Genomic DNA, 72,089 nt, shown 5'->3' with positions numbered 1-72,089 from the left:
GATTCAATCAGATTTTGAGATATGCTCATAAAAATGAGCATATTTAAAAATCTAAAAATTGTCCTCTTGTGTTAAGAATATTTCGTTTATGGTAATACATTTAGAAATCATTTTTAATCAACATGTGTGTGTTTATTTGGTAAAATGTGAAGAAACGGATGATTTTTTGTAATTTTTTTATTTGTGACACAATTTCATCCAAGACACTCCAAGAAATGACATCACAATAAGCAAAAATACCAATGTAGGCACTGGCAGACCCTTCTATTGTAGAGTTCAAAGAGACATTCCCTTTGTTAATAGCAGAAACTGCATGGGATATTTTTTGCTGATGTATTCAGTTACTATATACAAAATCAATACTGAATATAGTGTCAGTAATTCCAGTAATGCATGCTCTATTCAGGTATGCTACAATGTAACATACACATGCGTAATAAGAGCGGGATAAAAGGCGACTATAGATCTCAGCCAACCAGAGGTGCAGTAATGCCCTCAAGTCAACCCAGATCTCAGGTTAAAAGAAGTCAGCTGAACCATATTTCAGGTATTTTATGACTGCAATTTATTTCCATCACACCTTAGACTTTAGTATAAAAAAACATGTGTGCCCCCGCCATGTCATGAGTATGATAGTTCATCAAGCAGACAAGTGAAAACACAGAGAAGTGTGTGTTTCTTCACAATGCCTGAAGCTTTGAGTCTGACCTTCTCCCCTCTCCATCTCCCTCTCACCTTCTCCCTCGCTCTGCTCTGCCCTGGGGCACCGATGGGTGGGCCTTTCGGAGAAGCGAGCGAGGGGGCCCCTGGCATCACCCATGCCTATAGGCTCGAAAAAGAAACACAAAAAACAGTCAAAGAATGATGGCTAGCCTTGACGTTGTTGAGACAGTGCTCGGGCCAGGAGAAATGAGGTAAATATCAATGGCGGTGGTCTCACATAGCCCATTAGTCAATGTCTGCCGCTCGCTGTCTGAGCATCAGCATAGAGCAGCCCCGGGCTTTGCAACACCACCACTGTCCTCCTGGAGAATTGTACCCAGGCGAAAATAAAGCAACCCGAGCCGGGCATAAATCATTAGGAACATTTGTTACCTTGGGGTGATTGTGCTTCATTCATCTTCAGGGCTTTTTCCATTTGTCAACTCCCTAAGGCTGCTGGGTGTCAGCTGTACGCCGTAGGTTAGCCTCGCTGTGCCTAAGCAGAGCAACAGGAGGGGAGGCCTGTAGGAAACAGGCAGTGAGTGGTGGAAGAAGTACTCAGATCCTTTACTTAAGTAAAGATACTAATACCACACTGTAAAAAAAGGTCCTGCACTAAAAATGTTACTTAAAGTGATGGTTCGGAGTAATTCACCGTAGGGTCCTTTGCACCATGACCTCGAGCCAAACACCCCCCCAGAAGCTTTTTTCACCTGGGTCGAACATTGGGAGAGTTAGCTTAGAGTAGCGTTATCAGCTGAATAGCTTAGCGCAGGGGCTAATGGACCCACGTTTGTATCTCGTAAATTACCCCACTAATAATGCCCGAAATGATACCAAACGTCTACAAATAGTACAAATAGGTTATGCTCTCATAAAACGATGGATTGGAAAGTTTGTAAGTACTTCTAAAAGCTTCTGGGAGGGTGTTTGGCTCGAGGTCATGGTGCAAAGGACCCTAGGGTGAATTACTCTGAACCATCACTTTAAGTAATAGTATGTACGTATCATCAGGAAAATATACTTAAAGCAACACTAAAGATTATTTTGTACCTTAAAATAATGTTGCCAAAATCGTTCCAGTGGTTCATCAACTCGTAACAGGGTGAACGGCACTTCTGCATTCGTTTTGCGGCCCTCTATCGAGTTTGCCAGATCGGGTAGCGGATCTGTAGTTCGAATGAAACATAATGGACACAATTCATAGTTTTATTTTGTTTCCGTCGACTTTAAATGAAGCGTATTTTAAGATGCTTGAATTACTGTTTATTTACATGGAGTCTGGTGTCAACGCAATTTCGCGGATGTTACTCTTAAACAGAAAGGTCGACCTCCTTAGAAGTCCTTTCCATAATGTTGTCAGACACTTAGAATATTAATCTGAGTCTGTCAGCGGCAAAACTAAGAAGGTAAATACAAGCTGGACAATTGCCCTATTAACTTACGTTGTAGCTTGTTTCTCCGCTGCCGACTGCAGCGATCTCGCTTACCGTAATACTGGACTCATTTCAAAGACTGTTGATGGTCTGTACATGATTTTATGGCAATATTTCAGTCTGGATCAAAGTGGTGGACCGACTGACACTGCCATATCCGTAGATCAGAGATCTTCAACAGGGGGTCCGAGACCCCTACGGGGTCCTCAGAGCAAAATGAAAATCAGAGATGGATCTTGCCAATCTTCTTCTTTCTCTTTCAAAGACCCATGCTTCATCTCTGTCTCCCCCAACTCAATACAGAACACTCTGCAAGTGCCTGTTGCTCTGAAGCCTCATCTCACGCTGGCTAGAAAATAAGTGTAAACAATTTGTGGTTGACACATAGACACACACATCTTAAGACAGGCGGAGAAAAAGCTGAAGGAGCACAGGCCGGGAGTGTGTTTTAATGTGTATTGTGATATGCTGTTTAGGAAGGCATCTATTAACACCAATTGTAACCTCACTGCCTTGGAACCTGTCTCCAGCTGTTAGCACCCTGCCACCTCCATTCACCTTAGTGACACACACACGTCTTTAACACACCGTTGTCTGGAACACACACACACAGTCACACACACACACACACACAGTGATTTATGTACACACATTCAGCACTGGCAACACTCTACTTAACAAAAGGCAATCTTAGATCTGATGACATTTCTTAGGTCTTTTATTCTTCTTAATGCTCCACTGCATCTGTTTTTAAGAGGAAGTAGCCATATAAAGAAAAGGAAAAAGGGGGAAGAGAGAAACCGGGATGGACGTAGAATAAAACTTAAAAGAAGTTGTTTATACTTAAAAACATCTCCCCACCATGAATAATACAGTATCTCGGACATTCTGTGTGGCCTGAAAACTCAAACTAAATGGTTTCCTAGCAATCAGTTGAAAACAATTCCAAATGTGGGCAGTGATTCTGAGGTCTCAGGTTTTATGTTAAAAATGTGTAGTCCCTGGACCCAAGCGGAGATAACCCGTGTGACATCATCAGAGTTAGTTCCTAGGATTTGACAAAGCCCCTCGAAGACATCATACAATTGTTTTCACAGGCTGGGTAGATTCCTCCATGACAATCAATTAACCAAATTTGATTTGAAGTGTACAATTACCATTCAACATTGTCTCAGAGCACTTTACAATTAAAGGGACGCAGAAATAACAGGCAGCAACAACAAAAAATTGAACAGCAATTAAAACAGTAAATATAAACAATGCAAAAACCAGCAACATAAGAGAATAAGTGAAAAAGGATGGTGTGTTATGGTTGGCTGTATGAGTAGAGGTGGGTTTTCAATCTAGATTTAAAAATGTCAACTGAGTGAGCTTACGGTAGGAGAACTAGGGGAAAGACCAGGAGGCCAGCATCAAGGGAGCAGAGAGTGCGTGCCGGTGTATATTGTGTAATAAGCTCAGATAAATTATGTTGTACTAGTCCATGCAGGGCCTTTACATGTTAAAAGAAGAACCTTAAAATCTGCTCTAGCTTGCACTGGGAGCCAGTGAAGAGAATGGGTGTTATGTGATCATGTTTTCGAGTTTTTGTCAGGATTTTGGCTGCAGTGTTCTGAGCAAGAAGGGAAGGGAAGACACAAATGCACGGATTACAGTTCCAGCATCACGGAATGATAAGATGGGTCGAATTTTTGCAGAAAGAAGACTAAACTTTGCGTGTGTACATTTGATGGCGTGTCCTTCCACAGAATGTAAAAATAAGAACTCTATCTGAGACGATTCTTAGCCAGAATAACAAGACTGAGGATGCTTTTTTTTTTAAGAGAAGAAGTGATGTAACTACAAAGAGAGGGAGAGAAACATTCAGAGAGTGTATTCGGCTCTTCTGAGGATCAGGCCCACGAGTGGCTGGGTGGCTGCTGCTGACAGGTGAGGATGTCTTTTATCAACAGGTGTTGGGAAGCCAGTGAAGATATGAGGACAGATAACACCGGCAGGAAACACAAAACGACCCAGGAGGAGAGTGAAAAAAGATGGAGAAAAACCGCAGACAAGGTGTGTGCACAACCACAGCCACATTCTCAGGCTGCAAACACCCTTTCACCACTTCCAGTGTCACCTCCCACACGCCTCCCCCCTCACCCTCCACACACACTTATCTCCCCCAAATCTGAAGGAGGCGGATGCTATGAGGATCTAGACATTGCCAGCTCGGGCATAATTAGTAGAAGACATGCAGCCAGCCGTTGCCCAAGATCACTAACGCACGTTTGGTCCCAAAACAAACAAGCAGCGATCTAGGACAAACAGTGGTAATGCCCTCGTGTCAACCCTGGCTCTTATCTGGAGCTCCTCATACACTTCCAAACACACTCCCAAGCTCTATACATAGCATTTCACTATTAGGTTACATCAGAGAAATACAAAGCAACGCAAACACACACACACACAAACACACACACAGCGGACAGATGTTATATGTGCAAAAGGCAAGCATGCAAACCTTTCTGACATTAAATTTTAAAAGATGACATGGAGTTCATGCTATTATCGGATTGTTTGGGATTCAGCATTTGGAAATTCACTCATTCGGAAAAGAATGGACATTTGTAATGTAGGAGAGACATAAACAAAGCAACATCTGTGATGGAGATGATCCATGAAGGGTTTTTGTACAATAAGTACAATAACATGTGCTTTTGAAAATTGCACGTAAAAAATACATGAAATACAAACAACATGCAACGTACCATGAAGACAGATACTGTATTACAAAAGGACAGGATGGATAGGTCGGGATAGAGAACAAAGCTTCCTGTCTGCCCTGCCAGATGGGCACCTTCGATGTTGTGAGACATCCAAGCTGGTTTCAGTCCAGTCAACAGGCGCGACCACAATATCTGTCCCCAGGGAAACAGAGCTATCTTTTGGCGTACAGGTAGCGGAGGGGGAGATGCCGGGGGTCAGCTTCCTGCTTCTAAACATGGAAGAGGAAACTAATCTGGGGTCAAAGAGGGCCACGGTGTTGAGTGAAACTTCACATGGGGACGGGGTATTCAAAGTATATTCCCTTTGCTCTAACTCCACCATCTTCATTAAAACCCTGCACCTGGGCCTGGGACTGATCCATGGGGAACCCCCTCATGGCCACTGCCAGTCAGGCCTCTAAATCTGTCCCCAGCCCCTTATTCACTCCCCACTTATCCCTCCTTCCTCCCTTCTTCTACCCTTTCTGCCATTTTGGGTCAAGCTCAGAGCCACAGTATTGAGCCAATGCGGACAGGAAAGGGATGAGATAGGATTAGGGAGATAACAGAAGGGCCAAACTTGGGTTTGTCGCCGGCACAAAAAAAAAAAAAAGAAATCGCTCCAGTCTATGCTTGTTGCTCTCACAATTAATAATGGGTTGTAATCAGAGACATTTTCAACGCTTCTCCTGGGTTTCAGGATCCAGGTTGCCAGTTATCATCCAGTGTTGAGAGGGCGACACAGGCCCAGACCCAGCTAGCACCTGATGACAAGCCTCTGTTGGTGTTCACACACACACACACACACAAAGACACGATTAAGGGGCTCACATGTGGGACAGAACGGCAAATTCTTTAGCCCCTTTCAGACCTGGAATACACAAGTTAACCTTCATGCTTTCCTCGGGTCAAATTTGACCCATTTTCAAAAAGTTTCTATATCAGAAATTTGGATTTCGTTCAACAAAATTGTAACAGGGATGGTTCCATACAACGTTCTTCACAAGTAAAATACATAATCAGTTCACTTCTTTCATTGAATTTGGGTGTTTTATTAAATTTTATTGCATTTGAAAAAATATTTGATAAAAGAACGTTCAAATAAAGCGCAAAAAAATCGACAAAACATCAGAAAAGCTAAAAAAATGTAAGCTAAACTGACAAAAACATCAGGAAAAGCGACGAAAGTGTCAAAAACACATACAAAATGTTGGAAAAAAAGTTTTATTTTTAAATTTTGACCCAGAAAAAACAAAAAGTTGCACAGTCGACGGGAAGACAACACAAGGGTTAAATAACTATCTGTAAAGTGATTCCTTGTTGTGATGTAGACATACACTCACCTAAAAGATTATTAGGAACACCCTACTAAAACCGTGTTTGACCTCCTTTCGCCTTCAGAACTGCCTTAATTCTTCGTGGCATTGATTCAACAAGGTGCTGGAAGCATTCTTTAGAAATGTTGGCCCATATTGAGAGGAGAGCATCTTGCAGTCGATGGAGATGTGTGAAGTGTGCCAAGAAAACATTCCCCACACCATAACACCACCACCACCAGCCTGCACAATAGTAACAAGCCATGACTGATCCATATTCTCATTCTGTTTACGCCAAATTCTGACTCTACCATCTGAATGTCTCAACAGAAATCAGGACTCATCAGACCAGGCAACATTTTTACAGTCTTCAACTGTCTAATTTTGGTGAGCTTGTGCAAATTGTAGCCCCTTTTTCCTATTTTTAGTGGAGATGAGTGGTCCTCGGGGGGGTCTTCTGCTGGTGTAGCCCATCCGCCTCAAGGTTGTGCGTGTTGTGGCTTTATAAATGCTTTGCTGCATACCTCGGTTGTAACGAGTGGTTATTTGAGTCAAAGTTGATCTTCTATCAGCTGGAATCAGTCGACCCATTCTCCTCTGACCTCTAGCATCAACAAGGCATTTTCGCCCAGAGGACTGCTGCATACTGGATGTTTCTCCTTTTTCAGACCATTCTTTGTTAACCCTAGATATGGTTGTGCGTGAAAATCCCAGTAACTGAGCAGATTGTGAAATACTCAGACTAGCCCGTCTGGCACCAGCAACCATGCCACGCTCAAAGTTGCTTAGATCAACTTTCTTTCCCATTCTGACATTCAGTTTGGAGTTCAGGAGATTGTCTAGACCTGGACCACACCCCTAAATCCATTGAAGAAGCTGCCATGTGATTGGTTGATTAGATAATTGCATTAATGAGAAATCTTACAGGTGTTCCTAATAATCTTTAAAGTGCCCATATTATGAAAAAAACACTTTTTCTGGGATTTGGGGTGTTATTTTGTGTCTCTGGTGCTTCCACACACATACAAACTTTGAAAAAAATCCATCCATGCTGTTTTGAGTGAGATACGGTTTCTGAATGTGTCCTGCCTTCAGTCTCCGGGTGAGCTGTTCAAAATCGGCTCGGATTGTGACGTCACAGTCCGAAACGAGCTGGCTAACCACAACCGTTAGCTCGTAACGCTAATGCTAACGCTAGCATGCTACCTCGTTCTCAATAGCAAAGCACTACTACAACACACACAAGTTCACCATAATCTACAAAAGAACTACTTACATGTGCGCCCTCATTTAGAAGTCTCCCAGCTTCTTCTTCCTTGTAACTGACCAAAGTTCGAGAAACAGCCTTTCTTTTACTGTCTCTAGAGTTAGCTAGCTGACATGCTCTACATCTGAGCTACTGCGCATGTGCGAGTGCAATCGAAGATAGTACAGAAGAAGAAGATGAAAAGAGGTCTCACTCTGTAGCTAAAACAGAAACCAGGTGAAAAGAGGATCTACAGCAGTGAGAGAGAGCTGTGCAGTACAACAAAAATATGGTGTTTTTTGAAAATTAAACCATGTAAACTATTCTGGTACAACCTTAAAATACAGTTATGAACCTGAAAATGAGCATAATATGGGCGCTTTAAGGTGAGTGTAGATATCCAGGCTGTAAATGTTTGTAATGTAAAATATTGTGGCATTATGGATATTTGCTGCTGTTCTTCCACAGGCTGCATCAGTGTTGGATATTTACATTTATTTTGCTGTTGAAACTTTAAAGGTATTTATTTTTTTGTACATTCGGTCTTTCTCACCAAAATGTATTGTGTGCTTAAGTTCTAACAACTGTGTTGAGGAGAATTCCTTTCTACAGAAAACATTTTCAGAGCAGATTTTTTTTAGTATATATATATATATATATATATATATATATATATATATATTTGAAACCTGCATTATTTACGTTTACTAGCAAGCGGTCTTCTTCTTCCTCAATGACTTATTGGCATTTCTTTAAGCCAATCACAATGGTATTAGATTTGGTATAAGCGCGGGACGGCGCAACGGTGCCTCTGCAAAATAGCAAACTTGTTTTGGTGGAACATGTGTACATTCAAAGGTTGTTTTAGTCGTGCAACAGAAAACTCAGATTGGACAGATAGTCTAGCTAGCTGTCTGGATTTACCCTGCAGAGATCTGAGGAGCAGTTAAAGTTAGCAGTGCTATCTGATACTGCCATTGCACTCTTTGTGTGGATAAAAGCATCTCCCAGATCTGAAATTCAAATGTGTCTGAGGTGTGGATGTTTATTGTAAAGCATAATAACTCAAAGTTATTTGTGCTATCAGGTGAATGTTATTTGACTGCCATACCAGTAGGTTTGTCGACAGGCCCATGCCATATGTCCTGCCAAGAGTGTGTTTACACCGAGAACCATTCCCACTGAGTAACTCTCTACAACCAGCCAGGCCTGCAGTGGCGTCACGCAGCTGCTCCAGCCACGGCCTGGTCTGAAGCTGTGTTATTGTTACTGGTAGCATTACCACGCTTAAGTACGACAACATAATTTGTAACAATAAGAACAAATTAGCTCGATGCCATCTGTGTAAAACATGAACTTTTAGCTATGTGAGCGACACAAACCACACACACACACAGAGGAACAAGCCTGCACCCAAAGCACATGTGAGCACAATGTCTCACTACAGTTTGTCTCCCAAACACAAGCAGGCTCAGATTTCAGGCCTTGTGGTCTCCAAAATATATATCGAAGTACACATCAGGCTGTGTGTCACTACTGTTTACAGGAAAGTGATTTATGGGGCTTTTTGGGGAGAAGAGGGAAAGGGTGATATGGTTTGAATGACTTTTTAGAGAGAGAAGCTGAGAGGTCAAGCTACCGTGGCCATTAAATAATCACCAGAAAATACATTAATGAGGATAATTTATCCAAGGACAGAAATGAGAGAACTTATAGTACTCCATGTCCATTATGACATGTAATCACATCAAAGAACCATTAGTGAATTACTCATTAGACAGTGAAGTTGTTTGTCTTGTGGTTTGTTGGATGTGAAAACTCAAACTCATTTGCAAAATGCTTGTGCAAATGCCAGGCATAACTATATGGGAGTGAGATAAATATAGTTGCATTGTCACGTAAAGCAACCTGACCTGACTGAGGAAGATCTATGTTCCTCTGTTTCATATGACAGGCTCTTTGTGTTGGACTAGTCCAACTGGTACGGTTCCATTATTTTTAGACTAAATGTGTGTACATGTGTGTGTGTGTGTGTGTGCTTGTTTAACTATATTCGTGGGGTCCAAAAACCGGGAGTCCAGTATACTTGTGGGGTCCCGACAGCTTTGTGGGGCCAAAATGCTGGACCCCACAAGTTTAAAGGGCTGTTTGAGGGTTAAGACTTTTAGGATTAGGGATAGAATTAGGTTATGGTTAGGGTGAGGGTAAGGGTAAGGGTTAAGGTTAGACATTTAGTTGTGATGGTTAAGGTTAGGGTAAGGGGCTAGGGAATGCATTATGTCAATGACGGGTCCCCGCAAAGATAGTGCCACAAACCTGTGTGTGTGTGTGTGTGTGTGTGTGTGTGTGTGTGTGTGTGTGTGTGTGTGCGTGCGTGCGTGCGTATGTGCGTGTGTGTGTGTGCGTGCATGTGTATAGGTTTGTATCCTTGCAAATACAGTACATAGCAAGCCATAGTACACGTGCACACTTAACAAGTCCATAACTGTGTATTCTCAAAACACTGACGTCTTGGGCAAATATGCCATTATGGAGGTATAGTGGTGCATTGTCTGCAGAGATAAAGAGTGAGATAAAAGCTCTTGCACGGGAAAAAGAAAAGAACTCCACTCACAGCTTAAGAGATATAAGGGCATGTAGCTTTTCACAGGACAGATGTGGGCCTGTACTGAGCCTTTTGAAATACATACAATACTTTTGATACAAAAAAACTGAGAGATAGAAATGGTAATAATTAATGATCTGTAGAATGCAGATCTTTTTTGGTACAGGCTACAGCTAAGGAGGCTGCAAGACTGCTGACAATGTGTTTAGAATGGTTAAATAGAAAAACAAACCACACTACTGCAACACAAACTTTGGCTCTGTCTCTGGTGCAAGTTGAACTAAAATTTGTATTCCGCTTACTTTTTCTGTGCGTAAATATAAACTATTGTAATGCTGCAGCTATTGTGCCAGTTTTCAAAAAGGGGTAAAATGTTTTTTCAGACATATTTGTAGAAAATGTGTCTAACCCTATAGACTATAAAATAGGTCCAACCCTGGGTTCACCCAGGCATTTCCCATGGCAGTGGTTGACTAACTTTAGTGTGCTACTGACTGGAGGACGTCATACTGGTTTATCTGTGTTTGAAGCCCCCAACGTAGCTTACGAATGCTGAAAGAATACGCATTTTTTCCCTTTTTCACCAAGCTCACACAGTGTTGTACCGGAAATCTCTTTACAACTTTCAGCATTTGGCATCACTCATTGTGCTATTAAGTTTGTATTTTACTCAATAAGATGAAGCTAGTTGGCTTAGCTTGCTAGAACTGATCCCCACAAGACATTAGTTTTCAGTCAGTTATACAACAGATTGCTGCGTTAGTTGTCACTTGTTCATGACTCCAGTTGTGGTGACTGCAAATGACCAGACTGTCAAAACTCCCAAAAACTGGTGTAACATAAGCACTCATAGCATGTAGAGCTTAGAGTCTGTATCTAAGGATGGATGACACGTCACTTCAACCAACTATTCAAAAATGAAGCTAAAACATCCCAGAAGCTGCCATTTTACGCTGGTGACGTCATTTGGAGCTAGAGTCTGTGCAGTAGTCATTGGGGTTGGAGCCACGGTATCGTGGTCCCGACCAATAACCCTCCTCACGAGCAAAAATTACCACTTGAACCAACATCAACGTGATAAGAACTACTTAAAATAGCAGAAACTACAGTACAGGCCAAAAGTTTGGATACACCTTCTCACTCAATGCGTTTTTTTATTTATTTTCATGACTATTTACATTGTAGATTCTCACTAAAGGCATCAAAACTATGAATGAACACATATGGAATTATGTACTTAACAAAAAAGTGTGAAATAACTGAAAACATGTCTTATATTCTAGATTCTTCAAAGTAGCCACCCTTTGCTTTTTTATTAATAAGGGACAAAATCCCACTAATTAACCCTGACAAAGCACACCTGTGAAGTGAAAACCATTTCAGGTGACTACCTCATGAAGCTCATTGAGAGAACACCAAGGGTTTGCAGAGTTATCAAAAAAAGCAAAGGGTGGCTACTTTAAGGAATCTAAAATATAAGACATGTTTTCAGTTATTTCACACTTTTTTGTTAAGTACATAATTCCATATGTGTTCATTCATAGTTTAGATGCCTTCAGTGAGAATCTACAATGTAAATAGTCATGAAAATAAAGGAAATGCATTGAATGAGAAGGTGTGTCCAAACTTTTGGCCTGTACTGTATATAAGATGTATATTTTGATTATAATTTTTTTGGGGCCCATGTCCCATCCGCTAGTCTTGCTTTGCCAGACCTTCCTCGACAGCGCTGTGGATGAGGGTCTGGCGAGTCCACACAGCATTTGGAGATGGGAGAAAAAACGTGCTCTGGTTTAATTGGCATTTCTTTAAACCAATCACAATGGTATTAGATTTGGTATAAGCGCGGGACGGCGCAACGGTGCCTCTGCAAAATAGCAAACTTGTTTTGGTGGAAAATGTGTATGTTCAAAAGTTGTCTTAGTCGTGCAACAGAAAACTCAGATTGGACAGATAGTCTAGCTAGCTGTCTGGATTTACCCTGCAGAGATCTGAGGAGCAGTTAACCATAGTCCTCAGAAATTGACCAGAGTTTAGAATGCCAACACAAAGAAAGCGGAAGGTAACGGACATCCAGCCGAAAATTAGGGACATCCGGCGAACCTCCAACGTCGTCGATATAGACTACCCATCTCCTAATATGTAATAGTAAATACAGCTACCAATGTCAGTCCCTGTTAGAAATGAAGTGACATTAAGAACTTTTACAGAACAAACATCGTCCGTTGGGGATGTATGGAGTATTATCATATGAATGAATGAATGAAAGTTTTTATTCAGTTACTAAACATAAAACATAATATAAGTACAACAATTTCATTACAAACAAGGGTGGTAACCGAAAAGGTGTAGGCTGAAGCCATAGCTTATTACGCCTACCCTATTTACAAAACAACATCCACCCATCAGAAGTTAAACATAAACAATATACATGCATAAACATATGTATTCATACACACATACATATATACATACTATATATATTCTCATATGCATACACATATACATATATATACACATACATATACAAGCACATATACATACAACATACCTATACAGTTTTACTTAGACAACCTTATATTAAAAAAAAATTAAAGTTTTAAACTGTTTTTTGAAATAATGTATGGAATTACTCCTCTTAAGATCATCGGTGAGACCATTCCACAAGTCGACCCCTTTTACCGAAATGGTGTTCATTTTAAAGTTTGTTCGGACCATTTGTTTTTTAAACATGTTCTCTCCTCTTAGGTTATATTTCTGTTCCCTTTTTTCAAACAAACATAATATGTTTTCAGGCAATATTTTCCTGTAGACTTTAAACATAAAGACAGCTGTATTCAGACTGACAAGATCGGAGAATTTTAATGCTTTAAATTTGCAGAATATCGAGTTTGTCGGTTCGTTATACAGTGAATGATTAACTATCCTTATGGCTTTTTTTTGTAAAATAAAAATAGGTTTTGTGTTTGTGGTGTAAGCATCATAGTAGAATTTTTTTTTCCTAAAGCTTAAATTTCATGTTCTTCATGTTCAATTAAAAAAATTGACCAAATAAGTACACAAGTCAAAACGTATACAGATGTCTTTCTTGAACTTTGTCTCTCTTTCTGATGCTGGGCCTGGTACTGCAGCCGTACTGAAAAAGTGCTCTGCATATCTTTGTGTTAAAACTAGCACCATGTGTCAGTATGTTAGTAAGTAACATGTTGGTATGTCATCAGAGCCATCGGGACAAATTTCACTCTATTTATTGTACTTGGCAAATTAAAGCAATTTTGATTGTGATAATGGGTGTGATGGGGGTCAGACTGTGAGCAGAACAATAAAAGCCACATGTGCCTTGCAGCAGTTAGAAACCACATGAAACAAACGGAGGTGGGGGCACCAATTCAATCCAGATATGTCCAGATTCAAACAGTCAGCGGAAGGTGGCCTGGGCTCAAACACCAAACGACCACCCCCAAAGTCACCCTGTGGTCTCACAGAAGACAAATGGACCGCCGAGGCTCGTGGCATCACAGAAAAATAGATCTAGTTACGGTGATATATAGAATAGCTCAATCTTACTGTGCTTTAATTGTTAGGTTGCACACTGCCTACTTCTAAGTATGCACGGAATTTCAAACAAAAAAGAATGAGTTAAAATGAATCCATAGTGCCTTGTGTGCTTTGGCAGAGCAAGAATTTTTTTTTTTTGGAAGTGTGAGAAGGAGAAGGAGGTATAAGGGTGGGACTGTGGTGTTTATTGGTTTCTGCCAAGCCAGTCAGAGAAGCAAACACAAGCAGAGTGAAACCTGATCGACTGGCACTGTGCCTGGACCAGCGGCGGCGCAGTGCAGCATCAGGGGAAAAACACTGACAAACATACACAAGCACAGGACCCAGGTCTCCAAATAATCACAAGATGAGCAGGCCAGATAAAAAAAATATATGTACGCCAAACACATCAGAGAAGTTAGGGCAAACCCCCCAAAATGTCTCAGCATGTTTTATGGAACGGACAGAGAACAGGAGCGCAGTGGATGTTTGTGAAAGTCTGATCGAGGATGACTTTTAAGCGTCTCCTCCGATGTGGGGAAGTTTTTTCGATTGAAGTTGACTTAACTCCATCCCCTTGATCCCATCCCACTTCGCTCTTCCACCACCACCCCCTCTCACACACACGCGCACGCAAACACACACTCTGGCCCGGCAGGAAAATCCCTCTGTGGCCAGGCATTTCTTTTTAACTTGATATGCTTGTGAATCACCCCCAGTGCTGCAGTGCTGCTCCACTAATGAACACAGGGCCCACAGAAGGAGCTGTCCATGCCCTGCTACGCTCCCCGATCGCACTGGAAAACAGGATCCAGCTGCCCAGCACCCTGTCATTACAGGGGAGAAAGAAAAAAAAATCCACCCTCTGCTTGCCCCTAGACCCGTCTTATCCCCTGACCACATCTCATACTCACCCATCATGCCTCCTGCTGCTAACCTTGGTTTGGACTTAACCTCGGTAACCTGCCTTCATCTTCACCCCTGCCCCCCAGCTGTAGTAATAACCTGCATCCCACATTATTCATTTCTTGTCCTGATCACTTGTTTTTATTGCAACCCCACAGCCAAGCAGTCCCACTGCCTTCAGCATACGCACTCCTGACTCCTGACATTCTTTCCCAGTTGTTTGAGTAATCTTGGCCATCCAGGAATTCAAGCTTCTTGTACCGTTGCTCTGGATGAGATCATTGCCTGAAATGCATTTTGTTTACATAAAGCGATTTTGTATTCTGCTCAAAGGCTATCACAGCTTTCAGGCGATATTACTGATTGTTGTCTTCATTTTACTTCACGCACTACATACTACAGTGAGAGCGATAAATCTCCAGCGACAGTCTTGGATGTGTATCTGTGCCAGACACCAGTATAAATATAACACGTGATGTTGACGGTGTGTGGAGGAAAGGATTGAGGAGTAGGGTCTCAGGGGGTTGGCATGAAATCCCCATCTGATAAACTCATAAAAGTGCTAGTGGTGTGTGAGTCTTGGCAGTGGGATGGCATGGGAAACGACACATTGACACACACAAAGACACACACACACACACACACAAGGGCATTTGCGCATGCGCACGGCACGCACAGACGCAGACAAAGGCGCACACACACACACGCATAGCTGATACCAGCATCAGGGTAGAGTGAAGGCATATCTAATATGCTGAGTGAAAAGTAAACACAGCGCTGTGGCATCAGGGCTTCCCGCTTACTAACAAACCATCTGACTCAAAACAAGCCTGGGGCCAGAAGGCTTCCAGGAGTCCAGGGTGGGGCTGGGGAGGATGAGGCTGGCTTGCCATAAAACACACATGTACACAGCCATAAACACACACACACAAAACAGGAACAAGAGTCAACTAGATATAATTGCTCTGTTGTTCTGTCAATAGCAATTAGTGCAGCAGAAGATTTACAGGGGGGGGCACTGGAGATTTTTAAGTCCAAAATTCCTCCACTGGGAAAGGCGGTATGTTGGTGCTTGCTGTTATCACATGCATCCACCACTGAGGCAGGTGAACAATGGTTAATAACAGTAATGTGTTGTGGAGCTGCATGCAACCTAGTCTTGCAATGCCAGACCTATCACAACAGCGCTGTGTCAGTTAACATTTTGGGATAGGGGGAAAAAAAACATTCTGGCTTGTTGGCATTTCTTTAAACCAATCACAATTGTCTTGGGTGGCACGCCACAGCCGTGTCGTTCGGCGAAAGACTTTGGTCTCGAGTGAAACTATAGCTAACAGTAGTTACCATGGTTATCCTGGCCTCTAATGATAGTGGGAAAAAAATTTGTGAAAATAAATACTTTCCAACATTACAGAACAACATCATAGTACAGAGGAAGTCATGCCCATATTTGGTATTGAGGAAATCCAAAAGTTACAGAAAGCAGCTAATCCATTACGGTACTTTAATATTGCGATACTTGGATTAGGTTACTGACTAAATGTTTTTACAGGTAGTAAATGTATCGGAATATACTTTTAAAGTAACCCTCCCAACCCTGTTTACATTTAATACTGTGCCTGAACCATAGACTGTATTAAATATGGAAGTTAGTCTCCGTGACGTCACCCATAGCTTTCTGAAGAGCCAAAACAAAGTTGGCAGCTCCAGCTGTCGCCATCTTGGCAGTGCCTGACGTCGGCTAACCATAAAATGGACAAAGAGGTGGAGCGTGGATGGAGCTGAGGCGGGCTGAATGAAGCCAAAAGCCTATGCTGCTCATGTGCTGTTACGGAGAAGAAAAAAAAAGGCAATATTAGGTAGATAGATTGCAAACATATGTGAATATTACGGATATGGGAACACTAGACAGACCTGGTCCACACAAGCTCCTCTCTACCACAGTTCAACATTTTAATTGGATAGTTTTCAGAAGCCAGAAGAACTAAAGCTATTCTGTCTTTGGGAAGAGAGAAAGAAAATAAACAGAATTTGTGTAGTTTGACAAAACTCAATGGCAACTATTTCACTCATTAGCTTTGGAGCGTTCATCCATATCACAGGGTCTTCATCAGTTGTGATGGAGACACAGCTGTTGTCGTGTGAGCCCAGTAGCTGTTATAAGTTCATCAATAGCACCTTTTCTTACGACAACGTCTCAAAGTTAAGCATTGAGAACATTTTACCTGTTGAAATCTCCAGAAAAAGCTAGTAAGTGGAGCTCGAGTTGGGACTGTACTAGTCTGGATCAGTTTCATCAGTTCCTGGATAATTGCCTGACATCCGCCAGATGTCCCTAACCCTCCGTTCTCTGTGTGTTGCCTTTCCCTTTGGAAAACAACAACAGACTCCGAGCTAGCAAGCTAGCTTCCTTGTGAAAATGGCAAGTTTTGAAGAAAATTTTGGATGGTGCAACAAGGCAGGCCTGCTTGGTTCATTAAGATTTACAAAAAAAAATATACGGCATTTACTCTCTTACTGGGTTGTTTTAGGACTGATTAGTGGGATTGCTGGGGATTAAATACACACAGTGATCCACTGGTAAGAGCAAATTACGTTTAACCATGTATCCAGCTAATTTAAAGGTAGGACTGTGAAGATCCAGGATTTAGCCAAAAAATTTGAACATCGACAACTTCTCAGTCCCTCCCCCCTTTCCGCTAAAGCCCAAAACGTTCTCCTAAGCCCCTCCCCCCACAAGGGAGAATTAGCAGTGATTGACATGCAGTTAGACACCCCCCCCTGGCCCTGATTGGTGCATCTGAACAGGGAGCGGTGGATTTTTGCAAATCGCACTACAGGCTGTAGGTGGTGCCAGAGGAGCTTTTTTTTTTTTTTTTTTAAAGACCTGCTTCATGTAGTTCTACTGAAACATAGGGTCATGACAGAAATTTAGTTTTAGAAGTCTTACCTACTGCGCCTTTAAATAGCTCATGTTTACTGTATTGTGTGAAGAGTTAACTTCATATAATATTATATGTGGCATTTTCTTTCGCAGGGTGCAAAACAAGTTCCTTCCCAAGACTATTTTGCAGAGGCAACACTGCGTCCGGAGCTTAACACCGCCCATGACGATTGTAATAGATTTACAGTAAAGAAATGTGTTTTTTTCTCCTATCCCAGAATGTATCTGCGGTGTAGCCAGACCTCTAAACTGCTGTGGAGATAGACTAGGACTGTACTAATATTTCCAAGGTTGAAAATGAATGTTGATGCATAATTCTTTGTAGCAGATTACACCCACTGGTGTAGGACACAACTCTGTGCCATGATGAAAAGACTCAAGGGGGCAGAAGATGCAGTTACATGCATCAATGCAACAGTTCTGGATCTAACAGTGTAAAAAGTATTTATTTTTTAGCACCTAATTAATAATTATAGATATTTTGACAATGAGCCTGTGCCTGTGTGTGTGTGTGTGTGTGTGTGTGTGTGTGTGTGTGTGTGTGTGTGTGTGTGTGTGTGTGTGTGTGTGTGTGTGTGTGTGTGTGTGGGCGTATGTGTGTGTGTGTGTGTGTGTGTGTGGCTGACTGGCGTTTAACAGACTCCCCTGCTGGCTGCGTTGTAGACACAATAAAGGAACCATCAGACGTGGCGGAGGGGGCTCTGACGACCTCTCCACCCACACACAGCGCAACTCTCTGCAGTCCTGTGGTCTGAAAAGTTTCACAAATCATGTTAACAAATATCCCCGGCTGAGTATCCCGCGGTTTTTCACTCCCGAGTACAAGGAGTCGGTGCTTTTGTTGCGGGCTACGGAAATTCAAGATGATCTCGGAGGATGCCAGGAGCATGTGAAAAATATTTGTCGTCAAAAGAAAGGCCAATTGGTATTAATGGTGTAGCATGCAGTAGAGGCCACGGGAAGTGTGTGTTTGAGTCGTTTTGTGTGTGTGTGTGTGTGTGTGTGTGTGTGTGTGTGTGTGTGTGTGTGTGTGTGTGTGTGTGTGTGTGTGTGTGTGTGTGTGTGTGTGTGAGAGTGAGGGAGCGTGTTTGGTCTGGGTCAGTCAGACACACTTGTTTCCCAGTAGGATGGATCTGATGGGGGCCACAGGGCAAGGAGCAGACAGATTCATCAGAGTCGTCCTCTCAGGGTGTCCGGTATCCCAGAGTGCAGTGCTGCAGCTGCCAGGGCTGCAGTGGCAGCCATGATGGGCTCCAGGTGGACAGAGAGCAGGCAGCTTCGCAGATACAGAACCTTCAGTCAGGGCTGGACTGGGGTAAAGAAAATCAGCCCTGGACTTTTTGAGAACCAGACCAGCCCACCACAATCGGCCAGACACCAGCAATGTGAAACAATCACAGTTGGGTTTTTTTAATTATTATTATTATTAACTTGCCTTGATTTGACAATTTGAGGATGGTGTATAAATGTGGTGGGAGAGAGAGAGGGGTATGACATGCAACAAAGGTCCCAAGGCTGGAATCAAAGTACTTGGTGAGGTCTAGGAGAAGATCATGGTTTAGGTAAACATGAGTAGGCTAAGTTTGTTACGTAACTTATGTCATGTACGCAAGTTAAAAATGAGTCAACCTTTTGGTTTAACATGGGAAGCGAACCGCGGCCTCCTGGGTGAAATGTCCTGTGTGTGTGTTTGACCAATCCAGACACCCCGACTTCCTCCCTTCGCAGATTTTGACCGCAGACTTGGAATGGAAAAGTATTTGTGATACGTCAAAAACAAACGGGACATAACACTTTCTCTGGGAACGTAAATGTCGATGCAGTTTAGTTTTATGGGGATGTAATTTGTATGAGACAGGGCTCTTTAGCGTTGTTAAAATCAGTATATACTTTATATTTTGTATGCAGCATGGTATACGTATTCAGTGAAGCTACTGTGGAGCCTGACATCAGTGGTATTTTTGGAAACTTTGCGATATCCATTCATATTTAAAAACGTTCTGTGGGTCAGTGCTTACTTGGTCCACTGGGGGTGCTGCTCATTATGGGTTGCTCTAATGAATAGACTTAGTAGTAGTACGTTTGAATTTTCTATCACAGATTATCCCGGAGATTAAATGACATATAAATGTATATATTTCCGCATTATGTTTTACAAGTGCACCAGGCACTATGGGTGCATTATACCTGATTTAGGACTATAGCTGGTAAAACAGGTAGAAAGTCCAGTGTAGGTCTTATCCTTAGTTGCACTACCTATCATTTCAAAGTATGATGCCAAAAAAAAGTGTAGTATCGAGGCTTAACTGGTGCAAGTGAAAAGAGAGAAAATCTGAAATTCACAAACTACATTACTCAGGCATCACGTAATTGGTTTATTCTAAAATATGATGTACTGTGTGTGCTTAATCATAAAGAACGTGTAATGAAAATAACCAGGGGAAGCTGTTGTTTTGAAGTGGACCCCAAAACCCCAGCTGGATTGTAAATCCACCAGATGAGCCTTGTCTTGACCCCTGTGAACATGTCACAGAAAACACATTGATCATTCCTAACCAGTTGCATCCACTTTACTCCCTGCTGGTTTTCTAACAAAATGTACAACAGAAACAAAATGTCTGCCCGGAAAATAAGTCTGTGATCGTCCAAATGAGAAAAAATTGAGTCAGTTTAAATGTTTTGGAAGTCCCCTGCATTCAGTTTTTACCCTCACAATGTTTCCTCTATGAGCTGCAGTAAAATGTATCCATAAATACACAAGCTCCGTGTTAGTTTGTCTGCAGTGTTAGAATTTTTCTTAGATCCTCATCACAGATTTGAAAAATAACCTTAAGCAGAGCTCACTCGTAATAGATTTTTGTCTCTCTCTTCGCCTTCGGTCCGGGATGCCTTGTTAAATCCGGAAATTTGTGACAAGTTTGATTTAGGGGTGTTTGGACTGAAACAGCAGAAGCTCCTCTCAGCAATCAATCAAATCAAACTGAAAGCAGTTATTTTTCTAACCTGACGTGCATCGCATAGGTATGAAGCCAAAGCTATAAATATACCACTTCATTCACTTTGGAGACAACTTACACTTACTCACCGAGCGAGGCACAAACACGGCTGTTTTTTTTTCTTTCTCACTGTTTCTCTTTGGTTATGTACAGTTAAGAAGTCAAGACCACTTAACTGATTATTTGCAAATCTGCAACCTGTAAATAACTATACATGTGATACATTTGATCTCTAAAGTTGATCTTTTCTCAGTCAAACACCTGAAATCTGTGTGTTATCTGACAGTATAGATTTCTTGCATGTTACCTATTTTAGGATAGCTTCTTGCTGTGTGTAGTTTAATTACACTATACAAAAAGTATTACAATGTTTGAATGTCGAATGTCATTTCTTGACTATAATGTCCAAAGTCAAGTCTAAGTCCTACACTTTGTGTTTTGAGCCCCAAATAAGTCATTATGGAATTAGGAATTGTCACAAATTGAGGCTAATTTTACAGCTAGCCAGCATGGCTAACATTTGACACTAATTGTTAATTGTGTGAATGCTGATTCAGCAACATTCACAGTGTTGTTATCCGATTCTTTATTCTTTAACTTTCTTTGGTCGCCTCTAACTTCTGCATACGTTCAGCTACAAAAAACATTCAAATATCACAATGTTTAAGCTCCTTAAGGACGTGATGGCTACAATTAAATTCTTTTCTGCTAGTTATAAATTTTAATATATATATGAAAATGATTATGCTTTTTGAAATCTTTTACTGTTTTTGTGTAATCACTGTTTAGTGACTTAGACTTTCTGTGTGGAGTTTGGACGTTATTCCAGACTTTCTTTGACATACTGTATGCTATGACTTTCTTAAGACTTTTTTCGACATATTACTTTTTTCAATTTTCTGTCGAATTGGAAGACAAAAGGTTGAGTGGCTGAATCTTATATAAGTTTTGAGGTCCAATAAACCTATGAAATAAATATAAAACAAATATGCCAAAAACATGGACATTTCTGTCATGTCAGAGAGCTGAGAGTGATAAGAGAATGATTGGAAGGCAGAAGGTTGAGTATTTCAATCTTATATGGTTCAGTAAGTTTTGAGATCCAATATACTAAGTGAAAGAGTCAAATATGCCAAAAGAAATTAACTTTTCTGTCAGGTCAGCTAGCTAAGAGTGATAAGCGATTGTTTGGAAGACAGAAGGTTGAGTGTTCCTCTCTTATATGCTTCAGTAAGTTTTGAAGTCCAATATACAAAATGAAAGAGACAAATATGACTTTTTTCAACATACTATACTATGACTTTTTTCGACATGTTATACTATGACTTTTTTCACTTTTCTGTCTAATTGGAAGACAGAAGGTTGAGTGGTTGGATCTAATATAAGTTTGGAGGTCCAATAAATTACCTGAAGGAGACAAATATGCCGAAAGCAATAGTATTTTTGTCAAGTTGGTAAGAGTGACAAGAGAATGATTGGAAGACAGAAGGTTGTGTATTCCAATCTCAAATGTTTCAGTAAGTTTTGAGATCCAATATACTGAGGGAAAGAGACAAATATGCCAAACACATATATTTTAGAATCAGGTCATATGGATTAGTGTGATAAGAGTATGATTGGAAGGCAGAAGGTTGATAGTTTAAGTCTTCTCTTTTTACATTACATTTTGAGATCCAATATACAAAGTGAAAGAGACAAATGTGCCATAAACTATATATTAGAAAATTATTAAGCTTTTTGAAATCTTTTACTGTTTTTGTGTAATCACTGTTTAGTTACTTAGACTTTCTGTGTGGAGTTTGGACGTTATTCCAGACTTTCTTTGACATACTATACTCTGACTTTGTTAGGACTTTTTTGACATACTGTATGCTATGACTTTCTTAAGACGACATATTATTTGTTTCAATTTTCTGTCGAATTGGAAGACAAAAGGTTGAGTGGCTGAATCTTATATAAGTTTTGAGGTCCAATAAACCTATGAAATAAATATAAAACAAATATGCCAAAAACATGGACATTTCTGTCAGGTCAGATAGCTAAGAGTGACACGAGAATGATTGAAAGACATAAGGATGGGTGTTCCAATCTGAAATATTTCAGAAAGTTTTGAGATCCAATATACTAAATGAAAGAGACAAATGTGCCAAAAACAAAACAAAAATCCAGTCAGGTCATATAGCTTAGGATAATAAGAGAATGATTAGAAGAAATCTTTTATTTTTACATTAAGTGTTGAGGTCCAATATACAAAATGAAAGAGACAAATGTGATTTTTTTCGACATACTATGCTATGACTTTTTTCACTTTGGAAGACAGAAGGTTGAGTGGTTGGATCTAATATAAGTTTGGAGGTCCAATCTAATACATAAAGGAGACAAATATGCCAAAAACATTAGTATTTTTGGCAGGTCAGAGAGCTGAGAGTGATAAGAGAATGATTGGAAGCCATAAGGTTGAGTGTTCGTTGCAATCTCAAATGTTTCAGTAAGTTTTGAGATCCAATATACTGAGTGAAAGGAAATATGCCAAACACATATAATTGTGGGGCAGGTCATATGGCTTAGTATGATAAGAGAAAGAATGGAAGAAGGTTGAGTGTTCCAATCTTATATGCTTAAGTAAGTTTTGAGATCCAATATACTAAATAAAAGAGACAAATGTGCCAAAAACGAAAAACATTTCAGTCAGGTCATATAGCTTAGGGTAGTAAGAGAATGATTAGGACACAGAAGGTTGAGTTCAAATATTATATTTTTACATCAAGTGGTGAGGTCCAGTATCAAAATGAAAGAGACAAATATGCCAAAATCATAACTTTTGTGACAGGCCAGATAGCTTAGGGTGACAAGAGAATAATTGGAAGACAGAAGGCTGAGAATTCAAATGATATAGGGTGCAATTAGTATCAAGACCTTCTTTTCAAGAATGAGGAATTCAAATAGATGAAGAGAAAACTAAAATGCTGTGGCACGACTTCTATTTGACATTCTATACTATGACTTTATCACTTTTATCGACATACTATATTATGACTGTCTTCGACATACTGTATACTATGACTTTTTATCACTTTTTATTAACATACTATACAGTATGTATATAATGTATAATGCGTAAATATTGCAAAGCTACAAGTAGTGCAATCTGATGAAAAATAACATGCAATCATGCATCGCTGCTTTTTGAATTTCACGATACAAATTTGAATGCAGGTGTCACACTTTAGCTTCAGAGAAATGTTGTGGTCGTTTTTAGCTGTTTGATTGCAGCATGCATTTAGGAACTCTCCTGTCTTGCAAACTGAAAGACTAATTTAGATTGGAACAGCAGTGGTAGTGTTTGAAGCAAAATCAACAGTACAGCAATTGACAGCTCCACCACTTTGACACATATCAGGAGAAAAGATCTTGGCTTAAACCAACAACTGTGACATTTGCAGTTCGGATTCTCAAGCATATCCTGAAGGGTGACTTATAGCTGGATTAGGGAGGTGACTTTTTCTTTCACACTGTAGTTTTTTTCACCTTCAAGTAAAAGGACAATGTAGCGGCGGAGTATAAAAACAGTGCTAGCATGGCATGGCACATGGCCAAGGCCAGGATGCTCATCTTCCTGCCCTTCCCTAAGCAGGTGCTGAGAGATGTGATCATTGTACTCTTAAGCTCGCCTGTGCTAATGACAAGGCTTTGGAGAATGACATCAAGTGAAATGTAGTAAGGCACTCATCCATTTCTTGTTTGCCACGCAGAGGATGATGCGAAAAATATTCATTCTGATGACATCTTTCTTTTTAATCTGTCTTAGTTTGGCTCTGTTGTATGTACTTTTCCATTTAAACAAGAAAGTGCAAAACAATGCAAAGTACAAGCTGTCTTGTGCAGTATTGACATAGCAAAGCATAGCAGAAATTAATATACAGTTACACGTAGTCAACAGCAAGTGAAAATAACACATTTAAAAAATGAAACGATTTGTACCAGCACAAGGCAATTCTAAAAGGTAAAGTATTCTTCTTAAAACATCAGAATTGTAGTCCTACTGCTACCTCACTGTAATACGACCCAAATCCAGAAAACGCTTTGATCCAGATGGGACAGATGTGCTTCGGCAGGCGGATAGAAAAATTGCCCCAAATGACTGATGCTGAAATGAGAACAAGGCTTCTTCAAACAAATTTTTTAAACCTCAAGATCTGAAATGCTTTTAAAGCTGTTTTGGTGTCGGGTAAATCCAAATATTTGTCATGAAAAGATTTTATTTTCATTCAAATGCACTCTTCTCTTTGGGGTTAATCATAATCGATGTGGGAATAGTTTATATAATTGCCTTATCATTCCCAAATTACAAGTGAATGGAATAAGGTCTTTAGAAATTGAGAGAGAACAGGTTCATACTGGTGACAGTGTGTGAATAAATACCCCCAGCACACAAATAAAACATGACTTATCTTCCTTGCTATCAGGCACCACTTCTTTTTATGGGACTGTGAAAATTATTAGGGTAGAGAGGGGGTGAACTGTATGTTTTACTTTTAAATCAATCAAGACCCTCCCCAACAATTGCTTAAAATAAATAAAACAATCAATTTTACCATGAATAACAAAAATAGACAAAGCTTAAGTAATTGTAAGATGATGTACCCCTGCTCAAACATCAATGTTTGCATATAGGAATTTTGTATAAAAGGCAAAGTGAAAACAATGTGAAAGCGGTTGGTGGTATTGATGAATCTACAGAGAATTATCGCCTGAATCTGCAGCTCCTCTCAACTTTACAGAGCTTTAATAGTGCATTTCAGCTCATTGTTTAGCTGTGTGGACTTGAGCACCAACGCGATTTTGTCCCGCAACCAGATTCCAAATCTCAAAGATTATAAAGTCAAATGAAAAAAATATAAATCTGCAGAAAAAATAATAAAAGACCCAACTCTCTCCAAAAAGCCAGACTACCTGTCCTCAAGGTATATATAAAAAAATATATATATACTGTATATATATACATAACCCTCCCCCAATTGGCCCTTTGCCCATTAATAATTTCCATACAGTCCCTAAGACACCTGAGGACCCTTTAAACAGGACAAAAAGTGTTTGCTGTGTGTGAATTTCCCCATGTCTCTGACGATTCCTGTCGCTCCAGGCCTGAAGTTAAAGAAGAATTACGATGTACACCAAAGCAATAAATGTGCCAGTTAAGGTGAGACAAAAATTACTGTTAAATGCTTTTGTGTCATCACCTTCACAAAGATAATACAAAAATGAAATCAAAAAGGAAATTAAAGATACATTAATATAATGTGTTGTGGGATTTGTTACTATGACATATATTTTTTAGATCTATGCTCCACTCCTTGGCAGCTGGAGTGCACTAGGGCCAACAGTTTTACTCAGCAGAGGAAAACATGCACTGACATGTCATCATGATACAAACACAACTGCAGTGCTAATTCAATAGCAGCTTGTATTTCTTCTCCTAACAGGCTGGATTTGTAGATCAGCTTTTCTGACCCAGAGCAGTGTGTGGGAGCAAAGCCGGCAGGGGAGCATATGCATGTGTGTGCGAGAGAGAGAAAGTGAGAGAGAGAGAGAGAGAGAGAGAGAGAGAGAGAGAGAGAGAGAGAGAGTGAGAGTGGGAGTGGAAGAAAAAGAGAGAGAGAGACTTAACGTGGGATCCTGATCTCTCTGGGACTTACTCAATCCCAACTGTAATGTAAAACCTATGGGACAATGAGGGACTATACAGTGCTGAGCCTTAGCCGGGCCAGAAAGTCCACCCAACATGTTGTCAAAGCATGAGGAATTTATTACTAATGTTGGTCAGCTGTAGCGACAGGGGGCGCGGGCTTTTTTCCAGCGCGGAAAAAGAGAAATCATTAATTATCTACACCGCCACCCTTGATCATTCCCTGAATTTCAGCTGAGTTTATCTCTGAAGCGTGCATTTCCATCCTGACTGAGTCTCTTCAGCTAGCGTGTCCATTTATAAAGTGTGTGGCTTAACGGCGGGGTCATCCACTGACCTAGCCACTGACAGCCAATGGTGTGAAGGATTGGAGGTAGAGAAGGCAGAACAAAGCAGACATGGCAGCAGCATATGTGCTGTCATCCAGACCTTGGCCTTCACATTGGCGTTGGGCCGCTCTCTGCATGGGAAAACAGGAACTACTCAAGTAAAAGTAAATTAGCACTTTTAAAGCAGGTTATTTATTGAGTCTGAATTGTCAGACTGACTAGTGCAGAGAACAATGGAGATAAAGAGGACGACGTGCATGTTAGTGGGCGTTCAGACCTTAAACAAGCATGCATTTAAAACATGCAAGGGGCAGCTTTGGTGCGGCCCGGGCATGTACCGGTGAGATGATGAAATACAATCCAGGAAATCCTGGGTAATAGTTCCATACGTTTTAAAGTCTTTATAGAACAAAAATTTGCAAAATCTAATATGATGAAGAATTTTACAGCTCTGGAAGGCTCAATCACAGCAATCATTTGATATTTTGTCATGACAATCACGAGTAGAAATACTGCATTGCACTATTTGGTGTGGTTGACCACGGCGTGGGTTTTCTGGTTATGTTGTATTGTGTTTTGGCAAAAGTTTAGCCATGTTCAACGCATTTTCTGGATCTAATCGGAGTGTTTTTGCCGCAGCCCTCTGCAGAGGGAGTCCCATTTAAGTGAATAAGGGAGCTGTGTGCTGTTGTTTGTCTTTTGAGTCTCCTTATTGAAGGAAATGGGATAAAGGGAAATTACTAAACTTACATTGGAGGAACAGCTATTGCTGTCTGAACCTACAATTACAGATATTAACAGCTTAAAATCCACATCACAACCAGAGGCTTAGCATGATTTCTGTTCAAATTACTTCCCTCTGGACAAAAAATTTTTGGCACTTGACTGACACCTAATAATTTAAAGCTCTGGCACTGGCACTTATGGTTGGGACATCTTTTTTTAATTAAACACCCACTGAAAATGATGTCAAGGCACTTGCAGCAGATAGGCTAAGGCTCCAAAATACTTTTTATAATAACCAGAGTTAACTGTCCATTCCAACTTTGCAGAAGAGAGTAAGTGTGCTCTTAAATAATTCATATGCTAAGTCCATAAAGATCACCTGCACAGGTACCTGCACAATGAATGACATTCCCATTAGCTTTAGCTATATGTTGTGCTAATCAGCAAATGTTAGCATGCTAATTACATGCTAAGCTGGTGAAAACACTGATTATGTTTTAACTGTACAGAAATGACACAGCCCATATTATAAAAACTTTACCAAAATGTTCCGAAAAAATAAAGGTTGTATTTCTTACATCTCTCATCTAGATATTATATCATAAAAGCTCACAAAGGAATAACTACTGTTGATTCATGTTTTGGGGCAACAAGTTCTTTAAATTGAAACACTCTGTTTGTACTCACCAACTATTTTCTAGTAAGTACTTAGTTACTGAATTGTCGAAGCTCCCATCGAGCAGCATTACAGTAAGAATGTTTGAGGTTTATACAAAGGATGGATTGAATCATGTCTCACCCAGCTGTTTTCACTTCCCCTCCCCTTTCCCACTAAATTTAATTGGCCTCCAATAACCTGGAAATTCACATCGGGGTAATAAACACAAATGCTCAAACATGAGCATGAATTAGCTTTAGATGTAGTTAAACATGTCTGGCCAGGTTTAGCAGCAACCTATTAAAACCCGAGCCAGATTTACTGACAGTTTAACACAGAATTTACAGGGCAATAGCACACAATTTGAGAGTTTATTCCAGTTATTCTTGTGACCCAAACAACAACAACTCTGCAATCAGTGTTTGACGGTCTGAGCCATTCTGAAACCAAGTTCAACCTGTAAAGTATGTTAATGATGAACTGTTAGACCCGTAGGTATGACAAATGGAGTAGCATTTAGTCATAGACCAAAGTTTTGACCCGATGATAGCGCTAGATGAAACGTTAAAGGAGACCTATTACTACATACTGTTTTCAGGTTTTTGTGTTTCTTCTAGAATATGTTTACATGCAAAAAAACACTTTATTTTTCCCATACTGCCTGTAGCTGCTGCACCTGTCTATGCAACAGAAGTTGGAGTGTCTGTCTCGTTAAGCCCCCCTCCCAAAAAAGCCCAGTCTGCTCTCATTGGCATTTCTGGGTCTCCAGAGTCAACGCATCTGTGACCGGCTCTTGCTGTTTCTCTGTACAGTCCCATAGCTGGAAAAATCACCAATAAAGGCTTTTAAACCAAATTTTCCACAACCAGACATGTTCCAGCAGGAATGTGATCCGAAATTGGGGAGAAATGAACAACACTGGCAACCAAGATAACAGCTTTCCCTGACGTTAGCATGTATCTACATTACGTTTACCTCATTATTTGAAGCTTTGGCCACGGTTTAATATCAACATCCGACATTGTATCTTTATAGATATGACAGAAAACACGGAAAAGCATAATAGGTCTCCCTTTAAGGCACCTTAAAACAGTTCACAAAGATTGTTTGTCTGTATAATGGCATGGTAATCCATCCAAAACATTTCACTCTGAACTACAAATGTCAACCTCATGGTGGTGCTAGATGTAAAGTCAGGGGTTCACAAAAGTCTGTATGCTACATCCACTGGGGACCATGAAAGTCTGTACAAAATTTCATAGAAACCCTTTTCAGTAGTAGTTGAGATATTTTATTCTAGACCAAAGTGGTGGACCAACAGACCAACATGGCCACGTTGCTACATGGCTAAAAAAACAATAATGCACTCTGTAAAGAATTTTTCAATAACTGCACAGTGCTCTGTAGAATATCCTCCTCCTTTTTTTTAAAGACAGAGGTGTGAGCAGATATCATGAGTCACCATGGTTATTTGGTGCAACTTCAAATAGTATCAAGTAGGGAAATTGGTAAAGGGCCTCAGTGACAGCTGGGTGTATGCACGAACCCATGTCGTGTGTTTGAAGTGGCTTTGACCATTGAATCATTCTGCTGCAGACAGATTACTAAATATCTTAATAGACATACACAAAATGGGCATGTCAGCGGCTTCTCTTTGAATTTATTTCTTTACTTTAAGATTTCATGAAAGTTTTATTATCAGTCAAGCAGGTGAGATGCTGGCTGCTGTCCAAAACCCCTGAGTCACAGATCACAGACAGCAGATGGTGTGATAGCTCAGCTCCTTGTTATATTTGGCAGAGAACAACAGAGCGCCTCACTGGAACTCATCCCACCCAACCCTCCACGTTCCTCCTCAACACCCAATAAGATCAACAGTACGTCATGAAAACAGAATCATAAATCACAAAAAAAGTTCAACAGGAAACAATGTAAAACAGTGTGAGAAGGAAAGTTCTTTTGGGGCTCTAGATATGGGACAAAGAAGAGGGGAAGAAAGTGATCACTGGGAGGGAAGATGATTTTCTTAGTGTACATGGCCTGTGTGTTTACATAACTTAATTTGTTATTGTTGTACATTGCAATATGATCTCTGTACAATCAAAAGAAGTTTGACAAATGAGTCTGGAGCGGACTGCCAAGCTCACTGCGCCATTGCATAACTCTCACTACTGCTGAGATTCATCAATAGCCGCGTAATGGAAAAGCAAGGAGCTGCAACAGCAGCATTATACTCTACTGACAGAGGGAAAAGTCTTGAGACAAGACAAATACTGTGCGTAAATAACCGTTGTGCTTCAGGCCCGACACATTCCAGATCGGACGACAAATAGCCATTACCAGCCGTGTTATTAGTCGCAGGTACAGTGCACTGTCACTGGCCCTTTTCAAGCATTCCCAATGACAGTCATAACTTTGACCTGACAAACCCAGTCAGCTTGAGCAACTTCCCCAATCTATCACAGTTGTCAGAGGCATAGCACGGCTTTGTTCTGATAAATTACACCCTTGCTGGTAGGAGCTGTCAGTCACCCAAACAAGTGATATATACACAGTATCAAGATGTTGTGAATCAGTATGAATGAGTGTGGGTGTGATGAGTCAGCTGCCAAATATTCAAATGAACATTATGAGACTTAGAAGGAGAGAGAAGGAGGGAGGGAGAGCGGGAGAGGGAGAGTGAGGGGGAGAGAAAGAGAGAAACAAAACAAGGAAACCATTTGGCTGCCCCCGCAGGCAAAACGATCCCGTCTTCACTGTCCAGGAAAGCAGAAGACGTGCTACTAGTGTCGGAGGATCAGAGCTGCTGCATTAGAGTGACGAGTGAATGCAATTTCCCCCTGAGAGAGACTGTATCATAATGATGTCAGCGTCTGTCTGTACACATAATATGTTTGAATAAACCTATTCAGCAGAGTTACAGTAATGTGTTTAAACTGGCAGAACACGTATCCAACCATGAGTTTCCCTGAGAAACATTTCAAAGCTCATAAACTAAACATTCCTCCACATACTGTACGCCTGTCTTGCCGATCACGTTGGATTGCTCCAAATTGGACACATTAGCACAATAAACATCTATTCTCTGTTAGCCTATAACGTAGTGGCAATGCAGAACAGTGTGCATTAGTGAGCGTGCACACAGTGTGAATGTTAGTGTCTGTATCCATGGGTTACTTTTGTGTGAGTGCATGTGTGGGTGTAAGTATTTGAGTGCTTGTGACTATTCACAACATGTACTTGGCTGTGCAGCAGTGTGAGTATGCAGTATAGGAATCTAAGCTCTGGTTTGTACTTCCATTGTAAGTGGTTCTACATTTGACAGTGTTTGCACTGAAGTCACTAGTGATGTCTTCAATGGAATTCGTCAACCCTCGACAATGCTTGCAATTTTTGGTTTATTATTCATCTATTTGACTGCACATTAAAGGGATTTTTTCTATTGGCAAGTGGAAGTGTTTGTGGATTATGGATTGTCTTCAAACAAGACTAAGAGTCTACAGCCAGACTAGCAGCTCTGTGAGGCTGTACTTTAGCAAAGGGTTGCTTTGAGCTAAATGTCATTGCTAACATGCTAACAGGAATGAAAAAAATGTAATGTCAGCAACACTGCTTAAACTCTCATATTTAATATGGGTCTACTGGGTCTACTGGGTCTTCTTCAGGCAAAGAAAAAGACCCAGTAGGGTCGAAACGTAGCATTTATATTAAATATGGGAGTTTAAGCAGTGTTGCCGACATGACATTTTTTTCATTCTAAGTACTTTCATTTGTCCTGCACCTGCCAGAAGGTGGGATGTGCACACAATTACTTTTATAACATGCTAACAGGCCCACAATGATAATGCTGTTTGGTAGGTAGAATGTACACTATATGATGTTCACCATTTTACAGTAGTACATGTTAGCATGCTAACATTTGTTAATTAGCACTACACACAAAGTACAGCTTAGCACTGATAGGAATGCCATTTGTTTTGTAGGTAGTCAGACATAAATCAAAGTATTGGGACAAATAAAAAACTTTGTGGTTGTGGCTGTTGGCACGAGATGAAAAGTCAAAAAATCACCATCGTTTTTAATTACAATTCATCCTGAGGGGGACATGTGGAATATTTCACGCAAAACCACAAGTGCAAAACTAATGGTGGTGAGGAAAAGTCTTTTATCCAATAGATGTAAAAATATTTCAGTCTGGACCAGAGGTGTTGATGTGCAGAATTGGGCAAGTGACTAATGGGCAAGGCTTTGGGCCTTATCAGACCCAAGTATTGGCCAAACAGCTTATAGGCCCAAATATATGAGGGACAATTGACCTGCACTATTTGTCTACTTTTAAGAAAGTTCCATTGTTCTTCAAAGTACAGGTTTAGATTTATTCAAGTCTGTCTTAAAATAATTTTAGGTGCCTATCAAAACAGTTCTTGCTTGTGTGTGTAATCATGCCTTCTGTTAATACTGGGCCAAGATTCCTTTTTAAAGTTATTTCAATGTACTTGATGGGGGACAAATCCACAGTCCTCATTCTGTGCAAAAATACATTCCAAATTTGAGCTAAACCTTCTTTGAGGCATCAAGTGGTTTTCACAGTTACAGTCTTTTTGACGTGAAATGATTAAGGTATGCAAAGCCTGTTTCAATGTACATACAGGCACCTGACTACTTTTTTAGGTCACATATGAACAAAATGACAATCTATCGTTAAAAGTCCCAGAGTACTAAAACTATAATTTTAGGAGAGGAATGTGGCTATGAGAGTTAATGCATGACTATGCCTTTATGTACTTACATCTTATGGTGGCCCATTATTCAGTCTGTCAGACAGCATGAACCAGAACAGTTTGCTAAAGCAGAGAAAAGTCATTTTTGTCTCGTGCTGTATGAGTTTGAGCTCCCACTCAACGTGTCTCTGTCCGAACACAGTACTTACTGCAGTGTAACATGATCAGTGAATCAGCAACTCTGCTATTCTACACTAATGCTGAAGAGCTCTGTGTGAATCCATAACACACCTTCCACGTGAATCAACAAGTAGTCACAAGGGTAACTGCACCTGTTAAGTGTTAGTGTGTGTGTGTGTGTGTGTGTGTGTGTGTGTGTGTGTGTCTGTGTGTGTGTGTGTGTGTGTGTGTGTGTGTGTCTCACCATATATTATACATGCAGTTTGAAGTGTGTGGGTGTGAGATTTGTATTTACAGCAGGTCACGCTCACCCTAATCCTCTTGTCAGTTATCTACAACATCCAAAGCTGCTCAAACTAGAATGACCACTGAAACACACAGCGGCCTATCATACAGAATTCAGTGGTGGCTTGCGCCAGGTGCAGCTGCACACATGCTTGGTGTTTTACTCTCCACGGCACTTTCCACAATACCAGCATTCCTACAATAACCATATTCTCATGCCAACGCACTTTCCCCTGTTAATGTTTATGGCTTGCAAAATCTACTAGTAGGGTTTCAATGAGGCAGCTGCTTAGGGAATGGGACATGAACACCTCTGTCCAAGGACAATGTGTCTCAGTTGGCCATTACACGTAAGCACAGTGGCCTCCGACGGCTAAATGTAGACCACCATGATGCAGCCCCAGAGAGTTTCCAGCGTTAAAACATGTCTGGGAGCAAACTGAGACACTCAAGTCTGTGTGCTCAGGTTGACTCGAGGGCCAGCATGTTGTCTACATGCTAACGCCACAAAGCTCGCAGGACAATCACGCCTCCTGATCCTTATCTGAGCGACAGAGATGCCGACCTGCTCTAAGAAGCTTTAGTGTGCTCCGCTCCACAAGCAAAAAGCTTTTTAAAGATTGACTTCTTTGTGGAGGGGGGGGGGAAGCTCTGGAGCTCAAAGAAGCAGCACTGGCTCGGTGTTTTATTACACCGCGTTTCTTCCATGGCCGTAGCGCTTGAAAACAACTTTCCAGCTGAGCAGTCCTGGCATTAACAAGTCGTTCATCTTTGATGAGCTCCATATGCAAACAAACAGGAGGGGAGGGAAAAAAAAAGAGCCTGTGATCAGAGAAATAAAATCATATGTATATTCTGTCACGGCTCACATCCTGTGGAGCGCTGCAAAATGTGGTGTGCTTGAAGGAAAACAAATAGCATGTCCCGGTACAAGTCTGTGTTTGTTTCTGCTGCTTTCATTGGGATCGTATAAGCAAATGTGAGCCTTGAAAACGAACGTGCAGCTAAAAACTGCTCCTTTCGATGATTTATTTCTTTTATGGTGGATTGCAGGAATACTTTGTCTTATCTTCAGGAAGTCTTCCAGCCTGCTGCAGGGACATGTCAGGAGCCAACATCTCTCTTGCTCACGAGCCGCGTTGTTCCCTGCAGCTATATTCTTAACCTTGGGTGGTCACTTTATATTTCCTTATGCCTTCTTTCTACTACCCAATGTTTCAAACGTTGCAACACGGTGATGATGAGCTGTGGTTTTTATCGCAGTTTGACGGGCCCTGTTGTGTCTTTGTCTCACTTGAGAACCCCCCTCTTTTTCTCTCTCTCTCTCTTTCTCTCTCTCTCTCACACACACACACACACACACACACACTGTCTGCATGGAAGACAAACACATTCATGTCATACTGTCTGCAGGATAAAAATCCTCCCATCGCCCAACCCTACCCAGGTTTTCACAGTTGACAGTCAAGTTCTGGGTCAACTGAGCTGGCGGTAGCTCACATCCGTCTTGCTTTTTGACAAACGTCACAAATGAAAAACGAGACAAACGAGATTTCCACATAAAGGGTTGGAGGGCTCTTCTTCAATTTTCTGAAGCGGCTTGCAGCCCTGGGTTCACCAGAGTACACAGGCACAGAGACACACACACGCACACATTATTTGGCTCACACAAGAAAAAGATTTTTTTTTTTTTTTTAAACATTTGAATTTGCTTTCCACGGTTCTCACCAGCTATTCTATGTCAGATCACATTTATTCCTTTCCACCACCATTCAACCCACTAAACTGAATACAGTCCGTACTGTGTAGTGTGTGTGTGTGTGTGTGTGTGTGTCTGTGCTGAGCCAGTGTAGCAGAGCCCAGGTCCCCAGCAGTTCTTCTCAGTTTAGCTCAGCAATGTTAAAAGAACATCAGCACCCTGCGGTGAGGTTTATGCTTGGTGGTGTATACTATGTGGCAAGTGAAAGGAGAACCGGGGATAGAGTCATCACGATTGTGGGATGACCCTGGGTTCATGGCGTGCACCCCCCCGCACCACCACCCCCGCTGCTAGCCCCTTTCATCAAGCAGCCCAGTTGTTGGTTTAGCTCAGGCCCTTCTCAGCAGGCCTTGGCACACGGGAGAGCCCGTGGCCAAAGAGGATTTGGTCAGAGGAGGAGGGAAGTCTGCTCTCGCTCAGCAGCAGCTTTTCAGGCATCAAGCACCACCTACTCTTAATCACGCGTTACCCCCAAATCCTCCCTGCAAAACCGGCAGGGCCAGACCTAGCGGGGGAGAGGTCTAGTCTAAATATATCCTAAAGTTAGCACGGAAAAAAAAAAGCAACAAACTCTCACCATCACACCTTTTTAAAACGCTCAGGTGTACCCAACAAAGTTAGCAACATCAATCACGTTTCCTTAGAGACGCTTTGGATGTTATTACAGCATTTATCTTTTAGTGGTGCAGTGGCACATCACAGGCGAGGAGATAATGACACGCTTTATTGAAATGGAGACGAATGCCACTCCTCACCATGGGTGGTCTAGTCGGGGAGCATTGCATGGAGAACAGCCCCACAGGCAATTAGCATGCAAGCCAGACTGAACATCTCTGGTTTATGCATTACAACACAGCTGGGCTCAAGACATCGCTCAAGTACAAGGCGCTGCAGAGTGCGTGCATGTTTTTAAGCAAGAGTAACGGCATGTGTTTGTGAGTGCACATGCTTTATGCATGCAGGTGTAAGAGTGGTGGTGGAAAACGTAAGATCGTAATGTACTGTTTACAGCAGCAAGTCACAACCAGCAGAATCAGGGGGCCCTGTGGGTCAGCCTCAAGTGGAAGACAACCCTAAACACAGGTAGACAGAAACTAATTAGGATTGCCCACATGCAATCATACATGTCAAGCTTGATGTTTACTTTTCTTTCATGTCGAGTTCTTGTCGTTTTGAACTTGTGCCTTTTTTGGAAATTATTTCTTAAATCAGTTTTACATTCAAGTAGGCACATTTAGTATTTCACTTTCACAAAGTTAGGGGACTTGCCAGAGACAAATTTAAATGTCTATAGCCATACCAGCAGCTCTGTGAGGCATCAAGCGTAATGCTAACATCAGCATGCTAACACACTCACAATGACAATGCTAACATGCTGATGTGAAGCAGGTATAATTTCTTACCATATGCACTATCTTAGTTTAGCGTGTTAGCATGCTAACATTTACTCATTAGCGCTAAGCACAAAGTACAGCTAAGGCAGTATTGGACAAATTCAATGTGGCTTGATGATGATGGCTTGACTAGATGTAAAGTGAAGGAATCACCAGAGTTACTACAATTTATTCTGAGGGGAACATGAATGAATTTCATGGCAAGCCAGCCAATACTTGTTCAGTCTGGACCAAAGTGGTGAACCGCTAATGTGGCTACAAAGAATGCCCAGAAAGCCCAGTCTGAAATTACTGAAGTGGAGTGCTTGACTCGACAAAGCTCGTTCAGAGCCACACAAGGCATTATATACAACTATTTTGTGTGGTACGACCTGTCACCCACAGTTGAGACCAATTTGAGACCAATAAGAGAAATTATAAGACCGTTTCCCTTTTCCTTGCCATTTTTGACAAGGCATTAGGGCAAGATCGGTGTATTCTACAGTCTCCCAGTGTGTCTGAAGTGCTGCCACCAATGGGTATGTAAAAATGTAGCTTAATGGATGGAAAATGCACAAGAGTCTGCATTTCAAAATGTGTTTTAATTATCAAATTCAAGTGCTGGTAGCTGCACAGTCAAGCCAAGACTGCTAAAACAAATATACTCCACAATGGACACTACCAATGAAATTAAATGTCACTTGAAACAGACAAATATAGAAGAAAAAACTGTAGATAAACAGAAGCACAATATCACCTAGAGAAAAATGATCTACACAACTGGGAGACACCACTTCATTCGTCATCTCATTAAACAGGCTTATAGGAAAGAAGAAAAATGGATCAGTGGACATACTCTCTCTCTCTCTCTCTCTCTCTCTCTCTCTCTCTCTCTCTCTCTCTCGTTATCGTCATCATTATTGGATGAAAATGCCAGGTGGGTGGAACATTCTGGGCAGACGCTCATCTTCATTGGCAGACTGCTGCGATTTTTGGGATTGTGCACGGTCAGGTGCAGCAGTCAGTCAAAGCCCTGGCTCCCACTCAGCGCGTTGGCAAGCTGCCCTGAAACGCTCACCCAAAGCCACAAGAGATACCTGCAATTTGTCACCCCTATAAAATAACATTCTCCATCTAAATTGTCATTTAGAGGCAGAGGAGTTTGCGCTCCTACAGGGAATGACACTTAACACCCAATCTGTGTTTTCTTACAAAGCATTGTATTTTCAAGAACCCCATCATCCACCCCCATCTCTCTAAAGCCTGGTTTTTCTAGCAGTTGGCAGGGACAGAGGAAGGTTTTTAAAGAAGACATGTAATCTTTCCTGGCTGCGAAGCTTTCATACTAGTCGGTGTAGAGACGGGCAGGAAAAGCCCAGAGGCCAGTGCATCAATTCTTTGTTTGATGACAGGCTTGGCAGATCGCCAGCGCCTGATTTCTCAAACCATGCATGCCACAGCACACCTAAGGCTTAGGAGACAGAGACAGAGATGGAAAGACTGACAAACGAATTAAGGTCTTGAAATTTCACTCGGTTCCCTTTTACAAATGCTGATCTTTTTGTCAGTTGGGACTAAACAAATATCAATTGACTTGTTACACAGAATCAAATGTTTCTCCGTAATTAGGTTCTTTTGAAAGCATTATTTGCACATATTTATGTTTTCCATATGTCAGGTTTAAGATAAAATTACATATCATATCATCTCAGTATAGTGGGTTGAACCCTATATATATTCTTATAATAAGAATTATGTTGAATTTTTGAGTTTTTCAGGTTTCAGAGTATGAGGGCAGGAAACACTAATAATAATAATACATTTTATGTATAGGCGCCTTTCAAAGCACTCAAGGTCTTACAGGATGTGCCAGTATTGAGTGGAACAAAAAAAAGAATATTTATGCTTTATCTGTTAGTTAGGCTACATTTAGCTATAACGTATGAAATCATGTCATGTTTTACTTTACTTGCTGTGAACATTGTGTTGATTCTTCTTGTGTATTACGTATGTTGCATGACAGGAGCAGGAATATGAAAACAATAACAAATATTTACGTGTACATGCAAACCAATTAGTAAGACTAAAGGACTTTTTTAGACGGACAGCAACACCTTTCCTGCGTACTCGTTTGGATCCGCGGGGTCTCACTGCGCTCCTCATGGGAATATGCGGGCAGACAGTGCTCCCTCAGTAAACGCAAGGCGATCAATACGTGGTAACCATGGAGCTTCTATGCCCTACTGTATCACTTCTAGTAGAACTGAATGACATTCATTGGCTGTGGTATCATATATCCCTAATCACAGATTGATTTATGACAAATAGTGGCAATCCTAGTCTTTGCTAACCAGAGACTGTTATTGTTGATAGCGAAAGTTAGCTAAATTAGCATTGTCCTAATTCTTTGGCCTAATTCAATAATACGTAACATTTAAACTGTATGGAACGTTGCCCGATACATCCAGTCTTGTGCCGATGCTCTGCCAAGCAAAAGCCCTGCTGTTACAGTATACGTATAACAGTTAGGCTATATATTTTAGGGAACACACAAACGATCTGCTCCAATTGCTTTGCACTGCGTGTCGCTCGCTTAGGAAAAAGTTAAAGACAATTCGACTCCTGCAGCGAGCGGGCTTGTGCGTGTGACGAGCATGGCCGCGACAATTTCATAGGCTCGCACCCGCTTGTCGCTCCGCCTGTCAGATGCCTAGTGCATCGCGATGATTGAAGCACATTTTTTTCATCAGCCCCCACTGAGTTGCACGGGGGAGCAGTTACCATTGTGTCACTGTAAGGGAGGTTACATGTGTTGTCATTCATCTCCATGAGCGCTACCTCACACATCTGTCACAAACATGGAGCAGAAAGGTGTTAAGTTATACATGACATACCTCAATCAATGGATACTTCCCTGTGGGGCATTTTTTCCTTACAGTTTATGTTTCATAAACTACTTTGCTTATGGTTTCACTTTTCTTTTGCATAGGCAATATACTGTAAAGTGTACTGCATGCTTTTTTGTAAAAAATGCACCTTGCCTTACACTTTTATGTGGCCGTACTGTAATTTTCCACAATGGTTTGTCAATTTTGAGTGCACTCATGTCGGATCCTGCATGATTTCCTCCTTGGTGTCAGCTGAAATTTGCATAATCAACATTTACACAACCTATTATCTTGTTCACACTTACCATTAGTGTATTTAACACACCATCAATCCTCTGCTGTCTAGTGCACTGTGCCAGGAGGCCAGCTTCTCAATGGGAACAGTCATATGTGCAGTGTGACTACAATAGGCACCTTTTTAATCCAGGGCAAACAACCGTGTCATGCTCCAAACTGTCACACTAAAACACACACAGATTAGTCAGTGCAACTGGATATGGGCAATGCTGACAATACATAAATTGTTTTACCTGTACCTGTGTACTGATTTGCCAAGTCTGAGCTTTTCTAGTTTACTAGTTGCTTTGCAAATTAAGATGTTGCACACAAAACACATGTAGTTTATAAAATATGATGCTTTATTATAAATTAAACTACCCAAAAATATACAGGCCTTCGAGTACAGCTGAAACGATTAGCCGATTAAACACTTAGTTGATTGACATAGCTGTTTGGATCGTTTCCAGTTTCTAGAATGTGAGGATCTTTCTGCATCAAGTACTTTTACTTTTAATACTTTAATTACATTTCCTGATGATACTTACACTCTTTTACTTAAGTAACATTTTAAATGCAGGACTTTTACTTGTAACAGAGTATTTTACAGTGTGGTATTAGTATTTTTACTTATGTAAAGGATCTGAATACTTCTTCCACCACTGGTGTTACATAGCTGGTCTGGAGCCTGGTGTCTGCATTAATTTGACATTGCTTCACATTGAAGCACTGGAATGTTAGTCCGCTACATGTGCATTTTCCTCACTCATCTTCTGCCTGTGACCCATAAGTCAACTGAGGTTCCCTACTGAGGATGTTCAAATCATTTAAATGCAGCCGCATTGGGCTGGGGGTGGATGGACAGGTCAAACAAACATGGGACTTTCACCCAGGAGACCGCCATTCTTGTCCAGTGTGAAACCAAAAGTCAGCGTTGAATTATTTTAACCTGTACTGTACGTAAATATACTTATTTTATTCCAAACCATGATCTTTTTCTAAACCTAACCAAGTAGTTCAGTTGCCTTAACCTAAATTGTTTCTGTGATGTACGTAATTCTAACACATTACGTGCCACCACCACATAATGCGGTGTCATGGTCATTTCATGTATTTCTGTATTATTGTAGATCGGGGAAAACAACATGCAGCACCAACCACAACTCTAATGTTAGTTGTGTTATTTCATAGGCCTAAAGTAGAAAATATTGTTTGTTTGTGTATAATCTCAATGATTAAAGGTCCAATATGTAATATTTGTACTTTAATAAATCCAAAAATGACACCAATGCCTCATCAGATATTAAGGAAACATGTTAAACTGAAATACTATCTTTTCTGACAACAATGCTAATTTCAGTATTTTTTCTTTTTGAAATTTACATTCCGTGACGGAATTTCTGTTTATGTTTTGATCTGTGTGTTGTTATCAACGGCCCAGTTTGACAGCCAGGCCGGGTTGCCAGATATACCTGTAAAAACGTAAACCCAGCGCGCTACAGCTGTAACGGTAGTACAGCCATGAAAGCAGCAAACAAACGAACAGGATCAACGAAGATAGATTCTACATGACATAAAAAAAAGAAAACAGCATTTTTCTAACAGTTGCGTGACCAGAGACGTAACAACTCCCTGGTAAATATTGGAGATGTATTTGAAAGATGGAGACAGCTTAGAGCCCAAAAGGATGCAGAGTTGGCTTATTTTCTCATGAACAGGTAAGCATAGCTTCAGGCTAATTTATCACAGCTACTAGGGACGGGCATTTTTTGTCATTTCAACATTTGTGTTCTCACATTGAATTATATAGCTAGAGTAACCGAGTTGGTTACTCACAAAAACAATTGAGACATAGCCAGTAAAGTGATCCCGACTGGTCCTGGCTAACGCCGCCATGCTAACCCTGCTAACTGCTAACGTTACCGGAGAACCAGGCATGCAGCCCATGGCTGTTTACAACGTGTAGTTTAGCGGCTGGAGCCGACAACGGTGAGTTATTTTAAGCCACGAGAGGGGGGCTGTAAATCGGGAAGAGAGGACTGTGAGTTTGCAGTGTGTTTAGCGATTGTTGCCGTAATTCTAAGCCAATGAAGTGTGTTCCGTCGGTAAGGTAGTGGTATTTTTTGCGTTTCGTATTGTAATTCTAAGCCGAGGAAGTGTGCCTGACTGGCATGTGGAGAAGACAGTGAGGTTGTTGTGTTTTTAGCGGTTCATACTGTAATTTTAAACCGAAAAAGTGTGTCTGTCAGTTGGTTACAGAGCTCCGCGTGAGCACGGGCTTTTATGACTGTCTATATAGCCAGCATCTACCGTTAGCTACTCCGCTGTGCTGTGAAGTAATGTCTGGCTATGTGAGAAATGCGTCTAGCAACGTTGTTGTGAATGCTGCGGTCTCAGCCTGGCAACCCCCGTGAACTTTGAGTCTGGGCAGGAGGGGGCGGGGGAGACGACTCTCCAGTATTTTGAATTTGTACTGCAGTAACTATTTTAACCGCTAGCTGCCAGTATTACACACAATATTACATATTGCACCTTTAATAAGTTCTCAAAAAACAGTCTCACAGTCTCTTTATTTGCCAAAAGGCTATTCTGTGTATTCACGTGCATCTCTTGGCTCATTCGGGAAAAATAAGACAGGTATCTAAATATTTCAACTCCACAGCAGCACAGTTGTAGCTACCATGGGTCCTAATATTCAGCTTTAGCCTAAAAACAAAAAGCTTAAAGTTGGGGAGAGACACAGGCAGAGTAGAGCAAAATCACGGCAAGCAGTAACAACGATCGCCAAGCAGCGATTCGATTCGATACGATTCTTTAAATAAAATGACCTAGTTTGACCATGGAGATGCGAGAGACGACTAGCTTGACCGTAGTCGGATATATGCACTAGTCGAGAACACAGGACCTTCTGCCTGTATTTACTTGCTTTCTCCCGCCCCAGACACATCTGACCAATCAGCGAAGTGAACATTCTTGCGTGGTTTGTAATGATGCATTTTGGTTTGCTTGGATTTTTCTTGGAAAACGCTTTAAGTTTTAACAAATTAACTGATTTAGACCACAGCAAACTAACTATAAGGTGTGAAAACACCCTTCTATGAAAATATGTCTGAGGGAAGTGAGGAAGTGTGTGAGCTGAGTAGAAAGTCTCCAATCTTGCTGTTCACGTGTTGAGTTGCAAAGCTTATAATTCACAATACTATGCATCTCTAGTTGAAAAATTTATTTTCTTAGATATTCCAAACACATAATGATGGACCACATAACCCACATGACACAAGTTCGGGAATCAGATGCGTTAGCTTAGCAGCTCCTCGGTTTAGCTGTTAGCTGCCAGAATAGCTAGCTAGCTTTTTATTGAATTCTTTGATTTTACTCACCCTTAGGAAGTCCACCTTAGGCTATTTCATACTGTAGCAGGAAAAGCACAGGTGTAATTAACATTGATAAGATTCAGGTGTGCTAGCTAAATGAAATGGAGCAATCATTAAGGATATAAGTTCCACCTGTGTTTAACCTGCTAATGATTAAAAACAAATGCTGTGAAAAATGATTTTCGGACCACGTAACCACTAACAGGAAGAATTTTCCATAATATTTTAAGTGAAAATCCCTTTTTGTATAAACAAGTGAGTTTTCTGAAAATTGTTTTTCAGTTTGTAGTGATTTTTTAAGAGAACAAAAGTGTTAAAATTTAGAATTGAACCTCACAGCCTCTTGGCTAACTCAAGATGATGTGACAGCAGCAGACACGTTATTTAATGACAGGGCGTGATATTCTCTCTTCCCTCAACGATATCATCATGAGTCGTGCATATATCAGTAAAAGTAAGATACTGGCACAGGACATTGTCAAACAGAAGCATGTGTACTCAGCAAACCTCCCTTTGATGAAGAAAGGTTAAGTAAGTAATAACAGAAAAGGAGACACAGATACAGTATAGTAGATGTGTGCACAGGTGCAACCACATAACTGCTGCTGGTTGACTGTGAAGAGTTCATGAACTGAAATGGCAGGTTGCTTCATACTTAGTCTATATCCACGATATTCCACTTCCGGGATTGCTAGAGTGCTGTTGGAAATTCCACCGGGTTACCCTCTTTTTGGCCGGATTTCCGTTACATTTCGCTTTCTTTGTGTTGGAATTTTAAACTCCGGTTTTATTTATGAGGACTACGGTTAACTGCTCCTCAGATCTCTGCAGGGTAAATCCAGACAGCTAGCTAGACTATCTGTCCAATCTGAGTTTTCTGTTGCACGACTAAAACAACTTTTGAACGTACACATGTTCCACCAAAACAACTTCCTTCCCAAGGCTATTTTACAGCGGCACCGTGGCGCTGTACGGCGCGTAGACGATTGTGATTGGTCTAAAGAAATGCCAATGAACCATAGCACGTTTTACTCCCATCCCGGAATGCTGTGTAGACTAGCCAGACCCTCCTTCGCAGCGCTGTGGAGGAAGGTCTGGTAAAGCGAGACGACTTCATATGTGGCTGACTAAAACAAATAATGACCATTAATGTGGTATTATTTGCCTCACCATATCTAATTCTCATCAAATTTGTTTGTGCATTTGCATTTAATATTCGCACAGACTACATATAATGGTAATATTTGTGAACTACTGTTTGGTTCAAGTACTACTCAGACCAGACATTGGTAAACATGGAATTTTCCATGTTAGAGCTATCCAATTTAGAAGTTGATTCAAAAATACAAATTGTTACAGTCAAATAGTTACTTTGAAGATTTAAATCCCTGCCCTCTTTATTTACACTTAGTATCAGTTTGAAATATTTCTGTGAGAACTATTGGAAATGTCATGGGCCCTGAAACATGTGTGTTGCTTTAACCCCAGCAGGTACATCATGGCACTTGTGCAATGGAAAGAGACGTACAAAACAGCATGAGAAGAACCAGATGATGATTGGCAGGGCCCTCTGCAGAGCAGACTGGCCGGCCGACTGGCTGACGGGCGCGCTGGCCAACTGGTTTGGGGTTTTCCTTGTCTGCAGCTGGAAAGGAGAGAGACGCAGGGGTGAGGAGAATGTACCAGAGTGAGTAAAGAGACAGAGGGAGAGTAGGAGAGAGGCGGACAGAGCATGGTGCCAGCGATTTGCTCTGGTGTTGCCTTGGGATTCGTAAAACATCCATGCACTCGCCGTGTCCCCCAATTTCCAAGTTAACTAAGTCAAGTCACACAGTGGAGGGTTAAGACAACCTAACTCTATTGGTGCACCTTTTTATTACATTACATTACATTACATTACATATTTACTATATAGCTAACTCAGCTGTCTCATGAAATCAAAGTCAACACCTTTGAAAAAAAACCTCTTGACAAGGTCAGCCGAGCCAATGTAGTGTTGTTTGAAACAGTTCAGATACACTTGATTTTACATAGGCTATTTTGTACTTAAGATATAGTCCAAATCTGATTATTCAATATAATATTTTTGAATTGTTTTGTAGGTGTGACGTTTATCTGATAACTTAATAAGGGCTGTATTGGTCAGAATATCAATCCAACGAATCGGAACAGTGCATCTCACATATCGTCTGTCAGTTCCATCACCATATTGCCCTGACCTACTTATGAGTGGTTTCTGTGTATCCGCTCTACCGCATAGGCTTCATAGTAAGTAAGTGGTGCAGAGAGTTCTTGGACATCCTTGACCAAAGTCCTTTCTTGCTTAGTTACTGAGTTTCATTGAAGAAGACGAGCTTTAAGATGAGGCTGGTGATTCAGGAGTTCTTCCGTTTTACATTGACCAAGCTTACCGTGAAACTCAGCTCCTCCTCAGACATCCACAGAAAGTTCTTGCACTTAATGCCTTTCTCGACTTGCCTTTTTGCCTTGACCTGGAAACACCCTGTCTGTAACCTGGTGAACTCAATCCATTCATTCCTTTAAGTAACGCCCCCAACCCCTCCACACACACCCACCCATACTCAGACTCTGCAGCTGTCCAATCTCCCTCCAGGGTCAAAGGGAACATCCTAATGCTCATCCCAGTTGAGACTGGCACCTGTTGGCCCAGTCTTAGCCTGGCCTTCATAAAAACAACAGAGAATTCAATAAAGCAGGCTTAGAGCCACGAGGCCTGATGGTGCCTCCGTTCACCAAAGTGTCTCTGCTGTCTTCTTCCTTCATCACTTTTATGAAACAGTGAAAGGGATTTCAAGCTAACGTGATTTGCCATTTGAAAGCTCAAGGAGGTCTAGGTCTTCGGAACAGCAGTTGGTTTATACAAAAAGACAACGCCGATGAAAACAAATGAATGAACTATGAAAAATCCCATACATTGGTTGTAGTGTGAGGCTGAGTGCTGCTGCAGGGACTGTATATGCTGGGACTTGTAAAGCTGTGGAAAAGGTTGTAGGGAATTTGGCAAACAACTTGTCTTCCTGTGAACACAATAATGCGATTCTGTCTTTAGGGCTTGATTTAAGGATACGATTATGAAAAGCAAATGTAAAACGATTAATTTATCCACTTGTCAATGTAGATTTACATAGATTAGATTTCTAAGAATAGACACATTTGAAATGTTGCCAACAACTGTCTCTTTGGCAGTTTCTATACCCATACTAGCAGTATTAGCATAATCGTGCATAGCTTGTAGAACGGATATTAATTAACACTATAACCAACTTGCCAGCTTTCGCCTATTGAACTTGTATTTGCCACAGATTGCTCACTTCCTCATATCACTTTCTTACTTTAAGATTCATGTGTACTCAGCTATCCAAGAGTGTAATTAGAGGGTAGATAGATCGTACTGTTAAGCTGACACATTAAGGCTGGAGGAAAATTGGTCCAATTGTAATTTTGACAATGTGCGAGTCCCTGCTCTGATCCTCTCCTTCATTAGAGCAAAGCCCTGCCACAAAGACCAATGAATAAGAGATTTACTGTAGTCTGGGAGGTCCGCCTGAAAAAAAGTCTAATGTGCCTGTGTGCATGCGTGTGCGTATTGGATCCGTGATGTAACTTGAAATGTTTCCAGGCTTCTTTTTTTTTCTCCTTCCACTGTGTTTCTATATCGCCTCTTCTCGCTGTCACTCACACCCCTCCGCTTGACTTATAATTAACTGCAGTTGTTAATGGGCTCAAGAGGAATTTAGCTTGTAAGCTGATACTACAATTAGGGCTTGTTGACTTTGCATAAATGTCGGGGGCTGCCCTCCCCAGGGACACAGGGCAAAAGAAGGGCGTCTTTGAGGGGCTGCCAGGCCTGGCCGGACCTCCTGAGATGGAGGGGGAAGTGGAGTCTACAACACACACAGAGGAACCATTTCCAACAGTCTTTCCCTAAGTCCTTTGGGGTCTGACAGGACATTAGGTTAACCTCTGGAAACTGAGATGAGACCCCATGGACCAGCGATTCGCAAATGTGCATCCTCCAGAGGCTAACCATGCAGAATTATTTAAAAGAGGAAATGGTCTTGGGAAAACTTGTATATGTCGTACGGGACTTTTCCTTTTGTCAAAATGAAGTTATCCACGATAATGATCAATGAGTGAAGTGTTACCTTTTTGGTATAAAGAAATAAATATTTGGGGTTTAAATATTTATACATAAAAAATGAAGCTTGTATCCTGGAACTGCCCTGGACCCCTGACAGGACTTTAAATGAAATACACATGTATGAATCATTATGCTAATGTTAGTTGTGAGAGCTGCACGAAGTCTGATTAATTGCCTCAAGTGATGTCATTTGAGTCCAGTCTTTGCCTTAACCCCAAGATTACCTACAGGAGACCTTACGCCTATAATTGTAACTTTTATTTGTGATCATCGATTTACAGAGATGGGAAGTAACAAAGTACAAATACTTCGTTACCGTACTCAAGTAGATTTTTCAGATATTTTTACTTTACTGTTTATTTTTGTGCCGACTTTTTACTTTTACTCCTTACTTTTTTAACACGAATATCGGTACTTTCAACTCCTTACATTTTACAAAATTGGCTCGTTACTTTAGTTTCGAATAATTTCAGTGGAGTTACCGTTATTATTTTTTCGCGTCATCAATACCGAATTCAATCTAATTGGATGGGAATATACGTTGCTATAATGTGCTGCAAATTGTGCCAACCGAAACACCACGAACTGCTGGCTTTCAAGAATTTACCATCAAATAAAAAAAAAAAAACACATGGAGGTGTAAATGCATCTTTTTGTTATCAAAAGCTATTTGTTGTTTGTTTCAGTAACTTTATTAACTTTACGTTAATGGTCAGTTACATTTGTTCTCCTGCTAGCAATGACGAGGCCTTGGTCCGCTAGCATTTAGTTAAGTAACCCAAGTAACGTTAAAGGTCCAGTGTGTGGGAATTTCTCCCATCTAGCGTTGAGATCATATATCGCAATCAACTCTCTCGCACCACGCAGTTCAAAGTAGGTATTACAGCTACGGTAGCCTTCATGCTTCAAAAAGCCGGTCTCTTGCTCTTTTCAATCTCCTTTTTCTTTTTCTGGGCGAAGAAGAAGAAGGTTCCTGAAATTTGGATGTTGAATACGTGTGGTCCTACATGTTCCATGTTCTTCAAACTTGCCAGGGCCGGGAAGCTACGATACCCGTTAGCAGCATTAGCACCAGCTGTGACTTTATCATGTGACAACGAAAACGCAAAAGGCGGAGCAGTATGTCCTGTATGTCCCTTACCGGCTAACGTATTTCAAGATGGCGCATGAATATGGAGAGTCTACGACGCAAATTTGCGAATGCAATTGTAAAATTTCAAGCCAATAGGAATACTTGGAATTGATGGTGGTGGTAAATATTCATGAAAAAGGACAAGTTTGTGAACGGGCAACACAGATTTTGATAATTAACAACTGAACACGTTACCCACTGGACCTTTAAGGTTAGCGAGCGTTTAGTTGTAATTTGAAAATTACATTACGTCGTTTAGCCGACGCTTTTATCCAAAGTGACTTACAATTGCTATGTATGAGAGGTAGCATGCCTCTGGAGCAACTAGGGACACATTGATTGATGGGTTACAGTGGGAAAATAATCTAATACTAGCTGATACAATATCTGCATGTATAGCTTTATATTAAAAACAAATTCAGTAACTTGAGTTTGTGTAACAGTGCTGTAGTAACGTTAACATCACTCAAGGCCGTTCTTGTTTCGAGACCACGTTAACGATAACGTTACTTGGTCTTGTCTCAAATCGACTTTATTTTGGGCTAATGTTAACGTTAATGTCTCAAACCTCTCAGACGTAAGCTACAGGACTCGTTTGAATTCTCACAGAATCACAATTGAATTCATATCTTGCTACTCAGTCAGAATCGTATTAACCAGGAGTCCAGGAGTCCTATTTGCATGTACACGGGCGTGAGACCAAATATACAAATTATAGGAAGAATAATATGCATGCCTTTAGCACAAGTTTATTTGATGCATGTCAAGTACTGTAGTACTTGCAATGTTACAGGAGTGTAATGTTAAATCTGTGAAGTACTCGGTGAAGTACTCTTTTAAGACTGACATGTTGAGTTGAAATATGTCTATTATATAAAATATTCAAACGGATTATTTTTATTATTTATATTCAGATAGTGTTTGTTGATGCAGGCAAGGAGCCCATTGCAGGCTCCTCAGCCAGAGCTGTGGGTTTTCTCTGGAAAACAAGCTCTGTGATTGCCTCTTTCCTTTTGCTGGATGCTGCGAGTCGCAACAAGTGCCAGAGCTCTTTCTCTTTTTTCCTCCTCCTGCCTGTTGCTTAACAGGGGAAATGATTCAGCAACACAGATAGAACAAGCTGTAAAATAAGAAACTAACTTACGTCCCCAGGTGTATGTCAACACAGCTTCCAGCAAGACATAATTCACTGTGTCTCGGACTCGGTGCTGCTGGAAAGGAACATCTGCATATAAACCTACTATTGTCTGATTGTACTGAACTGAAAATGACTGTACGAACGCTAATTCAAATAATTCTGTTTTGACGCTTTAAAGTGCGATTAAGTAACTTTTGAAAGAACTTTCTCAGCTGCTACTTATTACTGGCATCATCCTTTATAAACCAGTATCCCCTATTGTCCCATATTGTCTAGTGAGTTTTGGAAACTATGACACCTTGGAGTGAAATTCTCATTCTGTCTTTCACGCCTCCAGGGAAGACAAAGGTCAGGGTCAGCTGGTTGGGTGTCTTCACACTCTTCATGCAGGCATCATTACTGTGGTGTGTTTCATATCTATATATAATTACTAATCTCTGCCTTGTGCCTGATCCCTCTCTCTCTGTTGTTTTTGCACGTTCAGTCTTCTTCAGTCTACAACGTGTCTCACTAACACTTCACATCAGATAGTTACAAATAACATTGGCCATTACAGGTGAGATTTATGAGCTTGACTTTGATTTTTAAATAAACCTGGATCATTCACTCAGTATCAAAAAAACAATGAGCAATTATCCTGAAGCCCATTGTTCCACACACACACACACACACACACACACACACACACACACACACACACACACACACATACTGACGATTGAAGTCAAGTCCCTTTATTCTCAAGTACTACTCCAGCAGACTGTAAATCAAGCGTGGGTGGAAATAAATCAATCAATCACGTTGTGATCCATCTGTACAAATCAAGTTGTGCAGATGGATCACAAGAGATTATTGATGATTGATGATTTGAAGTTCAGTTGGTATGCTGCAGCTCAGGCAGGTAAATTCTTCACGACTGTTTCATTCCAACAGCAGCGACTTTGTCAAGCTGGTTATGTTAGTTAATGCGGTCCGGGTCTTTGTGTTTGCTTTGGCAGTGTCATCATGGGTGGATATGATGCACTGTCCTTTCATCACAGATTTTCTGCTCTTCTTTTGCCTTTTACTGTTGCACAATTGTACAACACAGTAACACATTGTAGCTTTTTTACCAAATAATGATATCCTTAAATGAACACATTAAGAAAGCATCCAGTAGTGTGCAAGATATTGCAAGTCTGGAAAACTCCTCCTGGGATTTTAACACAATAGCACTAGCCTTACTAAATGTCAGGTCTTTGGCAGTTAAATCATTTTTCATCAATGATTTTATTATTAAGCACAACCTTGATTTTATGTTTTTAACTGAAACCTGGTTAGACCATAATAACAGTGCTGCTGTTCTTATAGAGTCAGCTCCCCCTAACTTCAGTTTTATGAATGAGCACAGAGTGAATAAGAAAGGAGGTGGAGTCACCATTTTGTTTAATGACTCATTCTATGTACTCAAATATCTTATGGAAACTTTGCTTCTTTTGAATATGTGGCTCTTCAGCTAAGATCCTCCCCTCAAGCTATACTTCTAAATATCTACAGGCCACCTAAATACTGTGAAAACTTCTTTGACGACTTTAATGAACTGTTGTCTATAATCTGTATTAACTCTGACCGTTTAATTATTGCTGGTGATTTTAACATTCATGTTGACAACGCCCAGGACCGAGGGACCAAAGAACTGTGTTGTGTTTTTGAGAACTATGGACTGATTCAGCATGTGACACAGCCCACGCACAATAAGGGGCACACACTGGACTTGATTATCTCCAAGGGTCTAAAAATTTCCAAGGTTGTGGTGACTGATGTTGCTCTCTCTGATCATTCCTGTGTTTTCTTTAACGGCACAATCTCGGTGCCCAAAAGTGTTCAAACAAAGTTAATCAGAAAACGGTATATCACTGAAAACACCTGTGAATCATTCATTCAGCGTTTCTCCTCTACACCCGCCCTCACTGGGGCCTCAGTCACTGAGCTTGTAGATAATTTCAACTGTAAAATTACGAATGTTATTGATGCTATTGCTCCCACTAAGATTAAAGCTGTCTCTGGTAAGAAAAGATCTCCATGGAGAAATTTTATAGTGGTGAAAAAAGAGACTGTCGAAAAGCTGAACGCAGTTGGCGAAAAACTAATCTCCAGGTCCATTATAACACTTATAAAGAGAGACATTTATAATTGGCTTGCAATGACTTTGCCTCCTTCTTCACAGAAAAAATTCAGAAAATTAGACAAACAGTCAGTGCCTCCATATCAAGTACAGGATATGTGTTGTCACAGTGTTCATGCAAAACAAATTCCAATATGACACAATTTCATACGATCAACCATAAAAACCTGGAGGACATTATACAACATCTGAAAACCTCCTCCTGTTGCCTTGATATTCTACCAACGGGTGTTTTCAAAAATGTATTGAATTGTTTGGCTTCTGATCTTCTACAGATTGTAAACACATCTCTGCTCTCTGGTATTTTCCCACAGGCCCTAAAAACTGCAGTCATCAAGCCACTCCTAAAAAAGAACAATCTAGACACACCACTAATGAGCAACTATAGGCTGATATCAAACCTTCCATTTTTAAGTAAATTCATAGAAAAAGCAGTTTTTCAACAACTCAACCTTTTCTTATCACTAAACAACAGTTTTGATGCCTTTCAGTCAGGTTTTCGACCACACCACAGCACTGAGACGGCTCTTGTTAAAGTCTTTAATGACATCCACTTAAACACAGATAGTGGCAAAATTTCCGTCTTAGTATTACTTGATCTCAGTGCTGCATTTGATACGGTTGACCATGACATATTACTTGACCGATTGGAAAACTGGGTTGGTCTTTCTGGCTCAGTACTAAAGTGGCTTGAATCCTCTTTAAAGAATAGGGACTACTTTGTGTCTATAGGTAATTATGCATCTGAGCATACAAATATGACGTGCGGAGTTCCCCAAGGCTCAGTTCTGGGGCCTCTTCTGTTCAACATCTACATGCTTCCACTGGCTCAGATTATGGAAAACAACAAAATAAGTTACCATATTTATGCGGATGACACACAAATTTACATAACCTTATCGCCAGGGAACTATAGCCCAATACAACAAATGAATATGTGCATTGAACAAATTAACGACTGGATGTGCCAGAACTTTCTTAAATTAAATGATGAAAAAACTGAGGTGGTTGTTTTTGGAGCTAAAGAGGAACGATTAAAAATTAGCACTCAGCTTCAAACGACAATGTTAAAAACAACAGACAAAGACAGAAATCTTGGTGTAGTCATGGACTCAGACCTGAATTTTAAAAGCCACATTAAGACAATTACAAAATCAGCCTATTATCACCTTAAAAATATATCAAGGGTTAAAGGACTCATGTCTCAGCAGGATTTGGAAAAACTTGTCCATGCTTTTATCTTCAGTAGACTTGACTACTGTAATGGTGTCTTTACAGGTCTCCCTAAAAAAATCACTCAGACAGCTGCAGCTGATTCAGAACGCTGCTGCCCAAGTCCTCACTAAAACCAAGAAAGTGGATCACATCACTCCATTTCTGAAGTCTCTACACTGGCTTCCAGTGCCTCAAAGAATTGATTTCAAAATACTTTTGCTGGTTTATAAATCACTAAACGGCTTAGGGCCAAAATACATTCTGATCTGCTACTACACTATGACCCACCTAGACCTCTCAGGTCGTCTGGGACAGGTCTACTTGTTGTCCCCAAAGTCAGAACTAAACAGGGGGAAGCAGCGTTTAGTTTTTATGCTCCACATATCTGGAACAAACTCCCAGAAAACTGCAGGTCCGCTGCAACTCTCAGTTCTTTTAAATCAAGCTGAAGACCTATCTTTTTGATGTTGCCTTTCTTTAAATAACCTGTTTTACATGTTTAACTGTTTTAACTGCTCTTTCTTTAAAATCTTATCATAATTTTTTATACTGAAGTTGACACTGTATGACATTGTATGACTGCTCTTTAATGTTTAATTTCTTATACTGCACTGTAACTTTCATTCACATATTTTATCTCTCAGTTCTTTGGGGTTCTAGTTAGATCAACAAATAGAATTGAATTTATGATTATTCCAGTGAGGTTTTGCAGAAACGGACATATTTCTGATTATTTCTTTGATACGAGTGTGAATAGATTACAGAAGAGACAGGCTGTGGACTGTCAACAAAGTTAGTTTGATAACTAACGAAAGGGTCTGAAGACCAAAACAATTAAAATTGAACAGAAATAGTCTGAGAAACTATTAAATTAAGAATAAAATAAATAGTCTACGAAACTAGCACGTTTCCTGACTATTAGAGACGGTCTGAAGACCGTTCCGGGTTTTGCAAGGTTTGCCGAAGAAAAGAACTAAGCCTTGTGGTGACGACTGCATTGAAAAAGAAAAAAAGAGTATACTAAATCTTCTGTAACTATAGGGAATGAAACCTCCATTTGAAGCATCTGGACCCATTGTTGGTGAGATGAACCAGAAATATTGACCGAACTGCTTGAGATGTCTGACATACTGGTCCTTTTTTTAATTAACCTATTTTATCTGCTTTTATATGTTTAACTGTTGTAACTGCTCTTTATTCGCGTATTTTATCTCTCAGTTCTTTAAATTCTTATACTGCACTGTAAAATGTATTCTTGTCTTTTAAATTGTTTTTAATTGTTTTCTAACTGCTCTTTCATGTTTTATGTAAAGTACTTTGAATTGCCCTGTTGTTGAAATGTGCTATATAAATAAAGCTGCCTTGCCTTGCCTTGCCTATTTCATGTTTTGGTCAAGCGATTTCAGAGAAAAAAAGATTTTATGACTCTGTGGTTGCATCTGCAATCTTTTATGCAGTAGCCTGCTGGGGAGCTGGGAGCACAGAGAGGGAAAGGAAGAGGCTAAACAGACTGGTGAAGAGGGCTATCTCTGTTCTGGTCTGCCCTCTGGACACCATAGAGGAGGTGGGGGGAGAGGAGGATGTTAGCCAGGCTGGCATCAATCATGGGCAACACCTCTCACACCCCCCTACATGAGACTGGGAGTTCCCTGAGCAGCTCCTTCAGCAGCAGACTGCTGCACCCTCAGTGCAGGAAGGAGCCCTACTGCAGGTCCTTCATTCCAGCAGCAGTCAGACTCTTTAATGCAACATCATAATGTAGCACTGCTAGCTAATTCTGCAATATGAGCCATCACTAGACAATATTATGCACTATGCATACTTATTTATTTATTACTCTGTGTCACCTCCAACTGTGCAATATGTAATTTCTATTCAACCGCACCTTACTCATCTCTACATCTGTGTATATATATATACTGTCTGTTTATATAAGGGTGTTTATTGTGTAAATATGTTTGTTTTATTACTATCATTATTATAACTAAATCTATTTTTTATTTTCTTTGTTTAAACTTTGTTTGTTATCCTATGTCTACTTAATGTGTATTTGTGTTATTCTGATGTGTGTACATTTTCTTTTCTTTTGAGCTGCTGTGGCACAGGAATTTCCCCAGTGTGGGATTAATAAAGTCTATTTTATCTTATCTTATTTTATAAGAACAACTTGACAAGAGAGTGACATGTGGCTGTACAGATTACCGCAATTTTTTTTTAAACGTTGGCAAGATTAGAGGTTTGGCTTCTTCTGAATATAAACCTGTCTGGATGCAGCCAAAAAATTGGAGATGCAAACAGACCTCATTATATTTTCCAGAGCTGCAGGGTTTGTGCTCCTCCCAATTAATTAGGCTTCTGTTGTGCGCTGGTGTGGGTGGCCAGCTGTTTTGAGTGGAAGCGATAAAAATACTGTCTCAGAGGTGTTATTTCAATTGTGTGGTCATTTCTTTTAGGCCGTACTTTTAAGGAAAACAACTTGGGTCTCATTTTTGTAGTTTTTGCCATAATTTCTATCTATGATAATAACATTGTTCTCTCCAAAGTTCAATTGCTTAGATCTGGGAACACAGCAACATTGCTACAACAATGTCTCTTAGGTAGCCTGACAAGCCAGACCCACATCCAGATGTTGGGTCTGGGAACTCTCCATTGACAGGGCTCAATCCGAGGTGCGGGATAAACGGTTGTCTGTCAAATTCCCTCTGCACGCAACAGGATAGCGCTACAACCAGGCAGAGCAACGAAGAAGGTAGCGGAGCTAGTTGATAGATTCAACTTTTGCCGTATCCGGTCGGCAAAACTCCGAACACATCTTCCTTTTTTAAGAATGACTTCAGTCAGAGTTTGGTTTTTCCAGCTCGCAAGCCAACGGAGAGTTGCTAGACAGACCATTGCTGCAAATTACATTTGCTGCCGCTATAGGGTGGGTCTAGATTTCTAGGCTATCTCTTAGGGCAAAAAACACAAGAAGTCAGACAATCAGCTTGGTTGGCAAGGTGCTAATAGCGAACCCTCAAAACATTTTTAGGCGACGATAAATGTTCAAACGGGTCAGGGGGACGGGTAAAGGGACAGAAGTCTTAAATAGCTAACGGAACATAACCAAAAAGCCCACCACAGATGCTCCATCCAGAGGATTAAAGGTTAGACACAAATATGTTTCAATACATGTGTATCCACTTTCAAAAAGTGGAAACTAAAATATGCACAATAGCTGTATTATTATATCTTATATTTCCTTACACAAAAAGCAGGGAGAATATAAATTTCAGTTCAACTGTAAGTGGTGCTTATTCTGTTTCTCGAATGGGAAACCTCAGCCGTTTCAGTGTATCATAACGGTGACACAATGTCCACACTAATTGCCTCATATTTCTCTGAAAACATATCAAGGGGCCTATTTTAAAAGCTAACACAAACTCATCAGCATGCAAAGTTAAAGTCCGTGTCATGTTAATTAGAGTATTATGTCCACCCCCGTTGTTTCGCTTAGGGATGTTATGCTTTACCATGTGCATGGAAGACGGATGAACAGTGAGTCCTGCCATTATATCATATCTCCCAGAGAGACACATGTTTACAGGACAGCAAACCGAGCCCTAATGAAGTCATCTGCAAGAGAAATGCTGGGATAGGCCTGCAGCCAGCGTGTGTGTCCGACGCCAAGTGCTGCTGTACAGTGATGAACGACCGCAGCCGAATTTTGCTAATGATCATTTTTGGAAAAGCAAATAGATGTATCCAGCATCAATATTTCTTAATTACCGTCGTTTCCTGTGGAATTCTCTGTTGACGAAAAAAAAAAGGCCGAAACAATCCATCAGGCAAGAGAGAGAAAGAGAGAGAGAGATTCTGGGAAGCAGGAGAAGTAAACCTCAAAGGATAGATTTCATCATTCGCAATGGATTTTCACCTTTATTTTTTTGTCTAGGTGTGTGTGCGCACATGTCTGAGAACAGTAAAGGGAGTGACACCCACATTAAAGACAGAATGTGTGTGTGGGGGCAACCAAGAGAAAACATTGTGACTTTCTCTGCCCTCTAAATCCCCTGCAGACTACATGCCAGTGGCTACATGCTACTCAGATGGGTTTAATGCCCTGTCAGCTGTGGCGGTGCAAGAGAACACACACACACACACACACACACACACTGCTAAACCCCCATTACAAAGGGCTGCAGCTGTTGCCAAGAAGCACATATGAATCCTGAGAGGGAGTGTGTGCTTGAGGTTTGGGGATGGTGGCACGATATGTGTACAGTATATACCAGGCCCCTGGGAAGTGCGCCGCCGGGCTTTGAAGCAATTCGAACATAGCGGCCAAACAGTGGAATTGCAACTCCCGGCCCGTCACGTGATGCCCCTAGCATCCCTTTTACAACAGACTTACATAAAAAGACCCGTGTGTAAATCGGTGGACACATGTATTTGAGCATCACACAACCCCAGCGAAACAACTCGTTTTACTACCAGAATTTGATCCCTTCGGTCATATAACATTTGGAAAGTCTAGAAGAGCTTCACGATTAAATCATTTAATCCCCATTCAAGTTAGCAGAGCGTGTAGCCGGCAAATGTCTCTATTGCGCCTGCTCTATGATTTTTGGCTCCAGAATTAAAAATGCACTTTTACGGTACACGTGGTGACTTGGGTTGCAGTATCTCGGTCTGTAGGGAGTTGGGTTGGGAACTTGAGGGTCGCTGGTTCAAGTCCCCGTACGGAGTGTGGACTGGTAGCTGGAGAGATGCCAGTTCACTTCCTGGGCACTGCCAAGGTGCTCTTGAGCAAGGCACCGAACTCACTCTGAAATCTCACCATTGCATGTATAGGACCCGAGCATGTGTGGTTGTCTGTGTATTTCAGGGCTGTGTGTAGTGTATAATAACAACAGAATGTAAATTGTAATTTCCCCATTGGGGATCAATAAAGACTATAAAGTATAAAGTGTGACCAACTGTCATGGGAATGAACTCAGCCATAAATGTTTTTATCCAGTTCATATAATACATCCATGGTTAATATAGGGGCTCTGTGTGTAGCTGGAAGCAATGGTGGTACTGAAACTGCATCAAAATAGACTGAATGTCTATAATGGACACACTCTAAACACTGACCATCTCCCCTCTGTTCACGCTTCTTCCCCTGTTTTGGTTCAACGGAGTTCCAAAGCAGGCTAACTTATTTAGTGTGCCCAGGGTTCCAGAAGTAAAAGCCCCATTCATATTCTGCCAAGGTAATGTTACTGGCTTACAGTTGGAGCACTGCCTAGGCTTGTGATGCGCATGAAATCATCCGCAGATTTCATTTGGGTCTGGTGATTACATTCCACTACAGCCCCACAGCAGGGCTTCCTCCAAGTTGCCAAAAAAAAATCAGCAACTTTAAGGAAAGAAGTCAACTACGACTCCCAAGGAGGATTTGCTGAGAAACATACATACATTCAAAAGTTCTATTAGTTCTCGTTTAGATTCTGAATTTCTCAAATATGGCACCGTGTTTTGCTTTATTGTGCAGCAACAAAGCATTTGGGATTTGCTACAGCTCTGATTCTCACCTCTGACTGGCTTCTTCTTCAGAGCAACTGTGGTTAAGGTAGTATTTAGAGATGTCTGCCATACTAAACTGACAGGAAAAGACATGATTTAAAGTGATGGCCATAACATAACTATACTGTAGTATAGTTAAAAGACACACGAGACAGTTTCTGTGTTGAGGAACATTAAGAATTATATTAATGTTCATCATCAACAGGAACTTTACGTTAAACAAATACGTATTGGCTTGAAGTGGTTCTGCATGTGTGTCAAAAAAACAACAAAAAAGTTTATACACTGAAATCCTCACTATGTTTTCACACATTTACTATCCAATTGTTCTTGTTCTTGATCTTGTTGCCACTCACGCACTCTCTCACTGCCACCCACCCACCACGCTCTCTGTTAACTAGACTCTCCAGTGTGAAAGGCCGGGATTAACCTTGGATTTGAAGCGGGCCGCAAGCCCATACACTCACCAATCTCTCTGTCGGACCCACCCTCATGAGCTCATCTCTTCTAATGAATAGCCACGGTCACAGGTGAACACACACACAGATAGACAGGGACACACACACACACACACACACACAACAAATAGACGCTTATACGTGCAGACACATACACACTCACAACAGCAGCATATTAGCTCTCTTTCTCTCTTTTTGTGTGAGTGTCTTTAGTCAGATTTGATGGTATTGTTGCTCTGTCAAAGGCAGCTCTTAGAAGAAGGCAGCCTTGTCAAACCCAAAGCGGTGCTGACAGGGAGCATGTCCTAACCCCACACACGCTGCTCGCACATACACACAGAGCCAGACTGGATATGAAATTATTTTTAGCTGCAGTGTCTTTATTAGAGCCATTCCTCTGAGAAAGAAGTGTGTCTGGCTCAGATTAGAGAAGCCTGATCGGTCACAAGGCCTTTTGGGTGGAAGGCTTAGCGAGTTGCCGCTGCAAAACTGTGCGTGTAAAGCTGCGTTCACACTTTGGTTTGCAGTCTCCGGCCTCTCGTGAAGCTGTAGCTCTCTGGATATGTTACGCCGAGCAAGTAAATGCATTCACTCCCAACTCGTCACATAAGGGCGCTTAATCAGGATCCACTGGCATCACTTTTTAACGCACTGGGTACTACGGTGGCCGACAGGGGCAAACGCACTGCGACTTAATGAAACACACGCAAATAGACAAAACACAAGCAAATTACGAAAACATCTTCATTAATTTGACAACACACGCGCAGCATTTAGCAAACGCGCTGCAAATATAGAAACGATGCAAAAAGAAAAGCACCCAACCCCCGAAAACAAAGAGAGAGATAGAGAGAGAGAGAGAGAGAGAGAGTTCAATCTCAGAACAGTGTGCACCGTTGGGAAACGGTGTACAACTGGCTTGAGATCATAGAATGTAAATATTAAGTCTATGTGTGAGATATGTTTTCTCTCGTATGGTTCCGTTGTGTAAACTGGATGCTGGATTGTGTGCTTTTCTTTTTGCATAATTTCTGTATTTGCCCCGCATTTGTGTATTTGTGTATACCCCTTTAGCATCATTTTTTCAACGGGCAGGGCAGTCTGATATACTTTAACACGTGGTTAACATTGTGAATTCACACAAAACTACTTAGTTAGGTTGAGGCAACAAAACTACTTGGTTAGGTTTAGGAAAAGGTTGTGGTTTGGGTTAAAATAAGTATGTTTGTTACGTAACTTCAGTTAAGTACGTAAGTTAAAATAAGTATGTTTGTTACGTAACTAAAGTTGCGTAGCCTACGTAAGTTAAAGGTGCAGTAGGTAAGACTTATAAAACTATCTTTCTGTCATATTTGCTGAAACTGACCCTATGTTCCAGTAGAACTACATGAAGCAGGTACCACCTACAGCCTGTAGTGCGATTTGCAAAAATCCACCGCTCCCTGTTCACATGCACCAATCAGGGCCAGGGGGGATGTCTAACTGCGTGTCAATCACTGCTCATGCACACACAGTCATTCTCCCTTGTGGGGGGAGGGGCTTAGGAGACCGTTTTGGGCTTTAGCAGAAAGGGGGGAGGGACTCAGAAGTTTTTGATGTTAAAATCTTGGATCCTGGATCTTCACAATCCTACCTACGGCACCTTTGTTACGTAACTTCAGTTACGTACGTAAGTTAAAATAAGCATGTTTGTTAGGTAACTTCAGTTACATACGTAAGTTAAAATAAGTATGTTTGGCTCTAAAAGGGAACTCTAAAAGTCAGATAAAATAACCCTAATGATGGTGTCGTCAGGGTTGTCGCAGTTGATTGGAGACATTTTTTTTTTCACGTAAATCTTCTGTTACAAACTGGGGCACGGAGGTTGACAGCCGTGGGTGTTTACCAGGAAGGGGAAGTCTAACTGATCTCTGTTGCTGTTATACCACTGTGACTGCCTTTTTATAATTTGTCATTCATATATTTTCACTCAATATGTTCTTGACATATTTGAGGTATTATATCCATTCATCCTTCACTGTATATTTTATCCTGTTTGCTGTTATTTAACTTTCACATTCCAGTTCCAAAATTAATATATAACATTATTTTAAACCTAAGTGCACACCTTTTGCTCCTCTCTCTCGCTCTCCATTTCTCTCTCTCTCTCTCTCTCTCTCTTGCTCTCTCGCTCACACACACACACACACACACACACAAAGTGTCCTCTTGTAGTGTGATCTGCTGAGGAGATAGTGCTTATTAGTGTCCTATAAATCTTTCCTACCTCCCAGTGGGGCCCTAAGTCGTAATTTACAGCAACACGTGGTGCTGTAGTTCAGGCTTCAGCCAGGGTGAGTTTTTGAGGGTTCATGGCCAATTTTAAAGTTATGCCAAAAGTGATAAGCTCATCATGGGATGCTGTGTGAAATCCGGTTGTGGTCACAATTAATATAATGAACACGTTAATGTGAAATCCAATTGTCCGCGGATTTATTATAGGTTTAATCCAGGTTTGAATAACAGGGTTTTGTGTTTGAAAAGGATCAACATGACAGATGTACTGTATGAGTCTAACGTCTATCTGTCGTGGTGCTGTTTCCCAAGGGCAGAAATGCAGAGCGCACTGTAACAGCAAAATCACTACAATCAACACATACCTCCACCTCCTTGAGAGGATGCAGGGAGGGGGAGAGAGAGAAAAAAGGAAAAAGGGAGGGGTTGAGGAAGAGAGGAGTTACAAGAGGAGGAAATAGAAGGTGAAGAAGGGGGAGAGGAGGGTGGAGAGGAGATAAATCTTGTGTCGTGTTCACAGCAGGCCTGTCAAGGGTTGAAACATGACATTTATGTGGACTGAGATTGGTCATAACTCTAATAATGGCTCCAGACTATTTGTAAAAAAAATTATGTTTGGAGGGAACCATTGTGGAGCGTGAGTGACAGCAAAGCAGCGCACAATGCCTGGGAGTAAGCTTGTAATCTGGGGTATCGGATTCACTGTGGTAAAAGGGCATGCTGGGAGTGAATGGAGTCTTTGTGGAGGCTGCGGCTTACAGGCTCATTTGCATGCAGTGATAAACGTTGTTTACACTGGGCATACAGCTCTATGAAGTGGTAGGTAAACGCAGCAGGAATGATAGATTTACTGCCTCACATGGGAGCCAGACGGTTATGGAGTAAGCACACACACTCACACAGCTTCACACATACACATATACACACACGCGCGCACACACACACACACACACACACACACACACAGACCAATTCATGCAACAGGTATGCAAACATAAGCTGCACAGAAACAGATACGCAAACACACACTCAGACGGATAATTTCGTGCAACAGGGATGCATGTAACGTACACACACATACACGAAACAGTATCCATCCTCCTGGTGATAAATGCCCACTTCTTTCCAGCATGGCCGACTTTCATATTTCCAGCCGATCTGTCAACATCACGCTCAAACAATGTTTATCTTCTCCATGTAGATTCGATAAACACATAAGATATAAGCTAGAGCTGTTGTGGGAGCGGGGGGAGGGGTGGAGGGGAGGTGAAGGGCTGACCAGGTACACTGCCTCGTTCCAGGATGAGGAATCCCCTCTCTGAGCAGACGGGGCAGGGTGTAGGGAGGGGACCAGGGACCAGGGGCCACGTGCGCACCCAGACCCATTTAAGGAGCTGAGGGTGATTTGTCATCCTCTGGAGGCGACGGACGGGAGGGTGGCAGTGTGGCGTTGTGGGGGGGGGAGGTGGCAGACAGGGCCAGCGATTTAAGGCAGTAAACGGGTTACGGGTCACTGGCAACACACAGTGGGCCAGTCACTCAGTTCCATAACTGGACAAGGTAGAGGGAATGGGATGGAGTCAGTAGTGTGGGGGGGTGGGGGGGGTTAGATGGTCACCCCTCCACCTCCTTCACCCACCCGCAGCACCCCTGCAGAACCTCTAGGGCAGTGGAAATGGTAGCTCAGCCCTCTTTGAAATAAAGTTCCTTCAGTTCAAAGCCAGGCTGGATGTGTTTGTTTTACAGTGCAACGTAATGTTGGTAGCACCATGTTGGGTGGAGGGAAGGCTGGGGGCCACCCGGCAAGTTATTTAGATGTAATGTAATGTAATGTAATTTAGAAAGGGACAGTGTACAATTAAACATTAACCTTGTTTAAAAGCAAGGAGAGATGCATTGTACCAGGTTTTAGCACACTTGCTTTTTAGTCCCTGGGCAGGTAGAACAATAAATTAATAACAGAATTCAATGCAAACAGGGGCGATTCCAGGATTTTTTAAGTGGGGTGGCACAGGGGGGGACCAATAATCAGTCATGGGGGATTTTTATCAGAATACAGCATAGAAAATCTGCTTAGAAATATAGGAAATATTAGGATAGAACAACACAATATAATTCTGCTGAATAAAACATCACATTCATTATTAATTTCACTTGTTTTCATTTTAAACTAATTGTATATCCGAATACAATACACATTTTCTATAGGCTCAGTCTGCAATTTTTTGTTTTAAAAACAATCAGAATTTTGAATAGTCACCATGTAAACATTAATTGGTCATGTGACATGGGACAGTACTCTGATCCAATGGAAATCTCAATTGTCAGATTGACAGCACTCTAGCCCAATGAACTAGGGGGGGGGGAGGGCGGGGGGGGAGACACCAGGGGGGAGCAATCATATTTCCATTTAATGTTGCCACCCCGTGCCCCCCTTCTAGCCCCTGGATTACAAAACATCAGGTTATACAATTTTCCCACCCCACCTAATCACGATATTTCGGAAATATGTGCACAGTTGCTTCCATAAAATGATGTGGGGCTCAGTCATTCCCACATGCAAAAACCAGACGCCACTGGAGACTAGGGTTGGCCATCGTTTTGATTTTAACAATTCTGATTCCAATTCCGATTCTTCCTTTTGATTCCAGTTCTTATCGATTTGCGATTACGATTCTTTGAGGGGTGGAGTTGAAAAGGGTCACATGCCTATTTCACAGATAAGAGGATTTTAATTCAAATGGTGTTGTACAGTTTTACCGGGCTTTTTCAGCCACACTTTAGAGTGCCGCTTACTGTGCTCCATGCGCCTGGCCGCTTCGGAAACCAAAAATTTTAAACCGATGATCGGAATCCAATAGAAAAAAACGATTCAATTGGAATCGTAATTTGTAAAACGATTCCAAATTGGAACCATTCTCGATGCCCAATCCTACTGGAGACGGAGCTCTTTGATGTGATCTGTCTGCCTCTCACGCTGTCATTGCTGCTGTGCTGCGAAATGAATGTGACAACCACCTAACCCCCACACCCCACCCCACCCCCTCCCAGACAACAGCCCACCACCAGCCGTCCGACCCCCTTGTGTTAAATGCATCCCCCTGTTGGTGGGAGAAATAATATTGAGTTTCCGAGTTTCCCACAGAGACTCATAGCGGTGGAACGGTGCGGGAGTCAGACATTTTTCTCATGTACTGCCAGCCTGCTACTGCAGTGAAGGGCCAATAAATCAGCTGAAGGTAAACACACAGACTGCGACCGAGTGAAAAAAATCAACAAATGACAGCAGAACTCTCCCTCTCCAAAGTGCTTTATAGATCGGACCGTGAGGTCAAAGTTCAAGTGATGATGCAGGCTGTTGTCTGTTTAATGTGCACTCTGCGCGTGTCAGTGTTTGGTCAATGATCCTTCGTTAGAGGAGAAACTCTGTGTTACTCCGTAATACCACTTTCTCCCTCTGATGGCAGAATGAGGCGTCTGCTCTATGATGTAACAGATTGTTATGAGAAGTCAAAATCTCCCAATTAAAATTTAATACATATAACAAATGATTTAGCAGATCTGAATCAGGGCCTCCAGTGTTTGGAGTAAGTAGCTAGTAAAATATAAATGCGTACAAATGTGAGCAAGCCACATCTGTTATATTTAAACGAATATGATACACATTTAATCAACTATTTCTTTTCTTTCCGTTGCTCATCTTATTTGTTGGTCGTTGTGACCATTAACTAATCATAAGTTAGTGTTTCTGCCTTCTCAGATAACAAAAGCTGATTTAAGTTATTATTAATGTTTACAAATGTTGAAAGTTAAGAGATCCAGTTTCCAAAGGTCTCCGTTTCTGCCCGTCCAGACTACAACCAACCCAGGAGTTTTCAAACTTAAAGAGGGTCAGCAGCGTCACCAAATGTCTCCGTTTTAGGGGCTCAGAAACACCGGTAGTGTGGACGCGAGGCGTCAATGTAGCAAAAGATTTTTGAAACCAAAACGCATTGTGTCATGTAGCCTTAGGATTGGCTCTGAGATAACAGTGATGGCGGGAATTATACAAATTATACAGTGCCTTGCGAAAGTATTCGGCCCCCTTGAACTTTTCGACCTTTTGCCACATTTCAGGCCTCAAACATAAAGATATAAAACTGTAATTTTTTGTGAAGAATCAACAACAAGTGGGACACAATCATGAAGTGGAACGAAATTTATTGGATATTTCAAACCTTTTAAACAAATAAAAAACTGAAATATTGGGCGTGCAAAATTATTCAGCCCCCTTAAGTTAATACTTTGTAGCGCCACCTTTTGCTGCGATTACAGCTGTAAGCCGCTTGGGGTATGTCTCTATCAGTTTTCACATGCGAGACTGACATTTTTGCCCATTCCTCCTTGCAAAACAGCTCGAGCTCAGTGAGGTTGGATGGAGAGCGTTTGTGAACAGCAGTTTTCAGTTCTTTCCACAGATTCTCGATTGGATTCAGGTCTGGACTTTGACTTGGCCATTCTAACACCTGGATATGTTTATTTGTGAACCATTCCATTGTAGATTTTGCTTTAAGTTTTGGATCATTGTCTTGTTGGAAGACAAATCTCCGTCCCAGTCTCAGGTCTTTTGCAGACTCCATCAGGTTTTCTTCCAGAATGGTCCTGTATTTGGCTCCATCCATCTTCCCATCAATTTTAACCATCTTCCCTGTCCCTGCTGAAGAAAAGCAGGCCCAAACCATGATGCTGCCACCACCATGTTTGACAGTGGGGATGGTGTGTCTTCAGGGTGATGAGCTGTGTTGCTTTTACGCCAAACATAACGCTTTTGCATTGTTGCCAAAAAGTTCGATTTTGGTTTCATCTGACCAGAGCACCTTCTTCCACATGTTTGGTGTGTCTCCCAGGTGGCTTTTGGCAAACTTTAAACGACACTTTTTATGGATATCTTTAAGAAATGGCTTTCTTCTTGCCACTCTTCCATAAAGGCCAGATTTGTGCAGTATACAATTGATTGTTGTCCTATGGACAGAATTCTCCCACCTCAGCTGTAGATCTCTGCAGTTCATCCAGAGTGATCATGGGCCTCTTGGCTGCATCTCTGATCAGTCTTCTCATTGTATGAGCTGAAAGTTTAGAGGGACGGCCGGGTCTTCGTAGATTTGTAGTGGTCTGATACTCCTTCCATTTCAATATTATCGCTTGCACAGTGCTCCTTGGGATGTTTAAAGCTTGGGAAATCTTTTTGTATCCAAACCGGCTTTAAACTTGTCCACAACAGTATCTCCGGACCTGCCTGGTGTGTTCCTTGTTCTTCATGATGCTCTCTGCGCTTTACACGGACCTCTGAGACTATCACAGAGCAGGTGCATTTATACGGAGACTTGATTACACACAGCTGGATTCTATTTATCATCATTAGTCATTTAGGTCAACATTGGATCATTCAGAGATCCTCACTGAACTTCTGGAGAGAGTTTGCTGCACTGAAAGTAAAGGGGCTGAATAATTTTGCACGCCCACTTTTTCAGTTTTTTATTTGTTAAAAAAGTTTGAAATAGCCAATGAATTTCGTTCCACTTCATAATTGGGACCCACTTGTTGATTCTTCACAAAATATTACAGTTTTATATCTTTATGTTTGAGGCCTGAAATGTGGCAAAAGGTCGAAACGTTCAAGGGGGCCGAATACTTTCGCAAGGCACTGTAAATGCAGACTTGTAGATGAGTTAGCTGGATTGCTCTGAGATCCAGTGACGTACATTTTTAGACACACGTGCAGATGCACACACACGCACAGATGCGCATTCACACGCAAACACACTCGACTTGACTTGATTTAGCCGGTTCTGACAGAGGCCTGATTGGTGTCTCTGTCTCTGGGTGGGCTGATTTAAAGTGTCCCTGAGGTCTCGTTCCAGGTAGGGAGGCAGACAGGGGCCTGGATTCCCCCACCCACCCACTCCTCCCTGCCTCCCTCCCTCAAACCCACTCCTAGTGCGGCTCGCTCTCACACACACACACACACACACACACACACACACACACACACACACACACACACACACACACACACACACACTTGCTCAACCCAGACTCCTCATCATCCACACAGCATCCATGCTTTCTCACACTGGCCCGGGCTGTCTCGGTCTTTGGGTTGCGTGGATTTCTCCCCCCCCCCCCATCCCGTCCCGTCCCCAACGAGCCAAGCTGCCACACATTCCAGCAGCACCCGGGCTTATTATTGGAGGAAATTTATAGGGCCATTTATTTAACTGGATATGAATGACATCGGTTCTGGATGAGTGAAGCTAGGGCAAACTGCCGGGCCATGTGGTCCAGGGAAAACAGAGCAGGGGATAAATCAACTGACGGCAGGAGAGAGAGAGAGAGAGAGAGAGAGAGAGAGAGACAGAGAAGGAAAGCCAGTGGCACAAGAAAAGAAAGTGAAATAAGAAGAGTAGATGATCAGTGGTAGGGGTTATACAATGCTGTCCTCTGAAACAGCACTTAGACCATGAGCATGGACAATTAACCACATAAAAAAAAATGCTGTTGGACCCCGATTGACTTCCTCTACGCTTGTTTATTCAGGAATATGCACCTTGTGAGCACAGTATGACTTATATAACATTGTTCTTTATACTTCACATAGTGTCCTTTTACAAATTACCACAAAATAGGAAACAAGTGACATGCATAAACCTGGGGGAACCTGGGTGTCTGGAACATTCATGCTGTGGTAACAGAGACTAATACTGTTGCCAAATGGTGTTCTATATCAATTAGAAATTAAGAAGTAATCAAAGATCTGAAGTCTATATATTTGGGTCTAATATCTGGTCATTAAACTGTTCTAGTTGCAATCAGAAGTTGGGAGCATCACGTTTTACACTAAGTGACATCACTTGATCTTTCTTTTAACATGTGCATCTGCTACACACATCACACTCAGTCTATGACATAGACATAAACTCAGTGACTTTCTTTCTGCAGCAGTGAACATTCAGGAATGTCTGAACGTAAAGAGAGGAAGCACGTTACATATCCATGGGGATGGGGGTGTCTTGGTGATAATCACAGAGCTGACAGGGATCAGAGGTAGAAGACAGTGTGAAAAAAGAGATGATTTATAGTAACTGGTGTGATGTGAATCTTTGTCATTTAAGATGCATCTGCTCGAGTCAGAAATTCAGCTGGATTTGCATTTACTCAAAAGCACTTAATGAATGAATGACAGTATTGAGGGCTTGTGAAGGAAAAACTGTGAGAGTTCCTGGTACGTTTTGGTCTTTTTTCTTTTTACACACACGCATGGAGTGTCACTTCTTGGCTAGCAACAACAAACATCTGTATTGTCACATTCTTTTGGCTGTTTTTAGGTAAGAAACAGACCTAAAAATGCCCAAAAGGTCAAATCGAGTTGAGTAAAGAGGAAAAGATGATAAAAAAAGGGGGGATAAAATCTGGTTTGCAGATTTAATCTAAACGCATGTATACAGTGCATTCTCTCATCTGGACCGTTGCATCTGTATGTTCTTTAACTCTAGCATGTTATCTGTTATTCTGCACACTTGTATTGGCAGCTGTTTCTTATCAATTGTTCTTTTTTTACAGAAACCAGAGACAGTAAAAGCACAACTTCTTCTTGCGTCAACCTCTACTGATTTGATTTTTTTTAACCCGCAAACATGGCTGATGCATTTCCACTTGGATGCCGACTTTCTGTCACATCTGATCACATAATACCACATTTGTCATTGTAGCGTTCACTGTAGCCTCCCAGGATTAACCGTCAGCGATTGTTAGCAGGTAGCATGTATGACACTTATTCAGAAACAGAACATATCAACGGTGTTGAGTTACTGGCTCTCCTGAAACGCAAACAATGACAGAGTCGGAGGCTGCTAACCTAGCAGAGTAGAACACGTTTCACCCATGCACTGCAACCATGTACGTATCTAGAAATTACCGACAGAGCTGTATGTGAGAACACAATTGTCCGTCAGTTGGACCAGACATTACTGTGAACCGACTTTACGCTGCCAGCTCCAGAGTACAAAATCTGCGTACTGTCCGATTGAGCCCATGTGCGAACAGAGCCGGTCGTTGTCCGGAGAGCGAGTAAGGGCCGTCGGTAAGGGCCGATGGCGAAAAAGTTAGACAAAAGGAACGGCAAGAGAGTCGGTTGTTTGTGACCAAATTATGAACCGGCGGACTACGGTGTAATCCACGTCATGTTCTGTCTGCTGCACGCTCTACCCAGGCACCAGCCCTCGCCTAAACCTAACCGAGAATTTCTAGTGAGTGAGAACACGTCTAACATGGATTAATCTATATAGACGACGGTTCATTTACAGGATAGTTCCGATGCCGCCGGAAGTTCTGCCGGATGTCCCTCTCTTTCCACTTTCTTTGTGTTAACTTTAAACTCCGGTCGGATCGAGCAACATTAACCGGAACGCCTGAGCAACGTTGCACTCTGAAAATGGCACTTTTTAAGGAAAATTTGAACCGTGCAACAAGACAGGCCTGCTTGGTTCGTTCGGGGAATGATTGTAAAGATTTACAAAGAATATGTTTACGGCATTTGCTCTCTAACTGGGACGTTTTGGGAGCAATTGGCAGGGATTTGCTATGGACAAAATAAACAGCAAGAGCAAATTATGTTTAACCATGTATCCAGCTAATTGAAATAGCTCACTGTACTTACTGTACTGTGTGAACAGTTAACTTCATTTAATATTGTATTTGGCGTTTTCTTTCGCGGGGTGCGAATGTGTCACCAACACAGGTACCTTCCCGAGACTATTTTGCAGAGCCACCCATTGCTGCGTCCGGTGCTTATCGCCGCCCAAGACGATTGTGATTGGTTTAAAGAAATGCAAACAATCCCTGACTGTGTTTTTTTCTCCTATCCAGGAGTGTATGCTTCTGTTGCCAGACCTTCCTCCGCTGCGCTGTGGAGATAGGTCTGTCTATGCGAGACTAAACACAGACAATCTCCCGTTGCGTGCTACATGTTTTGAAAGAGAAACTTGGGACAATGTCAGATATTGTTCGGCGTTCAAATGAGAAAACGAATGAAATATTACATCCATAGATAATGTAGTCTAATTGGTTCATGCTCCACACTAATTGGTGACAATGAATCTCGTTATCTTGAAACTTTCATGATCTAAACATGGAATATTGTTTGTCTGTTTCCATATAACTATGCATTAAGGGTAACGCAACAGTTACTTATCATTTTGAGTAGTTTTATTGATTGATAGTTAGATGATTGTAATGGAATGAATAGACAATCATCTGAAATATAATGTGTGAATTGCTTTTTGAAATAGTAGTACTGTGATGTGAATTTGTGTCATATTGAACAGGTGATCTTTGTTAAATGAACAAATGATCTTAGGTTTATGTGTATTGTATCCAAGCAATTGAAAAAAGTGTTAGAGTTTTGAAAAATGTGCATTTTGATCATTGGTTGTGAGTTTTGTGTCTAGAGTTTTGACAAATGATGTCAAGGTTCTGAAATTAGTGCCAAAGTGATGGTAAAAAACTGTATATATACAGTATATACTGTATATATACATATATATATATACTCATACCACATTGTTCGCCATGCATTTTCGCCATGTGGTTTTTGATGAAGATGTAGAATACAGTAATCACTTCTTTGTTTTGCTTTTTACAGTACAAGCAAGTTGAGGAACACTGCATTAGATGTTTTACAGTACTGTCTTTTATTTTCTATTTCCTAGCTATTTATTTTTGCTTTGATTCAAATCAACCTATGTTCTGATTGTACCGTATTGTTTTTTATCAATACATTTCAGATTTTGTTCAATGATTCCACTGTGTCTGTAGTATTCTCTCTACTACTGCAGTACTTTTACAGGGATGTATTTACATGTAGTACCATAATGAAACATGTATCACCTATTTTGTACTACAATATTTAACGATGACACAGTGAAACTATGGGTAGCTTGTGTGTGGGTGATCTAAAGTAACGTTTCAGTGGTATTTCACCATAAATTAGTTTTTTTTAACCAATGATTAAAGATATGAATGCACAATGCAATGTTTTGAACATTGGACAGCCTGTGTTACAATTGATGACCGTTGTGAGTTTTGTGTCTAGAGTTTAGAGAAATTACGTCAAGGTTCTGAAATTAGTAGCAAAGTGATTGTAAAAAAACTCTAAGCAGAGTATCGAAAGGTAACGCACAACGTGTTTGCCAGCTGTCAAAAAACTATTTCAGGAGAAGAGGATTAAGTGCTTTACGGTAGTTTTAGATTTTAGCATGGATATCCAATTCTTAGAAAAGGATCTGAATACTTGTGAACTGAAGACTGTATGTCTGTGTGTGTGCGTGCGTGCGTGCGTGCGTGCGTGTGTGTTTTGATTCGCTATGGGTATAAAGGGGCAAATAAAAGCTGAAGTCTCATATTCTGAAATGGGGATGGATGATTAAAATGCATATCAAACACATTAGAAGGAGCCAGACAGCATGCTGGGAGTTTTATCCATGGATATATTAAGAGTTTCATCACATGCCAACATGTGATCTGACTCCTCATTATGCGTGAAAACAAACGTGATCTGATGCTACCAAATAATGTACCCCCCCACCCTGTCCCCCATGCGATATTTTTCCACATTTTAATTGGAATGAATGATATGGAAAAGCCTTCAGAGGTAACCTGAGCCCTGTTTACTCAGCCAGCCCTAATGCAAACAATCCTACACACACACACACACACACACACACACACACACACACACACACACACACACACACACACACACACACACACACACACACACACACACACACACACCATACACACACACACACACACACACACACACACACACACATACACACACACACACACACACACACACACACACACACTGCACTAAGTGACTGACACCACCGGCTGTCACAAGCCACTTGGGGGGGATAGGGGTTGGAAGTAGTAGGTGGGGGGGGAGGCAAATAATCCCTGTCCACACACACACACAAACACACACACACACACACACACACACAGATGCATAACACAGCTCTGTGTGCTGTTAACTGTCCAATAGTTTGCGATCAGAAAACCCGCCCATCACTCCCAATATTCCGCATGCAGCTGATCACACTTTGAAAAATGTTTAGGGAATGATGTGCTCCACTTCAACTGTTCCAATACTACACCAACCGGCCTAAAGGGGGCGCTGCCATATATGTACAAGTCACACACTGTAACTTGTACTGTATGCCATTGATTGTGTATTCACAATTCAAGACTCATTCGTCTGCTTTTCT

This window comes from Perca fluviatilis, chromosome 6 (genome assembly GCF_010015445.1).
Source record: "Perca fluviatilis chromosome 6, GENO_Pfluv_1.0, whole genome shotgun sequence".
Classification (NCBI taxonomy): Eukaryota; Metazoa; Chordata; class Actinopteri; order Perciformes; family Percidae; genus Perca; species Perca fluviatilis.
The sequence above is the reverse complement of the archived record's forward strand: the minus strand, read 5'-3'. Positions refer to the sequence as shown.